General features: G+C 50.3%; 1 protein-coding gene, 2 long non-coding RNA genes and 1 other non-coding gene across 4 annotated transcripts; all 4 read left to right on the plus strand.

Moving 5' to 3' along the window:
- The first annotated feature begins 244 nt into the window (after positions 1 to 244).
- LOC128342341 (uncharacterized) lies at positions 245 to 3,621 on the plus strand. The gene is made up of 3 exons (XR_008314914.1): positions 245 to 264; positions 3,146 to 3,389; positions 3,549 to 3,621. It is a non-coding gene; the product is annotated as an uncharacterized LOC128342341 (long non-coding RNA).
- Positions 3,622 to 32,362: 28,741 nt separating this feature from the next.
- Positions 32,363 to 32,561, plus strand: LOC128348344 (U2 spliceosomal RNA). The gene has a single exon (XR_008318093.1). It is a non-coding gene; the product is annotated as a U2 spliceosomal RNA (small nuclear RNA).
- LOC128346836 (uncharacterized) lies at positions 32,374 to 34,606 on the plus strand. The gene is made up of 3 exons (XR_008317234.1): positions 32,374 to 32,434; positions 32,848 to 33,001; positions 33,218 to 34,606. It is a non-coding gene; the product is annotated as an uncharacterized LOC128346836 (long non-coding RNA).
- A 7,904-nt stretch (positions 34,607 to 42,510) lies between these two features.
- Positions 42,511 to 60,602, plus strand: LOC128343760 (uncharacterized). The gene is made up of 3 exons (XM_053293194.1): positions 42,511 to 42,537; positions 56,923 to 57,602; positions 60,281 to 60,602. The coding sequence occupies exons 1-3, from the start codon at positions 42,511 to 42,513 to the stop codon at positions 60,426 to 60,428; spliced, it is 855 nt and encodes a 284-aa protein (XP_053149169.1). The 3' UTR covers positions 60,429 to 60,602.
- Positions 60,603 to 70,573: the final 9,971 nt, after the last annotated feature.

Consider the following 70,573-nt stretch of genomic DNA (forward strand, 5'->3'; position numbering starts at 1 on the left):
CTTTCTCCTCACTCTGACCTGAAGATCCTTCCTCACTCACGTGACTGAGGGGAGGAGTGAGTCTACTTCTGGGTTGGTACCTCTGTGTCTAATGTTGGGGTACAGACCAGGGATTCCCAACACCTCTCCCCAGTCCTCTTGTGCTTGCCTTGCAGGGTGGACCCCAAGGCAGCTCCTCCAGCCAGCCACTTTGAAGCCTCTCGGGAAAAGCCTCTCCTGATGCGCCAGCCCGGGACGGGAAAGCGGGAGTCTTCGGAAGCCAAAGTGAGTCGTATTCCAGAGCTGTGATAGCTTTTCCCCACTGAACTTTCTCTATTCTTCTCGGGCAATGGGAAGAGGAGGATTGCTGCTGTCGTCTTGCTGCTGCCACGTCAAATTGGAAGAAGAGCTCACCCTCTCCCGGAATGGAGATGAGAGCTGAGAGAAAGGAGTAGGAGCGCGGGATGAGGATGAGATCAGTGCTCAGCTGCATGCACTGTGCATGTGCCGGAGGATGGGGGGAGGTGCATTTCCCCCCATTCTGTCATTAGCAATGCACCTGTCGCCTCCCGGATACTACTACTGTGTGCTGATGATGATGGAGAGGAGAAATGTGTCCAAGCAAAGGAACTCCCATTCTCTTGTTGTTCCTTGGCACTAATTCATTGTCATAAAAATTGAATTAGCGGCAGGAATGACATGAGAGAAAGGAGTGCTGGCGGCGATGGATCGCGACCTGCAGCAGGACAAGGTATGTAAAGTCGGTGCTGCTGTGCTGGAGAGACGCTGGAGGACAGAAGGAGCTCTCCCGTCTGTCTGCAGGGGGAGCTATCTGGTCTGCATCGGAGCAGGGGAAAGCCCTTACCCACCAGGGCAGAGGGATGGGAAGGGAAGGGCTTGCCTTCCTAAGAAGAAGACAAAGAAGACAGCTTTTGTGTTGGAATTTCCTCTGGAATGATCAATTGTTGCTTTAAGAGCAAAGTTACTTGCCAATTCACTTTCATAGCGAGAATTCAAAACTTTTCTTCTGTTTGCTTCAGAAGATAACGTTTCCACTGCTTTCTCAAAGCTTAGAGTGGTGTGGGTTTTGAATTGGCCAATTACACTGCTGTAGCTGGGGGGCATGCTTAGGAACAGAGCTTCCAGCTTCTGACTCTCTGTAAATTGCCCCCTGCTGCTTTAAATTGAAAAAAGAAATCTTCCAGAAATCCCATATATGTAGCAAAACAGTCCCCATCTTTATACTGGAGATCCTGCATTTTCTTTCTCAAGTTAAAGGTGTATGCCCACCCCTTCCTCATATGCAAGGAATCTAGCTTGCTTAGCATTTCCTTTGAGGTTCCAAGATCACATATCATGTAAAGATAATTTTTACTCCCAGAAACAGCGATAAAGGCTTGAGATTTCGCATCCTTGATCAGCCAATTTTGTCTGGCAGTCTTCTCAGCAGCTGTGGTTCCTGCTGCGGGGGGGGGGGGTCCTCCTCAGTAACTTTTTGGAGTCCTCCTGCTTTCAGTGCAAGCCTCAATCTGGTTTTCCATTCCAAATAATTGTCTGCGTTCAAGATAGTCAGCTAGAGTTTTCCCTCTAGGTAAGTAGCCATTCTAACTGGCTCCAAAAAGGCAGTTGCTGTAGATTAGCAATTCAAAGTGTCCACGCTAGATCTCACTGGATCTCCTGGAACAAACCTAACTCTCTAGTTGCAGTACACGCAGCTCAAAATACTGGGCTCCCATAACCTGTTGGAAATTCTCTGTGGTGAGAGAATCCCTTTTTCATTATAGCAGAGTGCACAGAGGCACAACACAGCGGAATTCAGTTAGGCATGCGTGTATGCTTAGAGTAAAGTAATTTGGAGCCAATTCATAGTTTCAAATCAATATATAAGGCATTTATTAAGGAACTCCATTCTAGATAGGAAAGTGAGGAGTTAGGATCTCTAATCTATCTATCTAGCTGGATGCAGATGGATTCTGCATCTTCTCTGCACACATGGTGCAGGGAGAGGAGCTTGCCGTGTTGCAGGGTAGAAGGATAGGTAGGGAAGAGAGAGAGAGGAAGGAAGCTCATCCCTAAGAGTACCGATCTACATTTCAAAGGGATAGTGTCAGAGCAGTGGAGAAGGGGTGACCAATGTCTTGATCCTCTAGTCCTCTGACTGGCTAGTCTGTCCTCCACTGTCTGAGACAAAGAGACAGCACAAAGTCCTTTAACTTCCAACATTTTGTTTGTTTGTTTTGGGGTGCCAACTGCTATTTGGATCTCTTCTTCTCTCGGAGCAGGGCAGGGGAGGAAAGCGCTTTCCATCTTCTGTGTGTCAAAAGCAGAACAGAGGGATGGAGAGGGCTTACCTTCCCCAGCTCCTAAGAAGACAACTTCTGTTTGTTTGTTTTGGGGTGCCAACTGCTAATTTTGGGTCTCTTTCTTCTCTCGGAGCAGGGCAGGGGAGGAGGGCCCTTCCCATCTTCTCTGTGTCAAAAGCAGAACAGAGGGATGGGGAGGTCTTACCTTCCCCAGCTCCTAAGATGGCAGCTTCTGTTTGTTCGTTTGTTCTGGGGTTCCAGGCCCCCTGCCATCCACAGCTCAATTCTCTTTTTTCTCTCATTGCCAATCCAATCCAGTCAGTCGGAATTTGGTGATGCGGGAAATGAGTGAAAGGAGTACGAGCAAGGGATGAGGACCAGGACCAGTGGAGTGCTCTGCGTGCGGAGGAGGAGGAGAGTGCTTGTGTTTTCCTTTTGCGCCAGAGAAGCAGGAAAGGGCATACAAGCACTTGCCTTCCCTTCCGACTACTACTACTACTACTACTACTACTACTACTACTGTGTGATGATGGAGAGGAGAAATGTGCCCGAGCAAAGGAGTTCCCACTCTCTTTTTGTTCAATGTTTCCATTTCAGTGTCAGAGTAAATGGAAGCATGAGCAAAATGAGAGAGGAGTACTGCCATACCTGCAGTAGAGAAGGAGCATCTCTTGCCTGCCAAACTTGCTAACACCCCCCCACCCCCCCACAAATGCTATGTTGCTGCTGCCATCTGTGTTAGGTAATGTGCCTCATGACCTCAGAGAGTGTGTGTGTGTGGGGAGGGGTTGTGGGGTGTCTGGGGCTGACTGACACGAGCGTGTCTGGTTTCTCATGGTGTCCCCATCTCCTTCCTTCCACAGAGAAAGCCAAGACACACACACAAGTGCATGCTGCCTGGAGGAGAAGAAGAAGAAGAAGAAAATTCAGAAGAGCCACCTCATCTTGCCGCTGCCACATCAAAGGGGAGTCCAGTCCAGTGTCTCAGAGAAAACTGAGAGAAAGTACTATCACCACGGCGGGCTATTTTTGCGGTCCTGGATGGGGAGCTGGCAGGGATGTAGAACAACGCTCCCCAGAAGCCATGGCTGGCTCCAGCAGGACAAGGTAAGAGAAGGACCGTCCCTTGCCTGCCAAACTTGGCAAACCAAAACAAGCAGCCAAGAGCCCCCCAAAGGCCAAAACGCCCCCGCTCTGGCCTTTTGGGGCGTTTGGCTAAATTTGGTCTAATTTGGCTTATTTGGGCATTTTTTGGCTTGTTTTCAGATTTTTGGTCAACCCCGAGTCCTGCCCTGAGAAGCAACAGAGATCCAGCCATGTACACACATTGAAATGGGGCCAGAGTTCAGAGGTAGAGCATCTGTTTTGCAAGCAGAAGGTCCCAGGTTCACTCCCTGGCAGCATCCCACCCCCACCCCCTCCCTAGGGCTGGAAACCTTGGGAGAGCTGCTGCCAGTCAGTGTAGACAATCCTGAGCTAGATGGACTGAGGGTCTGACTCGGTTTAAGCCAGCTTCATACATTTATCTCTGATCGTTTAAATCCGGGTCAGAAGAGCTCAGTGGCAGAGATCCTGCTTTGTATACAGAAGGTCACAAGAACATGAGAAGAATCCTGCTGGATCAGGCCCAAGGAGGCCCATCTAGTCCAGCATCCTCTTTCACACAGTGGCCCACCAGATGCCTCCGGGGAGCCCACAGGCAAGAGCTCTGTGCCTGCCCTCTCTCCTGTCATTGCTCCCCTGCATCCTGCCTCTGTGGCTGGAGGTGGCCTATAGCCCACAGACTAGTAGCCATTGATAGACCTGGCCTCCATGAATTCCTCTAAACCCCTCTTCAAGCCATCCAGGTTGTGGGCTGTCACCACATCCTGTGGCAGAGAATTCCACAGGTTTATTTTGCATTGGGGTTCTAGTGTTGTGTATGTGTGTGAGGAGTTTCTCTCTGTCCACCCTCTCCTGTCCACACCTTTACAGACCCGCACGCCGAGCCGCATGCAGCAGCAGCAGCAACACCTCCTGCAGCAGAGAGTCTGACTCTCCCGAGAGGACGACGACGACAACAACTTCGGCTTCCATGAGGATGCTTATCATGCAGGGTTTGTGACCAAGAAATTCCATGAGTGTTCGACTTATTAATGCTCTGAGGTTAGGATTAGAAAACCCAGTGAGCTGATCATTTATGCAGTTTCTTCCTCTTGGTAGGTGTGAGGTCTAGGGCAGTTGGATGCCCTACAAAAGTTTTATCCACAGCGTGATCATACTGTGGAATTTCCATGTTGTGCGTTCTTTGAGGAGAGAAGCAGCCCTCTGGCAGCATCTTGTTCGCCCGCCCCGCCCCGCCCGCAGCCCCCGAAAAAAGATTGCTTCTCCATCTCGTCTTCTTGCTTCGGTCGGTGCTAGTACGGCAGGGCTGCCTGCCCGCAACTGAGGGGGGACGGGAGGGAGGGAGGAGGCTGCCGAGACTGGTGGTCCACCCACGCCGCGCTTGCATGGGGACTCTCCGTCCCCATGCCAGTGGGGCTGGTGGACCAGCTGGGGGGCCGGAGGACTGGGTCGGGGACTCACTGAAGTGACTGAGCTGAAAGCCGGAGAGGGGAGCTGGTCTTGCGGTCCCAAGCATGACTTGTCCCCATTGTCTTCCCGACAGGGGATGGAGCCACCACTCTGGGAAGAGCATCTAGGTTCTAGGTTCCCTCCCTGGCAGCATCTCCAAGATAGGACAAGATTTATTTATTTTTAATAGGACAAGATTTTTTTATTGAACCAACAAACTACCAAAGCATACAGTACGTTGCCAAAGCACAATTATATACAAAGTGATTGTTTGTACATGATATATCTACCAAGATTTACACACAAGGATTTGGAAACCCACAAGGTTATGAAGTATATGCAGGCAGTACTGTAACTCGGGCGTGGGGGATTACAAGGCACATCAGGTAATCGGGGGGGGGGGAGAGATCACGTCCAACGTCCATTTCCATAATTTGTCCCATTGCTGTTTAGAAGAGATACTCTTGTCTTTTTGCAAATAACCATACAAACTTTTCCAGAAGAGCTTTTACTCTCCAAGATGGGGCTGAGAGACATTCCTTCCCGCAACCTTGGAGAAGCTGCTGCCAGTCTGGGTGGACGATTTTGAGCTAGAGGGACCAAGGGTCTGACTCAGTATATGGCAGCTCCCTCTGTCCCTATCACCCCCAGTCCCCATTTACTCCCGACTCATAAAAATACATATGTGACCTGTGGAACTCACTGCCACAAGATTACAGACACTAGCTCAGGTGGCCTTCAAAAAGACGAGAGAGATTCAGAGAGGAAAGACACATCAACAGCATTTGGTATTTTTTAGTTTAGGAAGAAGACGATGGGGGGGGCATGAACATGATTTGTAAAATCATGCGTGGGGTGGAGAATGCAGCTTGTGGGAAGGTCTTCTCCCTTTTTTAGAGCACTAGAATGCAGGGTCACTACATGAAACTGATTGGCAGTAGATACAGGAGGGACGAAAGAGAGCTTTCTCCACCCTGTGTACAGCCGACCCATGGAACCCACTGCCACAAGGTGCAGGGATGGCCATTGGCTTAGGCAGCTTTAAAAGGAGAGAAGTCAGCGGTGTATGAATGCTCCACTGAGAGACCTTCGAGGCCAAGTGGAAGACAGATCATCCTGGAGAGGATCTCTCTGTGCGGGCGCCAAGAGTCGACACCGACTTGACAGCCCTCAATCAATCCTAGAGAACCACATCACGGTCTCCCTCTGCATGCCGCTGCTGGGGGGAGCAACAGTGGGGACTTCCCCAAGGCAGTGGGCTGGTCACGGGTGCAAACAGGAGAGCGGGCAGAGAATCCGCCTTTGGCGACTGATTCGGCTGCTGGGCAACTCACCGGGCCACGATCCCCGCTGCTCTTCCTCCTCCTCCTCCTCCTGCAGCTGCTTTGGTGTGGCCGGGAGGGAGCCTGGGCCGGTCTTCACAGCTCTTCTCTGGGTCGGGAGGGGCAAAGGCTTGTCTGCGAGTCAAGGACGGAGGCGGGCAGCAGCTCCAGAGGGCGTGTGGCGGATCCTGCCTCTGGACCCAGCCCTGAAGAGGAGCTTGGGAATAGCCCCATGCAAGGGGGAGGAGGAGGAGGAGGAGGAGAATTGGGCTGGGGAGCAGGGAGAGAGACCCCCGGGATAAACTGTTGCCCCTTCCAGAAATCCTCCAAAGCCCGAAGGTGAACGTCACGGTGGAGCCCCTTCTTGGGCAGGACGGCCTGAGGAACGTGACCCTGGAGTGGGAGGTAACACTGACCCCCCCCCCTCCCCGCCACACCTTGCAGCAGGCTGGAGGGCCCAAGCCCCACCCTCGGAGCAGGCCAGACCAGGCTCCCCCCGGGACACATGCAGACCCCACTTCCCGTTCAGAGGGCTGCCCTAGGAGGCTGCTCCGGGGCCCCAGCTGGGGCAGCCCAATTCCCGGCCGGGGCATGGAGCCTGCCCAGAAGCCTGCCCAGAAGAGGTCCCGTACTCATTACCCGGGGCAAGCACAGAGATGACCGTTGCGATTGGATGGAGAAGAGAGTGCGGGACTCCAGTCTCCATGCTGGGAATGGGCCCCGGGGCGCTTTCCAGCCTAGCTGCTCAACAGCAGCAAATGCCTCCGTTCAGGCAAGCCGCATTCTAAACGTGGCCAGCAGGGGGAGCAGCAGTCTAAAAACGGCAACTTCCTTACGCTGCCGGACAAACCACGTCCTCGCTCTCTAGCGCTGCGATTAAATCCGCAGCAAGGCATGGGCAATGTGAATGGCCCCCTGCTGTCCGTAGGGACTGTGGTGTCATGACGCAGGGAGTGTGGACGCACACTTCCCAGATCCTCCGTGACCCCGCTGCAGGGTCTGCTCTGGAAAGAGCCCTGGAGACCAGCGTGGCTTCTGAGCTCGCCATGCCTGCTTATGTAACTGCTGGCTCATTTCCGTAGTCATCGTTCATGTTGTTAGTTAGCTGCTGGTGTCTCGATCCAAAGCCTGCCCAGAAGAGGTCCCATGCTCATCACCCGGGGCAAGCACAGAGATGCCCGTTGCGATTGCAGGGCCCTCCGTGAACAAGACGAGAGAGTGGCCCCCCCGGCAGAGCTCTTGGGCTCATCACCAAAAAAACCCCTCTCCAGCAGGAAGCTGGCCAGAGAGGTGAGCTGGGAGGAAGAGCCCGTCTCTCAGAAACGCCCCCCTTTTCTGCCCCCTTTGCAGAAGCCCAGCGTGGAGCAAGGAGACGTAAGCTACAGCCTGACGCTGGTTCTGCTGCCTTGTGCCTGTGAAAAGGACCAGGACACTTTCCAGTTCCAGGATCGAACGCGGTTCGCGATTGACGTCTCTGGGGCCGGATATCACGTGTCCCTAGTGCCGTTCAACAAGGCCGGAGCTCCTTCGGCCACCTCCTTTCTGCTCCCACCGGCCCAAGACGCAGGTCGGTATGGAAGTGCAGCCATCATAGGGACATAGGAAGCTGCCGTAGACTGAGTCAGACCCTTGGTCTATCTAGCAAAAGCAAAATGGATCTGAATGGTGGCCAAAGTTTGCAAGAGTCCCCCTCACAATTAGATGAATGAACAGGTTCCTTTCCTGTCACTTTTCACGAAGCGCCAGGCGGCCCCACTGTGGTCCTCTAGGCTTGTCAAGCTCCCGAGCAGCTGAACTTGTCTTTAGAGAGGTAATAAAGTTCATCCCGAATTTATGCACATATGCAGAGGCCACTGCACCGCTGAATCAACAAACAAAATTCACAGCAATAAATAAGAACACTTTGACTGAAATGTACTGGGAAGTTATAGTGCCATGTGAGTCCAAGCATGAGTTCCTCCTGGGGCTTGAAGTTTGCTTTAAAGGAGCTACTATAAGGCTGCCTAATGGAGCAGCAGGGAAATGACTTGACTAGCAGCCAGAGGTTGCTGGTTCGAATCCCTGCTGCTATGTTTTGGCTGTGGGCCACATCCAGCCTCAAGGGTGTGCCTCTGAGTACCAGTTGCAGGGGAGTAATGGCAGGAGAGAGGGCATGCCCCTTTCAACTCCTGCCTGTGGCTTCCAGTGGCATCTGGTGGGCCACTGTGCAAAACAGGATGCTGGACTAGATGGGCCTGATCCAGCCGGGCTGTTCTTATGTTTTCCACACCTATATTGGGCAACAGCGGTATAGGAAGGTGCTGAAAGGCATCCTCTCATACTGCGTGGGAGGAGGCAATGGCCAACCCCTCCTGTATTCTACCCAAGACAACCACAGGGCTCTGCGGTCACCAGGGGTCAACACTGACTGGATGGCCCAACTTTACCTTTATAATGCTAAAAGGACTGCATGGCTTCAGACAAATTACCTATCAATTGGTTTGCTTTTTACAGCCTTTTTTAATGTTTACACAAAAGTAAGTTCCTCTGAGGTCAATGGAGCAACTATGTCTGCGTAGGATTGTACCCACTGAATGCTAAACACATTTAGAAGGGATAACAAAACTCCTGATTTTATGGGCAGGGAGAAAGGTTTTATAGTAACTGCAGTCTGGAATACTCTCTTGATGTGAAGCTTTATGTCAGGGAAATTATTCTAGTGATATTGCTTTCTTTCTACTGTGCAGAAAGTTAAGCAGTTTCAGACATGTGTTCAAGTGAACAAACCACTCGTTCTTTAAAAGTTAGGGGTTTGTTCCTCCCAGCTGTACACTAGTGTTCTCTCTCATTTTTCCCATCTTTAGGTGGAATGAATTTTGTCCTGGGCGGCATTATCAAAAGAGTGTGTGCGCACATGCCTTTCGTGTAGGGCCTTCCTGATTCAACCTGAGCGGGATCTAAAATTAACTGAGCAGACATCAAAAGTGTGTGAGCACGTGCACATACGCACACCTTAGAGGGAACAGTGCTGTACACTCAAAAATGAGGTTCAATGTGTCCAGGTTCCTCACACCTGGTCTTCCATAAGACCTCATCAGTACCACAGGCTGATAGCATCCATGCCACGCCGCATTGAGGCAGTAATTGCTGCAAAAGGGGCCCAAACCAAGTACTGAATACGTATGCATGCTTATACTTTTCAGAGGTCCGATATTGTTCTGTTCTACAATCCTTGTCTTCTTGGTGGCTGGCTCCTTGTCCAGTAAGCCTCATTCTCTCTAGTTGTATCTTCCTGTGATCTCTCATAGAGTCTATTCCAAATCTCCTCATCTTTTCCTGGGTCCCCAAAAGGTGACAATGCTGTTACCTTCTGGATAATGTCTTTTAATTAGTCAGGAGATTAGCCCAGTCCAGGAAGATCTCAATCTCATCTTCTGTTAGCTGCTATCTTGAGGAGGGGACGTCGCCCATAGCAAATCTGCATCTCTGAGCTGCAAATGGGCATCTTCTCTTGTCCCAGATTTGCCCGCCTGATCCCATGAGGTGTTAAGGTGTTAGTAAGGTAAGAATTAGTCTATAGGTGTTTTCTTTGTGTGTATGTACCTATGTAGAATTTCTATAGAGGGCAATTGAGTATAGCAGAGCAATCATTGAGGAGGATTAACATAGACTTCTTGCAACAGGAAAGGGGAGATCAGCCTCTGGCCCCTTCCACAGACATGATCTGATAGTGAGTCAGATTTTGGCATTTTGATTGTTCTGGCCTGGCTTTTGTGCTGCTTTGAGTACCCATTTCACAATACAATGCTGGATCGCCTCTTCCTTCACAGAATAAACAGTTCATGAGGTCTGGGTGTCAGTTCACCCTGAGTACAGGCATTAATTCATTTCTTAATATAAAATGAAATCAGACGCAGGCCTGGGTTCCATATACTTCTGGGTTGGTACCTCTGGGTCTAATGTTGGGGTGCAGACCAGGGGTTCCCAACACCTCTCCCCACTCCTCTTGTGCTTGCCTTGCAGGGTGGACCCCAAGGCAGCTCCTCCAGCCAGCCACTCTGAAGCCTCTCGGGAAAAGCCTCTCCTGATGCGCCAGCCCGGGAAGGGAAAGCGGGAGTCTTCGGAAGCCAAAGTGAGTCGTATTCCAGTGCTGTGATAGCTTTTCCCCACTGAACTTTGTCTGTTCTTCTCGGGCAATGAGAAGAGGAGGATTGCTGCTGTCCTCTTGCTGCTGCCACGTCAAAGGGGAAGAAGAGCTCACCCTCTCCCGGAATGGAGATGAGAGCTGAGAGAAAGGAGTAGGAGCGCGGGATGAGGATGAGATCAGTGCTCAGCTGCATGCACTGTGCATGTGCCGGAGGATGGGGGGAGGTGCATTTTCCCCCATTGTGTCATTAGCAACGCACCTGTCGCCTCCCGGATACTACTACTGTGTGCTGATGATGATGGAGAGGAGAAATGTGTCCAAGCAAAGGAACTCCCATTCTCTTGTCGTTCCTTGCCACTAATTCATTGTCATAAAAATTGAATTAGAGGCAGGAATGACATGAGAGAAAGGAGTGCTGGCGGCGATGGATCGCGACCTGCAGCAGGACAAGGTAAGTAAAGTCGGTGCTGCTGCTGCTGTGCTGGAGAGACGCTGGAGGACAGAAGGAGCTCTCCCGTCTGTCTGCAGGGGGAGCTATCTGGTCTGCATCGGAGCAGGGGAAAGCCCTTACCCACCAGGGCAGAGGGATGGGAAGGGAAGGGCTTGCCTTCCCCAGCGACTAAGAAGACAGCTTTTGTGTTGGAATTTCCTCTGGAATGAGCAATTGTTGCTTTAAGAGCAAAGTTACTTGCCAATTCACTTTCATAGCGAGAATTCAAAACTTTTCTTCTGTTTGCTTCGGAAGATAACGTTTCCACTTCTTTCGCAAAGCTTAGAGTGGTGTGGGTTTCGAATTGGCCAATTACACTGCTATAGCTGGGGGGCATGCTTAGGAACAGAGCTTCCAGCTTCTGACTCTCTGTAAATTGCTCCCCTGCTGCTTTAAATTGAAAAAAGAAATCTCCCAGAAATCCCATATATGTAGCAAAACAGTCCCCATCTTTATACTGGAGATCCTGCATTTTCTTTCTCAAGTTAAAGGTGTATGCCCACCCCTTCTTCATATGCAAGGAATCTAGCTTGCTTAGCGTTTCCTTTGAGGTTCCAAGATCACATATCATGTAAAGATAATTTTTACTCACAGAAACTGTGATAAGGGCTTCAGATTTCGCATCCTTGATCAGCCGATTTTGTCTGGCAGTCTTCTCAGCAGCTGTGGTTCCTGCTGCGGGGGGGTCCTCCTCAGTAACTTTTTGGAGTCCTCCTGCTTTCAGTGCAAGCCTCAATCTGGTTTTCCATTCCAAATAATTGTCTGCCTTCAAGATAGTCAGCCTGAGTTTTCCCTCTAGGTAAATAGCCATCCTCACTGGCTCCAAAAAGGCAGTTGCTGTAGATTAGCAATTCAAAGTGTCCACGCTAGATCTCACTGGATCTCCTGGAACAAACCTAACTCTCTAGTTGCGGTACACGCAGCTCAAAATACTGTGCTCCCATAACCTGTTGGAAATTCTCTGTGGTGAGAGAATCCCTTTTTCATTATAGCAGAGTGCACAGAGGCACAACACAGCGGAATTGAGTTAGGCATGCGTGTATGCTGAGAGTGAAGTAACTTGGAGCCAATTCATAGTTTCAAATCAATATATAAGGCAATTATTAAGGAACTCCCTTCTAGATAGGAAAGTCAGGAGTTAGGATCTCTTATCTATCTATCTAGTTGGATGCAGATGGATTCTGCATCTTCTCTGCACACATGGTGCAGGGAGAGGAGCTTGCCGTGTTGCAGGGTAGAAGGACAGGTAGGAAAGAGAGAGAGGAAGGAAGCTCATCCCTAAGAGTACCAATCTACATTTCAAAGGGATAGTGTCAGAGCAGTGGAGAAGGGGTGACCAATGTCTTGATCCTCTAGCCCTCTGACTCACTAGTCTGTCCTCCACTGTCTGAGACGAGACAGTGCAACGTCCTTTAACTTCCAACTTTTATTTTGTTTGTTTTGGGGTGCCAAATGCTATATGGATCTCTTCTTCTCTCGGAGCAGGGCAGGGGAGGAAAGTCCTTTCCAAGCTCTCTGTGTGAAAAGCAGAACAGAGGGATGGGAAGGGCCTACCTTCCCCAGCTCCTAAGAAGGCAGCTTTGTTTTTAGTTTTGGGGTGCCAACTGCTATTTGGATCTCTTCTTCTGTCGGAGCAGGGCAGGGGAGGAAAGCCCTTTCCATCTTCTGTGTGTCAAAAGCAGGACAGAGGGATGGGGAGGTCTTACCTTCCCCAGCTCCTAAGACGGCAGCTTCTGTTTGTTCGTTTGTTCCTGGGTTCCAGGCCCCCTGCCATCCACAGCTCAATTCTCTTTTTTCTCTCATTGCCAATCCAATCCAGTCAGTCGGAATTTGGTGATGCGGGAAATGAATGAAAGGAGTACGAGCAAGGGATGAGGACCAGGACCAGTGGAGTGCTCTGCGTGCGGAGGAGGAGGAGAGTGCTTGTATTTTCCTTTTGCGCCAGACAAGCAGGAAAGGGCATACAAGCACTTGCCTTCCCTTCCGACTACTACTACTACTACTACTACTACTACTACTACTACTACTGTGTGATGATGGAGAGGAGAAATGTGCCCGAGCAAAGGAGTTCCCACTCTCTTTTTGTTCAATGTTTCCATTTCAGTGTCAGAGTAAATGGAAGCATGAGCAAAATGAGAGAGGAGTACTACCATACCTGCAGTAGGGCAAGGGAGAAGGAGCATCTCTTGCCTGCCAAACTTGCTAACACCCCCCCACCCCCCCACAAATGCTATGTTGCTGCTGCCATCTGTGTTAGGTAATGTGCCTCATGACCTCAGAGAGTGTGTGTGTGGGGGGAGGGGTTGTGGGGTGTCTGGGGCTGACTGACACGAGCGTGTCTGGTTTCTCATGGTGTCCCCATCTCCTTCCTTCCGCAGAGAAAGCCAAGACACACACACAAGTGCATGCTGCCTGGAGGAGAAGAAGAAGAAGAAGAAAATTCAGAAGAGCCACCTCATCTTGCCGCTGCCACATCAAAGGGGAGTCCAGTCCAGTGTCTCAGGGAAAACTGAGAGAAAGTACTATCACCACGGCGGGCTATTTTTGCGGTCCTGGATGGGGAGCTGGCAGGGATGTAGAACAACGCTCCCCAGAAGCCATGGCTGGCTCCAGCAGGACAAGGTAAGAGAAGGACCGTCCCTTGCCTGCCAAACTTGGCAAACCAAAACAAGCAGCCAAGAGCCCCCCAAAGGCCAAAACGCCCCCGCTCTGGCCTTTTGGGGCGTTTGGCTAAATTTGGTCTAATTTGGCTTATTTGGGCATTTTTTGGCTTGTTTTCAGATTTTTGGTCAACCCCGAGTCCTGCCCTGAGAAGCAACAGAGATCCAGCCATGTACACACATTGAAATGGGGCCAGAGTTCAGAGGTAGAGCATCTGTTTTGCAAGCAGAAGGTCCCAGGTTCACTCCCTGGCAGCATCCCACCCCCACCCCCTCCCTAGGGCTGGAAACCTTGGGAGAGCTGCTGCCAGTCAGTGTAGACAATCCTGAGCTAGATGGACTGAGGGTCTGACTCGGTTTAAGCCAGCTTCATACATTTATCTCTGATCGTTTAAATCCGGGTCAGAAGAGCTCAGTGGCAGAGATCCTGCTTTGTATACAGAAGGTCACAAGAACATGAGAAGAATCCTGCTGGATCAGGCCCAAGGAGGCCCATCTAGTCCAGCATCCTCTTTCACACAGTGGCCCACCAGATGCCTCCGGGGAGCCCACAGGCAAGAGGTCTGTGCCTGCCCTCTCTCCTGTCATTGCTCCCCTGCATCCTGCCTCTGTGGCTGGAGGTGGCCTATAGCCCACAGACTAGTAGCCATTGATAGACCTGGCCTCCATGAATTCCTCTAAACCCCTCTTCAAGCCATCCAGGTTGTGGGCTGTCACCACATCCTGTGGCAGAGAATTCCACAGGTTTATTTTGCATTGGGGTTCTAGTGTTGTGTATGTGTGTGAGGAGTTTCTCTCTGTCCACCCTCTCCTGTCCACACCTTTACAGACCCGCACGCCGAGCCGCATGCAGCAGCAGCAGCAACACCTCCTGCAGCAGAGAGTCTGACTCTACCGAGAGGACGACGACGACAACAACTTCGGCTTCCATGAGGATGCTTATCATGCAGGGTTTGTGACCAAGAAATTCCATGAGTGTTCGACTTATTAATGCTCTGAGGTTAGGATTAGAAAACCCAGTGAGCTGATCATTTATGCAGTTTCTCCCTCTTGGTAGGTGTGAGGTCTAGGGCAGTTGGATGCCCTACAAAAGTTTTATCCACAGCGTGATCATACTGTGGAATTTCCATGTTGTGCGTTCTTTGAGGAGTGAAGCAGCCCTCTGGCAGCATCTTGTTCGCCCGCCCCGCCCCGCCCGCAGCCCCCGAAAAAAGATTGCTTCTCCATCTCGTCTTCTTGCTTCGGTCGGTGCTAGTACGGCAGGGCTGCCTGCCCGCAACTGAGGGGGGACGGGAGGGAGGGAGGAGGCTGCCGAGACCGGTGGTCCACCCACGCTGCGCTTGCATGGGGACTCTCCGTCCCCATGCAAGCGGGGCTGGTGGACCACCTGGGGGGCCGGAGGACTGGGTCGGGGACTCACTGAAGTGACTGAGCTGAAAGCCGGACAGGGGAGCTGGTCTTGCGGTCGCCAGCATGACTTGTCCCCATTGTCTTCCCGACAGGGGATGGAGCCACCACTCTGGGAAGAGCATCTAGGTTCTAGGTTCCCTCCCTGGCAGCATCTCCAAGATAGGACAAGATTTATTTTTATTTAATAGGACAAGATTTTTTTATTGAACCAACAAACTACCAAAGCATACAGTACGTTGCCAAAGCACAATTATATACAAAGTGATTGTTTGTACATGATATATCTACCAAGATTTACACACAAGGATTTGGAAACCCACAAGGTTATGAAGTATATGCAGGCAGTACTGTAACTCGGGGGTGGGGGATTACAAGGCACATCAGGTAATTGGGGGGGGGGGGAGGTTACGTCCAACGTCCATTTCCATAATTTGTCCCATTGCTGTTTAGAAGAGATACTCTTGTCTTTTTGCAAATAACCATACAAACTTTTCCAGAAGAGCTTTTACTCTCCAAGATGGGGCTGAGAGACATTCCTTCCCGCAACCTTGGAGAAGCTGCTGCCAGTCTGGGTGGACGATTTTGAGCTAGAGGGACCAAGGGTCTGACTCAGTATATGGCAGCTCCCTCTGTCCCTATCACCCCCAGTCCCCATTTACTCCCGACTCATAAAAATACATATGTGACCTGTGGAACTCACTGCCACAAGATTACAGACACTAGCTCAGGTGGCCTTCAAAAAGACGAGAGAGATTCAGAGAGGAAAGACACATCAACAGCATTTGGTATTTTTTAGTTTAGGAAGAAGACGATGGGGGGGGCATGAACATGATTTGTAAAATCATGCGTGGGGTGGAGAATGCAGCTTGTGGGAAGGTCTTCTCCCTTTTTTAGAGCACTAGAATGCAGGGTCACTACATGAAACTGATTGGCAGTAGATACAGGAGGGACGAAAGAGAGCTTTCTCCACCTTGTGTACAGCCGACCCATGGAACCCACTGCCACAAGGTGCAGGGATGGCCATTGGCTTAGGCAGCTTTAAAAGGAGAGAAGTCAGCGGTGTATGAATGCACCACTGAGAGACCTTCAAGGCCAAGTGAAGGCAGATCATCCTGGAGAGGATCTCTCTGTGCGGGCGCCAAGAGTCGACACCGACTTGACAGCCCTCAATCAATCCTAGAGAACCACATCACGGTCTCCCTCTGCATGCCGCTGCTGGGGGGAGCAACAGTGGGGACTTCCCCAAGGCAGTGGGCTGGTCACGGGTGCAAACAGGAGAGCGGGCAGAGAATCCGCCTTTGGCGACTGATTCGGCTGCTGGGCAACTCACCGGGCCACGATCCCCGCTGCTCTTCCTCCTCCTCCTCCTCCTGCAGCTGCTTTGGTGTGGCCGGGAGGGAGCCTGGGCCGGTCCTCACAGCTCTTCTCTGGGTCGGGAGGGGCAAAGGCTTGTCTGCGAGTCAAGGACGGAGGCGGGCAGCAGCTCCAGAGGGCGTGTGGCGGATCCTGCCTCTGGACCCAGCCCTGAAGAGGAGCTTGGGAATAGCCCCATGCAAGGGGGAGGAGGAGGAGGAGGAGGAGAATTGGGCTGGGGAGCAGGGAGAGAGACCCCCGGGATAAACTGTTGCCCCTTCCAGAAATCCTCCAAAGCCCGAAGGTGAACGTCACGGTGGAGCCCCTTCTTGGGCAGGACGGCCTGAGGAACGTGACCCTGGAGTGGGAGGTAACACTGACCCCCCCCTCCCCGCCACACCTTGCAGCAGGCTGGAGGACCCAAGCCCCACCCTCGGAGCAGGCCAGACCAGGCTCCCCCCGGGACACATGCAGACCCCACTTCCCGTTCAGAGGGCTGCCCTAGGAGGCTGCTCCGGGGCCCCAGCTGGGGCAGCCCAATTCCCGGCCGGGGCATGGAGCCTGCCCAGAAGCCTGCCCAGAAGAGGTCCCGTACTCATTACCCGGGGCAAGCACAGAGATGACCGTTGCGATTGGATGGAGAAGAGAGTGCGGGACTCCAGTCTCCATGCTGGGAATGGGCCCCGGGGCGCTTTCCAGCCTAGCTGCTCAACAGCAGCAAATGCCTCCGTTCAGGCAAGCCGCATTCTAAACGTGGCCAGCAGGGGGAGCAGCAGTCTAAGAACGGCAACTTCCTTACGCTGCCGGACAAACCACGTCCTCGCTCTCTAGCGCTGCGATTAAATCCGCAGCAAGGCATGGGCAATGTGAATGGCCCCCTGCTGTCCGTAGGGACTGTGGTGTCATGACGCAGGGAGTGTGGACGCACACTTCCCAGATCCTCCGTGACCCCGCTGCAGGGTCTGCTCTGGAAAGAGCCCTGGAGACCAGCGTGGCTTCTGAACTCGCCATGCCTGCTTCTGTAACTGCTGGCTCATTTCCGTAGTCATCGTTCATGTTGTTAGTTAGCTGCTGGTGTCTCGATCCAAAGCCTGCCCAGAAGAGGTCCCATGCTCATCACCCGGGGCAAGCACAGAGATGCCCGTTGCGATTGCAGGGCCCTCCGTGAACAAGACGAGAGAGTGGCCCCCCCGGCAGAGCTCTTGGGCTCATCACCAAAAAAACCCCTCTCCAGCAGGAAGCTGGCCAGAGAGGTGAGCTGGGAGGAAGAGCCCGTCTCTCAGAAACGCCCCCCTTTTCTGCCCCCTTTGCAGAAGCCCAGCGTGGAGCAAGGAGACGTAAGCTACAGCCTGACGCTGGTTCTGCTGCCTTGTGCCTGTGAAAAGGACCAGGACACTTTCCAGTTCCAGGATCGAACGCGGTTCGCGATTGACGTCTCTGGGGCCGGATATCACGTGTCCCTAGTGCCGTTCAACAAGGCCGGAGCTCCTTCGGCCACCTCCTTTCTGCTCCCACCGGCCCAAGACGCAGGTCGGTATGGAAGTGCAGCCATCATAGGGACATAGGAAGCTGCCGTAGACTGAGTCAGACCCTTGGTCTATCTAGCAAAAGCAAAATGGATCTGAATGGTGGCCAAAGTTTGCAAGAGTCCCCCTCACAATTAGATGAATGAACAGGTTCCTTTCCTGTCACTTTTCACGAAGCGCCAGGCGGCCCCACTGTGGTCCTCTAGGCTTGTCAAGCTCCCGAGCAGCTGAACTTGTCTTTAGAGAGGTAATAAAGTTCATCCCGAATTTATGCACATATGCAGAGGCCACTGCACCGCTGAATCAACAAACAAAATTCACAGCAATAAATAAGAACACTTTGACTGAAATGTACTGGGAAGTTATAGTGCCATGTGAGTCCAAGCATGAGTTCCTCCTGGGGCTTGAAGTTTGCTTTAAAGGAGCTACTATAAGGCTGCCTAATGGAGCAGCAGGGAAATGACTTGACTAGCAGCCAGAGGTTGCTGGTTCGAATCCCTGCTGCTATGTTTTGGCTGTGGGCCACATCCAGCCTCAAGGGTGTGCCTCTGAGTACCAGTTGCAGGGGAGTAATGGCAGGAGAGAGGGCATGCCCCTTTCAACTCCTGCCTGTGGCTTCCAGTGGCATCTGGTGGGCCACTGTGCGAAACAGGATGCTGGACTAGATGGGCCTGATCCAGCCGGGCTGTTCTTATGTTTTCCACACCTATATTGGGCAACAGCGGTATAGGAAGGTGCTGAAAGGCATCCTCTCATACTGCGTGGGAGGAGGCAATGGCCAACCCCTCCTGTATTCTACCCAAGACAACCACAGGGCTCTGCGGTCACCAGGGGTCAACACTGACTGGATGGCCCAACTTTACCTTTATAATGCTAAAAGGACTGCATGGCTTCAGACAAATTACCTATCAATTGGTTTGCTTTTTACAGCCTTTTTTAATGTTTACACAAAAGTAAGTTCCTCTGAGGTCAATGGAGCAACTATGTCTGCGTAGGATTGTACCCACTGAATGCTAAACACATTTAGAAGGGATAACAAAACTCCTGATTTTATGGGCAGGGAGAAAGGTTTTATAGTAACTGCAGTCTGGAATACTCTCTTGATGTGAAGCTTTATGTCAGGGAAATTATTCTAGTGATATTGCTTTCTTTCTACTGTGCAGAAAGTTAAGCAGTTTCAGACATGTGTTCAAGTGAACAAACCACTCGTTCTTTAAAAGTTAGGGGTTTGTTCCTCCCAGCTGTACACTAGTGTTCTCTCTCATTTTTCCCATCTTTAGGTGGAATGAATTTTGTCCTGGGCGGCATTATCAAAAGAGTGTGTGCGCACATGCCTTTCGTGTAGGGCCTTCCTGATTCAACCTGAGCGGGATCTAAAATTAACTGAGCAGACATCAAAAGTGTGTGAGCACGTGCACATACGCACACCTTAGAGGGAACAGTGCTGTACACTCAAAAATGAGGTTCAATGTGTCCAGGTTCCTCACACCTGGTCTTCCATAAGACCTCATCAGTACCACAGGCTGATAGCATCCATGCCACGCCGCATTGAGGCAGTAATTGCTGCAAAAGGGGCCCAAACCAAGTACTGAATACGTATGCATGCTTATACTTTTCAGAGGTCCGATATTGTTCTGTTCTACAATCCTTGTCTTCTTGGTGGCTGGCTCCTTGTCCAGTAAGCCTCATTCTCTCTAGTTGTATCTTCCTGTGATCTCTCATAGAGTCTATTCCAAATCTCCTCATCTTTTCCTGGGTCCCCAAAAGGTGACAATGCTGTTACCTTCTGGATAATGTCTTTTAATTAGTCAGGAGATTAGCCCAGTCCAGGAAGATCTCAATCTCATCTTCTGTTAGCTGCTATCTTGAGGAGGGGACGTCGCCCATAGCAAATCTGCATCTCTGAGCTGCAAATGGGCATCTTCTCTTGTCCCAGATTTGCCCGCCTGATCCCATGAGGTGTTAAGGTGTTAGTAAGGTAAGAATTAGTCTATAGGTGTTTTCTTTGTGTGTATGTACCTATGTAGAATTTCTATAGAGGGCAATTGAGTATAGCAGAGCAATCATTGAGGAGGATTAACATAGACTTCTTGCAACAGGAAAGGGGAGATCAGCCTCTGGCCCCTTCCACAGACATGATCTGATAGTGAGTCAGATTTTGGCATTTTGATTGTTCTGGCCTGGCTTTTGTGCTGCTTTGAGTACCCATTTCACAATACAATGCTGGATCGCCTCTTCCTTCACAGAATAAACAGTTCATGAGGTCTGGGTGTCAGTTCACCCTGAGTACAGGCATTAATTCATTTCTTAATATAAAATGAAATCAGACGCAGGCCTGGGTTCCATATACTTCTGGGTTGGTACCTCTGGGTCTAATGTTGGGGTGCAGACCAGGGGTTCCCAACACCTCTCCCCACTCCTCTTGTGCTTGCCTTGCAGGGTGGACCCCAAGGCAGCTCCTCCAGCCAGCCACTCTGAAGCCTCTCGGGAAAAGCCTCTCCTGATGCGCCAGCCCGGGAAGGGAAAGCGGGAGTCTTCGGAAGCCAAAGTGAGTCGTATTCCAGTGCTGTGATAGCTTTTCCCCACTGAACTTTGTCTGTTCTTCTCGGGCAATGAGAAGAGGAGGATTGCTGCTGTCCTCTTGCTGCTGCCACGTCAAAGGGGAAGAAGAGCTCACCCTCTCCCGGAATGGAGATGAGAGCTGAGAGAAAGGAGTAGGAGCGCGGGATGAGGATGAGATCAGTGCTCAGCTGCATGCACTGTGCATGTGCCGGAGGATGGGGGGAGGTGCATTTTCCCCCATTGTGTCATTAGCAACGCACCTGTCGCCTCCCGGATACTACTACTGTGTGCTGATGATGATGGAGAGGAGAAATGTGTCCAAGCAAAGGAACTCCCATTCTCTTGTCGTTCCTTGCCACTAATTCATTGTCATAAAAATTGAATTAGAGGCAGGAATGACATGAGAGAAAGGAGTGCTGGCGGCGATGGATCGCGACCTGCAGCAGGACAAGGTAAGTAAAGTCGGTGCTGCTGCTGCTGTGCTGGAGAGACGCTGGAGGACAGAAGGAGCTCTCCCGTCTGTCTGCAGGGGGAGCTATCTGGTCTGCATCGGAGCAGGGGAAAGCCCTTACCCACCAGGGCAGAGGGATGGGAAGGGAAGGGCTTGCCTTCCCCAGCGACTAAGAAGACAGCTTTTGTGTTGGAATTTCCTCTGGAATGAGCAATTGTTGCTTTAAGAGCAAAGTTACTTGCCAATTCACTTTCATAGCGAGAATTCAAAACTTTTCTTCTGTTTGCTTCGGAAGATAACGTTTCCACTTCTTTCGCAAAGCTTAGAGTGGTGTGGGTTTCGAATTGGCCAATTACACTGCTATAGCTGGGGGGCATGCTTAGGAACAGAGCTTCCAGCTTCTGACTCTCTGTAAATTGCTCCCCTGCTGCTTTAAATTGAAAAAAGAAATCTCCCAGAAATCCCATATATGTAGCAAAACAGTCCCCATCTTTATACTGGAGATCCTGCATTTTCTTTCTCAAGTTAAAGGTGTATGCCCACCCCTTCTTCATATGCAAGGAATCTAGCTTGCTTAGCGTTTCCTTTGAGGTTCCAAGATCACATATCATGTAAAGATAATTTTTACTCACAGAAACTGTGATAAGGGCTTCAGATTTCGCATCCTTGATCAGCCGATTTTGTCTGGCAGTCTTCTCAGCAGCTGTGGTTCCTGCTGCGGGGGGGTCCTCCTCAGTAACTTTTTGGAGTCCTCCTGCTTTCAGTGCAAGCCTCAATCTGGTTTTCCATTCCAAATAATTGTCTGCCTTCAAGATAGTCAGCCTGAGTTTTCCCTCTAGGTAAATAGCCATCCTCACTGGCTCCAAAAAGGCAGTTGCTGTAGATTAGCAATTCAAAGTGTCCACGCTAGATCTCACTGGATCTCCTGGAACAAACCTAACTCTCTAGTTGCGGTACACGCAGCTCAAAATACTGTGCTCCCATAACCTGTTGGAAATTCTCTGTGGTGAGAGAATCCCTTTTTCATTATAGCAGAGTGCACAGAGGCACAACACAGCGGAATTGAGTTAGGCATGCGTGTATGCTGAGAGTGAAGTAACTTGGAGCCAATTCATAGTTTCAAATCAATATATAAGGCAATTATTAAGGAACTCCCTTCTAGATAGGAAAGTCAGGAGTTAGGATCTCTTATCTATCTATCTAGTTGGATGCAGATGGATTCTGCATCTTCTCTGCACACATGGTGCAGGGAGAGGAGCTTGCCGTGTTGCAGGGTAGAAGGACAGGTAGGAAAGAGAGAGAGGAAGGAAGCTCATCCCTAAGAGTACCAATCTACATTTCAAAGGGATAGTGTCAGAGCAGTGGAGAAGGGGTGACCAATGTCTTGATCCTCTAGCCCTCTGACTCACTAGTCTGTCCTCCACTGTCTGAGACGAGACAGTGCAACGTCCTTTAACTTCCAACTTTTATTTTGTTTGTTTTGGGGTGCCAAATGCTATATGGATCTCTTCTTCTCTCGGAGCAGGGCAGGGGAGGAAAGTCCTTTCCAAGCTCTCTGTGTGAAAAGCAGAACAGAGGGATGGGAAGGGCCTACCTTCCCCAGCTCCTAAGAAGGCAGCTTTGTTTTTAGTTTTGGGGTGCCAACTGCTATTTGGATCTCTTCTTCTGTCGGAGCAGGGCAGGGGAGGAAAGCCCTTTCCATCTTCTGTGTGTCAAAAGCAGGACAGAGGGATGGGGAGGTCTTACCTTCCCCAGCTCCTAAGACGGCAGCTTCTGTTTGTTCGTTTGTTCCTGGGTTCCAGGCCCCCTGCCATCCACAGCTCAATTCTCTTTTTTCTCTCATTGCCAATCCAATCCAGTCAGTCGGAATTTGGTGATGCGGGAAATGAATGAAAGGAGTACGAGCAAGGGATGAGGACCAGGACCAGTGGAGTGCTCTGCGTGCGGAGGAGGAGGAGAGTGCTTGTATTTTCCTTTTGCGCCAGACAAGCAGGAAAGGGCATACAAGCACTTGCCTTCCCTTCCGACTACTACTACTACTACTACTACTACTACTACTACTACTACTGTGTGATGATGGAGAGGAGAAATGTGCCCGAGCAAAGGAGTTCCCACTCTCTTTTTGTTCAATGTTTCCATTTCAGTGTCAGAGTAAATGGAAGCATGAGCAAAATGAGAGAGGAGTACTACCATACCTGCAGTAGGGCAAGGGAGAAGGAGCATCTCTTGCCTGCCAAACTTGCTAACACCCCCCCACCCCCCCACAAATGCTATGTTGCTGCTGCCATCTGTGTTAGGTAATGTGCCTCATGACCTCAGAGAGTGTGTGTGTGGGGGGAGGGGTTGTGGGGTGTCTGGGGCTGACTGACACGAGCGTGTCTGGTTTCTCATGGTGTCCCCATCTCCTTCCTTCCGCAGAGAAAGCCAAGACACACACACAAGTGCATGCTGCCTGGAGGAGAAGAAGAAGAAGAAGAAAATTCAGAAGAGCCACCTCATCTTGCCGCTGCCACATCAAAGGGGAGTCCAGTCCAGTGTCTCAGGGAAAACTGAGAGAAAGTACTATCACCACGGCGGGCTAGTTTTGCGGTCCTGGATGGGGAGCTGGCAGGGATGTAGAACAACGCTCCCCAGAAGCCATGGCTGGCTCCAGCAGGACAAGGTAAGAGAAGGACCGTCCCTTGCCTGCCAAACTTGGCAAACCAAAACAAGCAGCCAAGAGCCCCCCAAAGGCCAAAACGCCCCCGCTCTGGCCTTTTGGGGCGTTTGGCTAAATTTGGTCTAATTTGGCTTATTTGGGCATTTTTTGGCTTGTTTTCAGATTTTTGGTCAACCCCGAGTCCTGCCCTGAGAAGCAACAGAGATCCAGCCATGTACACACATTGAAATGGGGCCAGAGTTCAGAGGTAGAGCATCTGTTTTGCAAGCAGAAGGTCCCAGGTTCACTCCCTGGCAGCATCCCACCCCCACCCCCTCCCTAGGGCTGGAAACCTTGGGAGAGCTGCTGCCAGTCAGTGTAGACAATCCTGAGCTAGATGGACTGAGGGTCTGACTCGGTTTAAGCCAGCTTCATACATTTATCTCTGATCGTTTAAATCCGGGTCAGAAGAGCTCAGTGGCAGAGATCCTGCTTTGTATACAGAAGGTCACAAGAACATGAGAAGAATCCTGCTGGATCAGGCCCAAGGAGGCCCATCTAGTCCAGCATCCTCTTTCACACAGTGGCCCACCAGATGCCTCCGGGGAGCCCACAGGCAAGAGGTCTGTGCCTGCCCTCTCTCCTGTCATTGCTCCCCTGCATCCTGCCTCTGTGGCTGGAGGTGGCCTATAGCCCACAGACTAGTAGCCATTGATAGACCTGGCCTCCATGAATTCCTCTAAACCCCTCTTCAAGCCATCCAGGTTGTGGGCTGTCACCACATCCTGTGGCAGAGAATTCCACAGGTTTATTTTGCATTGGGGTTCTAGTGTTGTGTATGTGTGTGAGGAGTTTCTCTCTGTCCACCCTCTCCTGTCCACACCTTTACAGACCCGCACGCCGAGCCGCATGCAGCAGCAGCAGCAACACCTCCTGCAGCAGAGAGTCTGACTCTACCGAGAGGACGACGACGACAACAACTTCGGCTTCCATGAGGATGCTTATCATGCAGGGTTTGTGACCAAGAAATTCCATGAGTGTTCGACTTATTAATGCTCTGAGGTTAGGATTAGAAAACCCAGTGAGCTGATCATTTATGCAGTTTCTCCCTCTTGGTAGGTGTGAGGTCTAGGGCAGTTGGATGCCCTACAAAAGTTTTATCCACAGCGTGATCATACTGTGGAATTTCCATGTTGTGCGTTCTTTGAGGAGTGAAGCAGCCCTCTGGCAGCATCTTGTTCGCCCGCCCCGCCCCGCCCGCAGCCCCCGAAAAAAGATTGCTTCTCCATCTCGTCTTCTTGCTTCGGTCGGTGCTAGTACGGCAGGGCTGCCTGCCCGCAACTGAGGGGGGACGGGAGGGAGGGAGGAGGCTGCCGAGACCGGTGGTCCACCCACGCTGCGCTTGCATGGGGACTCTCCGTCCCCATGCAAGCGGGGCTGGTGGACCACCTGGGGGGCCGGAGGACTGGGTCGGGGACTCACTGAAGTGACTGAGCTGAAAGCCGGACAGGGGAGCTGGTCTTGCGGTCGCCAGCATGACTTGTCCCCATTGTCTTCCCGACAGGGGATGGAGCCACCACTCTGGGAAGAGCATCTAGGTTCTAGGTTCCCTCCCTGGCAGCATCTCCAAGATAGGACAAGATTTATTTTTATTTAATAGGACAAGATTTTTTTATTGAACCAACAAACTACCAAAGCATACAGTACGTTGCCAAAGCACAATTATATACAAAGTGATTGTTTGTACATGATATATCTACCAAGATTTACACACAAGGATTTGGAAACCCACAAGGTTATGAAGTATATGCAGGCAGTACTGTAACTCGGGGGTGGGGGATTACAAGGCACATCAGGTAATTGGGGGGGGGGGGAGGTTACGTCCAACGTCCATTTCCATAATTTGTCCCATTGCTGTTTAGAAGAGATACTCTTGTCTTTTTGCAAATAACCATACAAACTTTTCCAGAAGAGCTTTTACTCTCCAAGATGGGGCTGAGAGACATTCCTTCCCGCAACCTTGGAGAAGCTGCTGCCAGTCTGGGTGGACGATTTTGAGCTAGAGGGACCAAGGGTCTGACTCAGTATATGGCAGCTCCCTCTGTCCCTATCACCCCCAGTCCCCATTTACTCCCGACTCATAAAAATACATATGTGACCTGTGGAACTCACTGCCACAAGATTACAGACACTAGCTCAGGTGGCCTTCAAAAAGACGAGAGAGATTCAGAGAGGAAAGACACATCAACAGCATTTGGTATTTTTTAGTTTAGGAAGAAGACGATGGGGGGGGCATGAACATGATTTGTAAAATCATGCGTGGGGTGGAGAATGCAGCTTGTGGGAAGGTCTTCTCCCTTTTTTAGAGCACTAGAATGCAGGGTCACTACATGAAACTGATTGGCAGTAGATACAGGAGGGACGAAAGAGAGCTTTCTCCACCTTGTGTACAGCCGACCCATGGAACCCACTGCCACAAGGTGCAGGGATGGCCATTGGCTTAGGCAGCTTTAAAAGGAGAGAAGTCAGCGGTGTATGAATGCACCACTGAGAGACCTTCAAGGCCAAGTGAAGGCAGATCATCCTGGAGAGGATCTCTCTGTGCGGGCGCCAAGAGTCGACACCGACTTGACAGCCCTCAATCAATCCTAGAGAACCACATCACGGTCTCCCTCTGCATGCCGCTGCTGGGGGGAGCAACAGTGGGGACTTCCCCAAGGCAGTGGGCTGGTCACGGGTGCAAACAGGAGAGCGGGCAGAGAATCCGCCTTTGGCGACTGATTCGGCTGCTGGGCAACTCACCGGGCCACGATCCCCGCTGCTCTTCCTCCTCCTCCTCCTCCTGCAGCTGCTTTGGTGTGGCCGGGAGGGAGCCTGGGCCGGTCCTCACAGCTCTTCTCTGGGTCGGGAGGGGCAAAGGCTTGTCTGCGAGTCAAGGACGGAGGCGGGCAGCAGCTCCAGAGGGCGTGTGGCGGATCCTGCCTCTGGACCCAGCCCTGAAGAGGAGCTTGGGAATAGCCCCATGCAAGGGGGAGGAGGAGGAGGAGGAGGAGAATTGGGCTGGGGAGCAGGGAGAGAGACCCCCGGGATAAACTGTTGCCCCTTCCAGAAATCCTCCAAAGCCCGAAGGTGAACGTCACGGTGGAGCCCCTTCTTGGGCAGGACGGCCTGAGGAACGTGACCCTGGAGTGGGAGGTAACACTGACCCCCCCCTCCCCGCCACACCTTGCAGCAGGCTGGAGGACCCAAGCCCCACCCTCGGAGCAGGCCAGACCAGGCTCCCCCCGGGACACATGCAGACCCCACTTCCCGTTCAGAGGGCTGCCCTAGGAGGCTGCTCCGGGGCCCCAGCTGGGGCAGCCCAATTCCCGGCCGGGGCATGGAGCCTGCCCAGAAGCCTGCCCAGAAGAGGTCCCGTACTCATTACCCGGGGCAAGCACAGAGATGACCGTTGCGATTGGATGGAGAAGAGAGTGCGGGACTCCAGTCTCCATGCTGGGAATGGGCCCCGGGGCGCTTTCCAGCCTAGCTGCTCAACAGCAGCAAATGCCTCCGTTCAGGCAAGCCGCATTCTAAACGTGGCCAGCAGGGGGAGCAGCAGTCTAAGAACGGCAACTTCCTTACGCCGGACAAACCACGTCCTCGCTCTCTAGCGCTGCGATTAAATCCGCAGCAAGGCATGGGCAATGTGAATGGCCCCCTGCTGTCCGTAGGGACTGTGGTGTCATGACGCAGGGAGTGTGGACGCACACTTCCCAGATCCTCCGTGACCCCGCTGCAGGGTCTGCTCTGGAAAGAGCCCTGGAGACCAGCGTGGCTTCTGAACTCGCCATGCCTGCTTCTGTAACTGCTGGCTCATTTCCGTAGTCATCGTTCATGTTGTTAATTTGCTGCTGGTGTCTCGATCCAAAGCCTGCCCAGAAGAGGTCCCATGCTCATCACCCGGGGCAAGCACAGAGATGCCCGTTGCGATTGCAGGGCCCTCCGTGAACAAGACGAGAGAGTGGCCCCCCCGGCAGAGCTCTTGGGCTCATCACCAAAAAAACCCCTCTCCAGCAGGAAGCTGGCCAGAGAGGTGAGCTGGGAGGAAGAGCCGGTCTCTCAGAAACGCCCCCCTTTTCTGCCCCCTTTGCAGAAGCCCAGCGTGGAGCAAGGAGACGTGAGCTACAGCCTGACGCTGGTTCTGCTGCCTTGTGCCTGTGAAAAGGACCAGGACACCTTCCAGTTCCAGGATGGAACGCGGTTCGCGGTTGACGTCTCTGGGGCCGGATATCATGTGTCCCTGGTGCCGTTCAACAAGGCGGGAGCTCCTTCGGCCACCTCCTTTCTGCTCCCACCGGCCCAAGATGCAGGTCGGTATGGAAGTGCAGCCATCGTAGGAAAAGTAGGAAGCTGCCGTAGACTGAGTCAGACCCTTGGTCTATCTAGCAAAAGCAAAATGGATCTGAATGGTGGCCAAAGTTTGCAAGAGTCCCCCTCACAATTAGATGAATGAACAGGTTCCTTTCCTGTCACTTTTCACGAAGCGCCAGGCGGCCCCACTGTGGTCCTCTAGGCTTGTCAAGCTCCCGAGCAGCTGAACTTGTCTTTAGAGAGGTAATAAAGTTCATCCCGAATTTATGCACATATGCAGAGGCCACCGCACTGCTGAATCAACAAACAAAATTCACAGCAATAAATAACACTTTGACTGAAATGTACTGGGAAGTTATAGTGCCATGTGAGTGCAACCATGGATTCCTCCTGGGGCTTGAAGTTTGCTTTAAGCGAGCTACTATAAGGCTGCCTAATGGCGCAGCAGGGAAATGACTTGACTAGCAAGGCAGAGGTTGCTGGTTCGAATCCCTGCTGCTATGTTTTGGCTGTGGGCCACATCCAGCCTCAAGGGTGTGCCTCTGAGTACCAGTTGCAGGGGAGTAATGGCAGGAGAGAGGGCATGCCCCTTTCAACTCCTGCCTGTGGCTTCCAGTGGCATCTGGTGGGCCACTGTGCGAAACAGGATGCTGGACTAGATGGGCCTGATCCAGCCGGGCTGTTCTTATGTTTTCCACACCTATATTGGGCAACAGCGGTATAGGAAGGTGCTGAAAGGCATCCTCTCATACTGCGTGGGAGGAGGCAATGGCCAACCCCTCCTGTATTCTACCCAAGACAACCACAGGGCTCTGCGGTCACCAGGGGTCAACACTGACTGGATGGCCCAACTTTACCTTTATAATGCTAAAAGGACTGCATGGCTTCAGACAAATTACCTATCAATTGGTTTGCTTTTTACAGCCTTTTTTAATGTTTACACAAAAGTAAGTTCCTCTGAGGTCAATGGAGCAACTATGTCTGCGTAGGATTGTACCCACTGAATGCTAAACACATTTAGAAGGGATAACAAAACTCCTGATTTTATGGGCAGGGAGAAAGGTTTTATAGTAACTGCAGTCTGGAATACTCTCTTGATGTGAAGCTTTGTGTCAGGGAAATTATTCTAGTGATATTGCTTTCTTTCTACTGTGCAGAAAGTTAAGCAGTTTCAGACATGTGTTCAAGTGAACAAACCACTCGTTCTTTAAAAGTTAGGGGTTTGTTCCTCCCAGCTGTACACTAGTGTTCTCTCTCATTTTTCCCATCTTTAGGTGGAATGAGTTTTGTCCTGGGCGGCATTATCAAAAGAGTGTGTGCGCACATGCATTTAGTGTAGGGCCTTCCTGATTCAACCTGAGCGGGATCTAAAATTAACTGAGCAGACATCAAAAGTGTGTGAGCACGTGCACATACGCACACCTTAGAGGGAACAGTGCTGTACACTCAAAAATGAGGTTCAATGTGTCCAGGTTCCTCACACCTGGACACATTTCACACCAAGAATGAATGAGGAAGAATGGTGCGTACTCGTCGTCTTTATGCTCCGTTAGGAGAGGAGAGCTGGTCTGGTGGTAGCAAGCATGACATGTCCCCATAATTAAGCAGGGTCTGCCCTGGTTGCATCTGAATGGGAGACTTGATGTGTGAGCACTGCAAGAGATTCCCCTCAGGGGATGAAGCCGCTCTGGGAAGAGCAGAAGGTTTCAAGTTCCCTCCCTGGCTTCTCCAAGATAGGACAAGATTTATTTTTTTAATAGGACAAGATTTATTTTTATTGAACCAACAAACTACCAAAGCATACAGTACGTTGCCAAAGCACAATTATATACAAAGTGGTTGTTTGTACATGATACAGGTGAAACTTGGAAAATTAGAATATCGTGCAAAAGTCCATTAATTTCAGTAATGCAAATTAAAAGGTGAAACTGATATATGAGACAGACGCATTACATGCAAAGCGAGATAAGTCAAGCCTTAATTTGTTATAATTGTGATGATCATGGCGTACAGCTCATGAAAACCCCAAATCCACCATCCCAGAAAATTAGAATATTACATGGAACCAAGAAGACAAGGATTGTAGAATAGAACAATATCGGACCTCTGAAAAGTATACAGTGTACTGTGCTTGATTGGCCAGCAAACTCGCCTGACCTGACCCTATAGAGAATCTATGGGGCATTGCCGAGAGAAGGATGAGAGACACGAGACCAAACAATGCAGAAGTGCTGAAGGCCGCTAATGAAGCATCCTGGTCTTCCATAAGACCTCATCAGTACCACAGGCTGATAGCATCCATGCCACGCCGCATTGAGGCAGTAATTGCTGCAAAAGGGGCCCAAACCAAGTACTGAATACATATGCATGCTTATACTTTTCAGAGGTCCGATATTGTTCTATTCTGCAATCCTTGTCTTCTTGGTTCCATGTAATATTCTAATTTTCTGAGATTGTGGATTTGGGGTTTTCATGAGCTGTACGCCATGATCATCACAATTATAACAAATTAAGGCTTGACTTATCTCGCTTTGCATGTAATGCGTCTATCTCATATATCAGTTTCACCTTTTAATTTGCATTACTGAAATTAATGGCCTTTTGCACGCTATTCTAATTTCCCGAGTTTCACCTGTATATCTACAAAGATTTACACACAAGGATTTGGAAACCCACAAGGTTATGAAGTATATTATGCAGGTAGTACTGTAACTCGGGGGTGGGGGATTACAAGGCACATCAGGTAATCTCCAAGATAGGGCTGAGAAAGATTCCAGCCTGCAACCTCGGAGAAGCCGCTGCCAGTCTGTGAAGACAATACTGAGCTAGATAGACCCATGGTCTGACTCAGTATATGGCAGCTTCCTATGTTCCTAAAGCCAAGCACCGGGGCCACATATCACACAGATGCCGACAGCAGCAGCACATATAGGGAGGGATGTAGCTGCAAGGAAGCCACAGAAACGCGTGTGTGTGTCAACCCAAGTTAGAGTTGCTGTCCGATCTGTTCCGTTTGAGCTTTTGGGTCAGGGCACTGGGAGGGCGGGGGAATGTATTTGCGGAGGGTGCTGGGTTTTAGTTCAGATATATAATAATTATTATTTATTATATTTTATTCTTACATTTATATCCCGCTCTTCCTCCAAGGAGCCCAGAATGGTGTACTACATACTTGAGTTTCTCTTTCACAACAACCCTGTGAAGTAGGGTTTTTGCTTACGTTCTGAAATTCTTTCTCCCCTCTTCCTCACTCAGTCACAGGGAGCAGCAGAATCGCACACGGAGAGTGATTTTATGCCTGGTATCTCCCCATTTCTGAGAGACTTTTCTCTCTCAGCCTAACCTACTTCACAGGGTTGTTGTGTGGAGAAACTTAAGTACGTAGTACACCACTCTGGGCTCCTTGGAGCAAGAGCAGGATAATGCTCTTAGAAATGTAAAATAAACAAATAAAATTTCACATCCCCAAGAATTTCAGGAAGTTAGCAGAAATGGAGGGGGATGCATGCATATGGGGCCCCTGTGTGTGCGCGCACGTGCACACATGTGCTCTTGCTCCCCATGTCCCCTTTCTCCTCACTCTGACCTGAAGATCCTTCCTCACTCACGTGACTGAGGGGAGGAGTGAGTCTACTTCTGGGTTGGTACCTCTGGGTCTAATGTTGGGGTACAGACCAGGGGTTCCCAACACCTCTCCCCACTCCTCTTGTGCTTGCCTTGCAGGGTGGACCCCAAGGCAGCTCCTCCAGCCAGCCACTTTGAAGCCTCTCGGGAAAAGCCTCTCCTGATGCGCCAGCCCGGGACGGGAAAGCGGGAGTCTTCGGAAGCCAAAGTGAGTCGTATTCCAGTGCTGTGATCGCTTTTCCCCACTGAACTTTCTCTGTTCTTCTCGGGCAATGAGAAGAGGAGGATTGCTGCTGTCCTCTTGCTGCTGCCACGTCCAAGGGGAAGAAGAGCTCACCCTCTCCCGGAATGGAGATGAGAGCTGAGAGAAAGGAGTAGGAGCGCGGGATGAGGAAGAGATCAGTGCTCAGCTGCATGCACTGTGCATGTGCCGGAGGATGGGGGGAGGTGCATTTCCCCCCATTGTGTCATTAGCAGGGCAACGGGGAGTGATGCACCTGTCGCCTCCCGGATACTACTACTGTGTGCTGATGATGATGGAGAGGAGAAATGTGTCCAAGCAAAGGAACTCCCATTCTCTTGTCGTTCCTTGCCACTAATTCATTGTCATAAAAATTGAATTAGAGGCAGGAATGACATGAGAGAAAGGAGTGCTGGCGGCGATGGATCGCGACCTGCAGCAGGACAAGGTATGTAAAGTCGGTGCTGCTGCTGCTGTGCTGGAGAGACGCTGGAGGACAGAAGGAGCTCTCCCGTCTGTCTGGAGGGGGAGCTATCTGGTCTGCATCGGAGCAGGGGAAAGCCCTTACCCACCAGGGCAGAGGGATGGGAAGGGAAGGGCTTGCCTTCCTAAGAAGAAGACTAAGAAGACAGCTTTTGTGTTGGAATTTCCTCTGGAATGATCAATTGTTGCTTTAAGAGCAAAGTTACTTGCCAATTCACTTTCATAGTGAGAATTCAAAACTTTTCTTCTGGGCTGGGTACGAAAGGTCGGTTCTGGGAAAGCCCTAGTATCGCTTCTCGGCCTCTTGGCTGGGAAAGCATTTTCTACTAAAGTCATCTGTTCTTATCAGTTTAATATCTGGTATGTCCTCTATTTGAGGGCAATATATTAAATGGATTTTTGGGAGTGGGAGATGGAATAGGAGCTTGCTCCATCCACTCCAGCATCAACCTGGTATTGCAGTATCTGCAGGAATGGTGCATCTTCCCTCTGGGGAGAATCTGCTGGGTTCAAAGACAGAAAAGATCTTCCTTTCCTCTTCCTTTTTTCTCTTGCTCTTCCTGCTTCCTTTGGCCTCCTCCTGAGAGGCTTCTTTCCCCCCCAGAACTTTTTTCTTTGCTGCTGCTGTTCTGCTTCCTAGAGGTCTGCCTGCTTCCTCTGGGGCTCTGAAATCCCCTTGAGAGCTGCATTTCTCTTGGAACGGCTTCTTTTCCACAGATTGGCTTCTTTTTCACTGTTCTGATGCTCAAGTTCTGCTCTCTTCCACCTCTCAGTTTCGCCTGCTGGCTCTGAAGTCCGAGGATTCATCTTCCTGCAGCCAGATGTGGGGAAAGGTCTGCAGAAAGCAGGACTGGGAAATATCCCATGATCCCTGCGCAAAGGCGTGGATACTGTCTGCTGGGTGAAGCCGAAATGCACGACAAAGGGGTATGTGTTCTGTTCCACCCTGTACGGTCACTTGTCATTTGGGCCGAGGCCTTCTTCAGGGGCAAGATTTGCAGTATTTTCAAGAGGGCTTTTTAGAAGTGAACCCTGGCCTTCTTGTAAGGAGGTCTCTTGGAAACACTACACCTGTTGCCCCTGAAGAAGGCCTCGGCCGAAAGGCATTGGGCTAATAGGCTCTTTCTCTTTTTTCACTTTCAGTTGGGCTGCTTCCTGTCTCCCACCCCCAGGTCTGCTACTCCACACAGCACCAGCCACTGAAGGGGATGCTTGTCTCTAGACTGTCTTTCTGCAGCAAAAGGATCTCCCCCAGAGTCATGCCGAGAGGTCTTTTCTTCCTAGACAGCCTGAAATACACATCAGACCTTTTGAAAAACAAGAATGGTGCTTGCATCTAAAACACAGGAGCAGAGTCTGCACGTGAATCGCTTTTTCGGCAACAGCCTTCGAAAGGCAGGAGATATGGGGCTCTGTGGGGAGGGAGGGAAGCAGAAGGCTCTCCACCAAGTATCCAAGGCCTGGCTACCCAGCCGAGCTCAAGTTTCGCAACACGCCTGCCAAACACAAGATGAATACGACAGACATATCTTTATTTACAACCAAAGTTTAAACATTCAAACAGGGTTACAAAACAACACCTAAGTCAATAACAGCCCATCAACACATATGAATGCTTTGGACCAAACCCTAAACTAAGGACTCCGACCAGTTGTTTGTTCAATCAATCAGCCAATTTGTTTATTACAGTCTCTGAGCAGCCAAGCAAGTGACAAATACACCATAAAACATCCATAGCCTATAACACCCATTAAAGAGACAGTTAACAACCAGTGTTGTAAAGTGCCCAGAGAGAGAATAATTTGTTACGGGGTGGCTAACAAAGTTTATGAATGATTATTATTTATTGATGATCATTCTACATAATAACCCCAAACCCTCACTCTAACTTCTGCAGGCAGTTAATGAAGGAGTTGACCTGCTGCTTCCTTGTCACACACACTACAGGGCAGAATTCTGCTGCCTTGAAAGTGGTGTCGGGGTTAACGTCGGAAAGGAGGTTGTGGCGAACTGGGATTGGGTTTCCAGCCCTGGACCTCCCCGAGTTGTGTCTGCAAACCCTCCTCCAGTGGAGCTCCCTCGGCCACCAGTCTCCTGTGAGAGGGAACCAACATTAAAACTTCCCCTGTTCCATCGAGAACCGGGGTGGACTCCCAATCGAGCCAACATGCCTTGAAACCTCTTGAAAGAGCAGCGTGTGGCCACAGAAGTGCACCTCGGTCATTCAGGGGCCTGTGGACCTCAAGGCCTTTGGGAGGCCCGCCCAGTGCAAGTTAAGCATCAGCCCCCGACACACACATACACGACAAATGCTGTATTTTGAACACGTGGGCTCTTGAGGGCACAGGCAGCAGCTGGACTCATAAGAATGTAGGACTATGAAACGGGAATATTTCAACACGCAACTTAACAAATCCCCCTCCCACATATTTCTTTCCCCACTCCCACCTCTGTCTCCGAAGCGCCCGGTGCAGGCCACAGTCACACTCAACACAGCTACCCTATCACCCGGGACAGCCCAAGGAGGATTTGGGGGGGTGGACTTTGGCTCCGAAGTCCAGGGGTGAGAGGCAGTGCCTCTGAGCCAGAGCAGGCACGTCGGGAGACAGAAGGGAGGAGGTTTCCAGCCAGATCAAGTGTGAAACCATCCCAAGCTAGTTTTTTTAAGCAGATCTCAAAAGCAGGACAGTTTACAGGCAAGCCAAGCAAAATGGGGAAAATGCCCAAGCGAGGTACCTTTCTTCCTGTCTGGTGGCGGCTCAGTCGCTCTCCGGTCTCACGTTGCAGTTCGCAGCTGGCATGGTGGTGAAGTCTGCACGCTCCCAGGAACCATGCAGCCTGGCCTCAGCTAACCAAGCTAAACTGCCACCAAAGCAGCGTGTTGGGAACTGCTGCAACCGAGAGAGAGAGAGAGAGAGAGAGAGAGAGAGAGAGAGTCCCTCCCTCCCTCCCTCCCTCCCTCCCAGGACTGACCCCACCTAACTAACTAACAAAAGCTGCTGGCCGCTTCCTTTATAGGGAAAGATTTGCCAATTAAGCAGCGTCCCCCCAGGGAAAGAAGGAAAGCTAGCGAGAGATGAGGACAACCTTCCTCTGGGAGCTCAAACAATCCCAAGCTGAATGTTTCTAATGCTTCCTGAAGAGAGCCATTTCCAAACAATAGGAGCCAGCCTTGGCATGATGTGCTGGTACTTAAGAATACTTGGAATCGGGGGTTTCGCAACAGGCTAGTGAGAGACAAGGAATCCACAAAGGAAGAGCAACCTGGGCTTTTGGGATGGAGAGGAGGGGAGTCCTGATATGGGACGTGAACGCGTTTTTCAGCTGAACAAAGGCCCATTCCGCCACAGAGGTGGTGTGTGTGTATAACAATCCTCTCTCCTACCTGGTAAATCTAGCAAAAGGGGGAGTCTAAGCAAGGAACACACACCTCTTTATAAAATAAACAAGATGCTCCCTCCATTCCACCAGCAGCCGCAGGGGCACAAAGACAGGGAGGAAGGAATCCCTCCCTCCCACCGAAGCAGAGGACTGCACATTAGAGCATGAGAAAGAAGACACTCTTCAAAGTTTTGGGGATGAGTTGGGTTTTAACTTCTGCCACCATTTATTTTTATTTTTATTTTTTTGCTACAGTAAGGGTATTGCCTGCCTTCTTATCTGAAAGGAGGAACGAACTGTAAAAACCATCCTCTCTACCTGACCCTGATGGAGTTTTTGGTTTTGTTTTTTTTACGTTCATTTTTTAAATTAATTTTAACAATAGCAATATTGTCATTCATTACAAATACACACATAAAAGATGGACTTCCCGCTCACATTTCTTTGTGAATCGTCAACTATAAAATTTACCCTTGCTATAATAATAATTCAAAACATAAGTTCAAGCCCTTACAAACATAATTAAACTAACCAACCTGCGATTTATACTAAATTTCAAACCCTGCTGTCAAGGCCATAGTAGGGAAGTAATTTTTTAAATACAACAAAAATGGTTTCCAATCTTCTTTAAAACATTCCAAGTTTTGATCTCTTAATAGTGCTGTAAGTTTTGCCATCTCCGCATATTCCAAAATTTTTATCAGCCAGTCTTCTTTTGAAGGCAGTTCACTAGACTTCCATTTCTGTGCATATATAATTCTAGCTGCCGTAGAGGCATACATAAAAAATGTTAAATTGGTTGTAGAAATAGCTCCTTGTGTTATTCCCAGCAGGAAGGATTCTGGCTTCTTAGGAAATGTCATTTTAAATATTTTATTTAGTTCATTATATATCATATCCCAATAGGCTTTAGCCTTCCCACAGGTCCACCACATGTGAAAAAAATGTGCCTTCAGAATGTCCACACTTCCAACATTTGTTTGAAACATTTTTATACATTAAAGCCAATTTTTTTGGTGTCAGATACCATCTATACATCATTTTATAATAGTTTTCTTTGATAGCATAACATGCAGTAAATTTTAAATCCTTTTTCCATAACTTTTCCCAGGCTGCCATTTCTATATTACGCCCCGCATCTTGAGCCCATTTTATCATAGTCGTTTTAACCACTTCTTCTCTTGTCTCCTCCAAAAGCAACAGTTTATACATTTTAGAAACTAATTTTTCATCATTTTGACATAATTCCTTCTCAAAATTTGAAGTCTGGTCCTCAAATCCGACTTTAAGGTCCTTCTTATACATCTCATTTAACTGATGATACTGAAACCAATCTCTAACTATAACTTGTATTTCAATTAAACTTTTTAACCTACAATCCTTTTCGTGAAAATGTACCAAATCCCTATAGGTACCCCAACCCGTTTGCATATTGACTTCTTTACGTGATAAAGCTTCGACCCTGATGGAGTTAGTAAAAGGGAGAGGAGAGCTGGTCATGTGGTAGCAGGCAGGGCTTGTCCCCTTAGCTAAGCTGGGTCCACCCTGGTTGCATATGAATGGGAGACTAGAAGTGTGAGCCCTGTCCGAGATTCCCCTCAGGGGATCATGGGGCCGCTCTGGGAAGAGCAGAAGAAGGTTCCCAGTTCCCTATATATATATATATATATATCATATTCATATAAAATATTTCAATTCAAAACAATAGTTCTTTTGGGAAATTTGGTACAAAAGAGCAATCATATGAGCATAAGGAAGGAAGAAAATATGAGCCCACTCATCCAACCCAGAGTCCTTACCCAGAGTCCTTTTGCCAGCACTCCTGCTCAGCTGCTGCCGCAAGCCTGGCTTGGCCCTTGCTCAGCCTCTGGTCCTGCACTTCCTTCCCAGATGTGGGGGTTCAATCTCAAACCGTTTCTTCCACTTCCACAGTGATTTGGTCCTCCGGGAAGTCACAGCTCTCCCAGTGATTTCTCAGCCCTCTTTCCAGCCCCAGCTCTGATTCTCTCTGACAGTAACTTGTGATCCTTCACTTGGATTTTTCAGCTCTCCAACTTGCACTGCACTAAAACTCTGCCGAAGGTGCTATACCATCCAAATGGTTCTTTTACTGGGTCAGCGAGCCAAAGAACATCACCAGCGGAGAAGTTTTTAAAAGGCTTTATTTGCTCTGCAGAAGCAAAGGTTCTGGCCGGCTAGTGCCCAAATTCCAGAACCCCAATCATCATTTACAACAGATTTTTATACATTACAGATCACATAGGCAAGTAATTTCTTTAATACATGATAACAGTATCTTCTCATTTCATTTCCTGTGTAAACTTAATTGTACTTTGTTCCTACTTAAGTAACAGTTTCAGCTGGGGAGAAAATTCCTTCTTAACTTTTTATCATATTGTGTGTTTTAAACCTTTCAGCATGACTAGATTAGTTTTATAAGTTAATCAATTATATCAATTCCACCCTTTCTTTTAGTGGGGACTAATTCCTTAGTCCCTTCTGGTACGATGATATCTCACCCGGGATATAGATTCTTTTTTTTTCTTTTTCTTTTAATGTCAATGTCCGGTTTAAACAGTATAGGACCCATTGTATACAACAACAGAGGAGTAGGAGGGGATCATATTAATACTACATCCAAAAAGCATCAGAGCACCAAAAGCTAAAAGTTCCATTACCGGAGAGCGTAGCCATCCAAAATCAGATAGCCAGCTTGTCAGCCACCCCAACAAATCTCAAGCTTCTTGTTTCCCTATCGTGAAATACCTTTCGGGAGTCCTTCAGTTACTAGGCTTGATGAAACCCAGAGTTCCGCTCCACTATGGGGTTTTCACTCTTCCTCTTTACCCTGTGCACAAAGCTACCAGGATTTAGAAGCATACATAGTCATGATTAACAGATTTTCCCATGGTTCAATCTCCTTTTACCCTTTAGAACAAAGTTTTTAACTCGTCAAGGAGTTCAACTTCCCAACATTCTGGGTTCTCCTTTGTTGCAGCTGTTGCTGATGGTGGACAGCTGGTCCTTCTTCTGGGTCAGGGCTGACGTCCTCTGGAGACTCCCTTGGGATTCTTCCCTTACACTTGACCACTGTTTGGGTCACCAACAGAACTTGGAGAGGACCCTGCTTACTGAGAGAAAAAGATAGGCATACAAGACATCACTTCCTCCCCCCCCCCCGAAGGGACAGCATCCTGGGATCAGGGTGGCCAACCAACATTCCCAAAAGAGGAAGGTCATAACCTTTCTTAGGTCTAGTTCTCAAAGCAAGCAACACAATAAGTAAAACCTGAGGCCACTTCAAATTGGTCTTTTGGCAATTTCCCCCCAATAATGTTTTTGTTTCCATGCTTTCCCTCGCTTCCCTGCTTCCCAAAGTTCAAAACAGGGGATAATGTCCTCCACTGGTGCCTGCAATGGCCACTATGGCTTGTGGGCTGTAGAAAGGGCTTCAACCCAATGGGTCAGCTTGCAAGCAGCAATCCTGGGCAGGAGGCAAAAGTAATAAAAGTCAAAAGAAAAAAATGATGATGATGAAGATGATGATGTTCACGTTCACCCCACCCTCGTGGGTTTGTGACTTTGAAGAAACATTTAAAAACCTGGCAGGTCAAACATAGTCTTATCACTCGAGAGGCCACAACATCAACTTCAGCACTTGAATCTTGCAAAGGCCTTTTGGGTAGAACCGCTGATAAAGTCCTGTTCTCCTGTAGCCTCATGCAGCTCTTCTTCCAAGATGTCCAGAGTGATGTACTACATACTTAAGTTTCCTCTCACGACAACCCTTCAAAGCAGGCCAGGCCGTTTAAGTGGCTGGCTCAGTGTCACCCAGCAAGTGTCATGGTTGAATGAGGAACTGGACTCGGGTTTTCCCGGTCCTAGTACAGCACTCTAACCACTACACCACACTGTGCCAGCATACTTACAGACTTCTGTCAGGGCAATCAGTCTCCATCCAGTGTACCTGACTTCATTCTCCATAAAAGGGTGATTTGTCAGTGACACCTGGCTTTCGGGATCTTCACTGTCCCCATCTAAGCCACGTTTAGGTAGCGTTCCAACTCTCCGTCAACAATATCCTTATTCACCAGGGCCTCATCTGAGTCGGCATCTCTGGACACTAGAAACTCCCCGAGGGCTGTCTGGAAACCAAGTGGATCCATAAGCCTCTGGGGGTGGACCATTCTAATTGGTCCACCACCCTTGCAGAGGGTAGTCAAAGCAGTCAAACTAAACTCCACCAGGAGTTTACACACAGGGCTTCTACCCCGAATCTACTTCAGAAGAGAGTGTGTGCATTCACACACCAGCCAAACTAACCCCGAAGTCCCTTCAAGATTCTTGGACCCACTCGACACACATATCGGGCTTTGTCTTGTGAATTCTAGCTTATCTTGACATATTTCCGGGTTTTTAAAATGCTGGTTTTAAGCTACTTTTTCTGAAAACACCGGAGCAAATAGGGAAAGGCACTGCTGTAGAATCATTAGTATGAGAAGAGGGATGTTCTCTTTAGAAATTCAAGTATTGCTCTTTAGGAACCTCTCCCCCACTCCCCTATTGGCTTGATCATCTGGAGAGGTTCGTCTGCAGTTGCCACCGGCTGGTCTGATGGCTACTCGGGGACGGGCTTTCTCCATTGCTGCCCCAAGGCTTTGGAACACACTCCCTGATGAAATCAGAGCCTCCCCATCTCTTACAACTTTTAAAAGGACAGTCAAGATGCATCTGTTCACCCAGGCTTTTAATTAGATACTGTTTGAATTGTGTTTTAATAGTTTTAACTTCTTAATTTTAATTGTTGAAATGTTTTAATCTTTTATTGGCTGTTTTTATTGTTTTGTACACTGCCCAGAGAACTTGCATTTGGGGCGGTATAGAAATGTATTAAATAAATAAACAAATAAGTAGGAGGAAATCATGGAGCATGCTGTGTGAACTTGTTTCAAAACAAAATCCGAGAGCAGAGGGGAGGAGCTGCTTCCCTCAATCCGAAGTGGCTTCGCTCAACATTTATCCTGCAGCATGAAGCCATGTGTGAATAACTCCCAGATAATGACCTTTCCACGACAAGGGAGTTATCTCAAACTCTCCCACCTCCAGATCTTTTATTTATTCCCTGGTCAGCAAAAACCAGATCTAAGCTATGTCCTGCCACATGGGCAGCACCCGATAACAGTGTTTAGCCACTGGGAAACACGATACAGGAGGAGACAGACCTATGGTCCAATCCTGTCAATGGTTTATGACTCATCTCAAATGTGTGACCGTTGTCCGACTTCACATGCCATGAGCACCGTTCCCTCTAAGGTGTGTGCGCATGCAGTCATCCCCTGACTGCGGACCCAAGTTAGGCCTGGAAACAGCCCTGAACCTTGCTGGCAGGTGGCAGAGAGGCTGTTGTATATTATGCGAGAGAAAGAGACTCTGTCCATGGTGCTGATGTCACCGTTGGTGAGTCTTTTGTGGGAAATACAAGTTACTGCCTCCCCCACCATGAACAAATTATTGCATCCTGTGACCAGAGAATTCCTATTTCTGCTTGCTACTCTACTGAAGAACGCTGGACAGCATAACCAGGGAGATGCGTAATCTCGTCTTGCATTTGCGACATGCTCTTTCCCCCATGGAAAGAGACGGACTGTAGACAAGGATCTCCATAATAGAACCTTAAATCTGGAAGAGATCTTGGAGGCCTTCTGATTCAACCCTTTGCTCAGGGCAGATGTGAGGAATCTTGATCCGACACTGAGCATCTCTGACTGAGGAACCCAAATTCAGTGGCTCGACATAGCCAGGTGAGAACCTGGATCAAACCCATACGAGCCTGACTAGATCAGACCACATTATGTCTGCCCCAGCATTCTGTTTCCAACAGGGGACAGCCAGATAACCCCAGGAAGTCCACAAACAGAGCAGGAAGCAACAGCTCTTGCTTTCTCTCTTCTCCCCCTCTCTCTACAACTTCAGAGGCAGAGGCTTAATTTTTTAAAAAATGCACATATTGCTAAGTTGCTGTCGGAACGGCTGTCGTGATCCTCATCATTAAAAAGAGAGCACGGGAATGAAAGTGAAGGCTGGGTGGAGTGCAGCAAGCTCATCCACTAAATATAGATGCCTACAGAGTGGCAGCTGGGGGGAAACAGTTCCGTTCTGACACTTTCTGAAGGAATAGCTACGCAGGTAACAAGAACTGAGCTGCTAATAAGACTCCGGAGCACAAGGGATCCGCTGCCGATTATACCTGCTAATGACGCCGAACGCAGCTGCAAAGAAGCCCGCCATGTTAAGATGTCCTTTCTGGCTTTCCTGCATTAGAACCCTCCGCTCCAGATTCCATTCGTGATGCAACCCCTAAATCGCCTCCATTTGCTACTCATCCAGTCATGGCCTCCAACCAGGGTCCCAGGAAATTGCAGGGAAATTTCCCTTCTCAGATAAGTCAGGAGGCTTCTTGGATCGATGATTTGGTCTCTCTTACCAGACACAAAACCATTGATCTTCTCGCCCAGGATTGCCAGCTCGGACTGGCAGCATCTCTCTCCAGATCAGCCAGAGAGACTTTCCCCAGGACCTTTTCTTCTCAGCCAGGGTTGCCTGCACATGCCAGCAGTATCTCTCTCCAGATCTTAGATAAATAGATTTTCTCCTGGATTTTTTTTTGCATGCAACCTATGTGCTGATGTGCCTGAGCACAGGCAGCTGCCTGCTAGAGTCTGACTATTGGCCCATCAAGGCCAGTATTATCTGCTCTGGCCGGCAGAAGGTTCTCACCCTTTCCCGTCTCTTTGTTGCTTTTTAACTGGCGATGCCAGAAACTGAATCTGGGACCTTCTGCATGCAAAGCCATTTGCCGTACCGCTGAGTCAGAGGCCTCCCCCACAACAGCTTTGGGTTGGTATGAAATCATATGCCCCCATGAAAGTGCCTGATGTCTAGCGAGATCATTGGCCCAGCTGGACGAGTGCTGGCTCATCTGACCGGCCGAGGCAGGAAGGAACATTTCAGAGCACAGGAAATGCTGCTGGAGATTCAGCCTTGGACCGTCCAACATGCAAAACCCCTCCTCTGCTGCCAAGGTACGGCTCTTCCCTGTACGGCTCTTCCCGTACGAGCCTCTCTTAGCAGCAGACTGAATCAGACCCTAGATCTGTCTGCCCCAGAATGACATGCTCTGGCTGGCAGCAGCTCTCTGAAGTCTCAGAGACAGAAGGCTTTCCAGAGATCCTTCCAAGTGCTGCCACCTACAGAGTCTGACCCTTGGGCCATCTTGCCCAGTGTTATATACTCTGACTGACAGCAGCATTCCAAGGTCCTGGGCAGACAGCAGTCTTCCCCATCAACTGGTTCCTGAGATTCTGCTAACTGCAGATGCTGGGACCTCGGAGCTAGGACCTTCTGCTAACACAGCAAGCCTATCAGAATGTACATAGTGCACTAAATGCTCACACCACTCCAGCAGTGTGCAATGGAGCAAACACCTCTACTGGCCCTCTCCAACTCCAGCATAGCATCCCTCCAGTGGCTGTTGCTGGTATCTGCCTTTTGTTTCTTTTTAGACTGTGAGCCCTTTGGGGACAGGGAGCCATCTGATCTATGTATTACTTATTTTTCTGTGTCAATGTGAGGAATCTTGATCCGACACTGAGCATCTCTGACTGAGGAACCCAAAATCAGTGGCTTGACACAGCCAGGTGAGAACCTGGAATCAGATCCATACGAGCCCGACTAGATCAGACCACATTATGTCTGCCCCAGCATTCTGTTTCCAACAGAGGGCAGCCAGATAACCCCAAACAAGGCAGGAAGCAATAGCTTTGAGAACTTTGGTTGATGAGCGGTATATAAATATTTGTAGCAGTAATGATGCAAGGTGCAAAGTTGGCAAAGGCTTTGGAGGAAGCAGTAGATCTCGAAAGAGAGATCAACCGCTAGCCATCAGCACAGCTAAATGGAACCAGTGGTGTTCTTAGCCCTGGACTTCGGGGCCAAAGTCCAGGGCCTCCACACCCCCTGCCCCCCCCCAAGTCCTCTTGAGAGTGTCCTGGGTGGTGTGTTTGCTGCTGATCTGTGCTGTGTCTGTGCCGGGTGCTTTAGAGACAGAGAGGGGGATGGGGAAAGAAAAATGTGGGACGGGGATATGTTAAGTTGCATGTTGAAATGTTGCTGTTACTGCATATTTGCACAAATGCTTCATTATGAGCCCCACCACCCATTAAGGTCGTGCGGAGAGATCCATCTCCAGTTGCCGCCAGCTCGGTTGGTGGCCACATGGGGGATGGACTTTCTCGGTTGCCGCCCCAAGACTGTGGAATGAGCTCCCTACTGAGATACGACCCTCCCCATCTCTGACAATGTTTAAAAAGCATTTGAAAACCCACATCTTCACCCGAGCTTTTTCAGTTCTTTAAAATTTTAAGGTTTTACTTTGTAGGGGATTTTTAAATTGTTAAATTGTTTTAAGTTTTTGTATATATTTTAACTTGTCTTATGCTATTGTTAACCGCCCAGAGATGAAATTTTTTTTTGCGGGGGTGTGTGTGTGTGTACAAATCTGATAGATAAATAAATAAATAAATAAATAAATAAATACACCCATGTGTTAAAAATACACACACACTCACTCTCTCTCTCTCTTTGTGTGTGTGTGTGTGTGTGTGTGTGTGTGTAGGTGGAGGATGCTTAACTTGCAGCAGGAGGGGGGGCACTCCAGTGTGTGGGGGGTGGGGTCCAAAGGCCTTTAGGTTCAGGCTCCAAAATTACCCAAGTGCACCTCTGAATGAAACCTCCAAGCCAGAGGCAGTCTACCTCTGAACATGGGAGCAAAAATCAAGGGGAGGGCTGCTGCCTCCACACCCAGCTTGTGAGCTTCCTGGAGGTCTCTGGCTGTCCTCTGCTGGAAACCAGGTGCTGGGCTTGATAGTCTGGCCCAACAAGACATTCTTTACTTGCTTAGATGGCTCCTTTTAGGAATTCTGGGAGTGGGCCCCAGGCGTGTGGTGAGGGAGAAAGGGCAAGGTCTCATCAATGCAGCCTGTGTGGGCTGCAACGTTTGCTTCCACTTGTGCCGCTGCTTTGTGTAAGCCAGTAATTGACCCGGTTGCCTTTAAAACGGAGAAACCTTATTGCTGAGAAAATGCTCCAAGCCATCTTTGATTTCCAACTGCCTGCCCCTGCGGAGGGCTTGCCAGGAATTTCCCCCCGCCTTCCTCCAATATTGCTGCTGAGGCTTGGGGATTTTATTCCTACCCACCACATAATAATACAAGTCATAAAAAGAGAAGAAGAAAGAAACCTCGCTTCCTTTTCTCTCTCCAACCACATCCTCTGGACTGTGCCTAACCAGGAGAGGAGAGAAAGGCGAGAGGGCATGCGGATTTGAACTTGGGTGGTTCTAATCAGCTCAGGAGATTCATGAATTGTCCCCTTTGCTAAGCAGAGTCTGCCTGGTTTGCATTTGAATGGGTCAAGTGTTCAGTTGAGTCGGTGTCGACTCCTGGCAACCACAGAGCTCTGTAGTTGTCTTTGGTAGAATATAGGAGAGATTTACCATTGCCATCTCCCATGCAGTATGAGAGGATGCCTTTCAGCATCTTTCCTATATTGCTGCTGCCAGATATAGGTCTTTCCCAGAGTCTGGGAAACATACTAGTGGGGATTTGAACCGGCAACCTCTGGCTTGTTAATCAAGTCATTTCCCCACTGCACCATTAGGTGGAGACCACATTTAAGAGCTGTAAGATATTCCCCCTTCCAGGATAGGGCCGCTCTGAGAAGAGCACCTACATGCAGAAGGTTCCAGGTTCCCTGTGCAAGGAGACAATAAGGGAAGCAAAAAGAACGTTTGAGGAGCACATAGCTAGAAGCATCAAGGGGAATAACAAAAACTTGGTTAAAAATATCAGAAGCAGAAAACCTGCCAAGGAGGCGGTTGGACCATTAGATGGTGAGGGCGTGAATTAAATTATTGATAAGGTGATTTCAGAAAAGCTCAGTGAGTTCTTTGCATCTGTCTTCATGGCGGAGGATACTGACCATCGACCTGCTCTGGAACTGAGCTTCTCAGACTTGGAGACTGAAGAACTGGGCCAATTAGAGGCAATGAGAGAGGATGTTATAAACTGTTGGGGAAAAAATAAAACTTAGCAAACCACCAGGGCCAGATGACATCCGCCCACTGAAGGAACTCAATGTGAAATTGCTGATCTCCTAGCAAAGATTGTAACTTGTCCCTATGATCAGGTTCTGTACCAGAGGACTGGAAAGTATCTAATGTAACTCTGATTTTCAAAAAGGGATTCAAGGGGGATATGGGAAACTACAGGCTGGATAGCTTAACTTCTGTGCCTGGTAAATTAATAGAAAGCATACTTAAGGACAAAACTGTTAAGCATACAGAACAGGCCTTGCTGAAGGAGAGCTGGTCTTGTGGTAGCAAGTATGAATGGTCCCCTTTGCTAAACAGGGTCCACCTGGGTTTGCATTTGAATGGGAGATGTGTTTGAGCACTGTAAGATGTTCCCCTCAGGGTACATCCATGCACTGAGTGGACACAGTGAGCTGTCTACCACAACCCCAAGATCTCTCTCCTGGTCAGTCACTGACAACTCAGACCACATCAGTGTATATGTGATGTTGGGGGTTTTGCCTCAATATGCATCACTTTACACTTGCTTACATTGAACTGCATTATTTGCCACTTTGTCGCCCACTCCCCCAGTTTGGAGAGATCCTTTTGGAGCTGCTCACAATCTCTCTTGGATTCCACTACCCAAAATAGTTTAGTGTCATCTGCAAATTTGGCCACTTCTCTGCTTACCCCAACTTCTAGATCATTTATGAACAAATAAAAGAACACCAGTCCAGTTCCAATCCCTGGGGGACCCCACTTCTTACTTCCCTCCATTGTGAACACTCTCCATTTATTCCTACCCTCTGTTCCCTTTCCTTCAACCAGTGACCAATCCACACATGTACTTGTCCCCTTATCCTAAATTTTCTCAAGAGCTTTTGATGAGCAACTTTGTCTAAAGCTTTTTGAAAGTCCAGGCAAACTATGTCAACTGGATCACCTATATCTTATACACCTGTTGACATTCTCAAAAAACTCCATAGGGTTGGTGAGGCAAGATTTACCTTTGCAGAAGCCATGCTGGTTCTCCCTCAGCAGGGCCTGTTATTTTATATGCTTAATCATTTTATCCTTGAGAAGGCTTTTTATTAATTTGCCTGCAACAGACGTTAAGCTGACCAGCCTGCAATTTTCCAGATCCTCCTTGGATCCCTTTTTGAAAACTGGGATTACATTGGCTACTTTCCAGTCCTCTGGTACAGACCCTATTTCAGGCCTGCTCATCTTAGGCTCCCCAGCTGTTTTTGGACTACAATTCCCATAATCCCCAGCCACAGTGGCCATTAGCTAGGGATTATGGGAATTGTAGGCCAACATCTGCAGTAGGGCCAAAGTTGAGCAGCCCTGCCCTACTGTAGGGATAAGTTGCATATCTTTGCAAGGAGGTCAGCAATTTCACATTTGAGTTCCTTAAGGACTCTTGGGTGGATGCCATCTGGACCTGGCAATTTGTTAATGTTTAAATTTTCCAGACAGTTTAGAGGGAGAGGAGAGCTGGTCTTGTGGTAGGAAGCATGACTTGTCCCCATAGCTAAGCAGGTTCTGCCCTGGTCGCATATGAATGGGAGACTTGATGTGTGAGCACTGCAAGATCTTCCCCTCAGGGGATGAAGCCGCTCTGGGAAGAGCAGAAGGTTCCAAGTTCCCTCCCTGACTTCTCCAAGATAGGGCTGGGAGAGATTCCTGCCTACAACCTTGGAGAAGCCGCTGCCAGTCTGTGAAGACAATACTGAGCTAGATAGACCAATGGTCTGACTCAGTATATGGCAGTTTCCTATGTTTCCTATGTTCCTTTCCTAACATCATCTCTCGTCACCTCTGTCTGACTCAGTTCTTTATCCTCTGTCTCTGAGAAGCTCAGTTCAGGCACAGGTATATGCTCAGTGTCCTCTGCCGTGAAGACAGATGCAAAGAACTAATTTAGCTTAGGGGGAAAGATGGCTTTCCCCCTTAGTGTTTTATCAGTGAGTCCCAGGAACGTAGAGGGCGATCTATGAAAAACAGCCATCAACACTGCCGTATTGCTCAGCGCCTTTTTCTAGCTGGATTTATCCCTGCCTTTCTTTTCTCTTCCTCCAGCCTCCTGACTCTATCCCTATCTCCTTCTCCTCACCCCTTCTTTCCTGTTCAGTGCTTTCCCACCTCTGTGTGGCTGTATTGGTGAGACACCCAAGAAACCGCTCATGCTTTGAAAAATGGATGCTTGTTGCTTCCAGTTGCAGACGGATCCCTGCGCTTGTCCATTGAGGAGTCTCTTGCTGTAGGGCCCTTCTGCCTACAATCAGTCACCAGAGTTGCCCACCAGAACACAGGAAGCTGCCATCTGTTGAGTCAGACCTTTGGTCCATCTAACTCAGTACAGTCTACTCTGACTGGCAGCAGCTCTTCAGGCAGTGGCCCCCACCACACAAGCCACACCCCCTGACATCAGACACCTCCTGACATCAGATGCAGGGGGCGTGACCACATTAGAAAATGGGGCCACACACCCTGTCTGCAAGCAAACCTTGGCCAGTGCCATGTTTGCAGCATGACTGGTAGCGCAAAAGCAGAGAGAGAAATGGCACCGTTCCCTTTTCAAAAAGCTTCAGCCAGTGCTGGGTTCCTAGCCTAGCCGGAAACGCAACTCTCTTTTTTTTGCCAGGCGCGGCCCAAGCGTGGCAGCCCGGGTTCTTTGAACGCCCTTGCACAATGGTGGCTCCGCTCCCATCTTCAGGATTTCAGAGAGACATCCCTCCCAGCCCTACCTGGAGATGCTGCCAGGGACTGAACCTGGGACCCTCTGCCAGCAAAGCAGATGCTCTGATACTGAACTGCGGCCCCATCCCCAGACACAGGGGTTTCCCTTCCAAAGACAAGATGCTGTTCCAGCCGACTCTTCCAGCCGGCTGCAAAGTGTTGTTATGGCAGCCTCTCTGGAGGGAAGCAGAAGTGCCACTGTATTTATCAAGGCAATAGACCCCCACCACCACCCCCGACGTGTCTGTTTAAAAGACTCCCTGGCCATCACCATGATTAATAAGGCATCGGCAACTTTTTCCTCTTGTGCGCGCGCGGAGAAAGCCACATGGGGAGTGCTTATCCGCTCCCCGCCAGGTGGGAAGCCTACAAGGCAACAAGAGGTTTAATTTGCTCTGAGCCAAAGGGCACTTGCTTTCCGCACACAGAATCCACAAAACCCTCTTCCCTTTCCCCACCCACGCCTGACATGGTCTGCAGAGCGAGCTGGTCATTCTGGAAACCTAGACAAATCTGCAAAGTCCAGCTGTGCCCTCGCAGGTCCAAACCATCATGGAGCACAAGAGAAGAGGCCACTGTCTCCACACCGGCGGGGACGGAGAAATTAAACACCTGGTGTCCCCATGCTGAACTTCAGCTAACAGTTGCTGAGCAGGTTTCCGAAATCTCCCTTTGATTTTCAGTATCCAAATCCTGCTTTCCATAGCAGAGCCGATGCACCAACAAATCTTCGCCCTTGCATATTTAAATGTCCACGTTTTGCACTGTGTCACAGTTTTGAGTTTGTTTGTGTCTTTGCATTACTGATTTGTACTGATAAAACACTGCAAGAAAATCATCGCTACGTGACGGGTCCATCAAGATGCTATTTGTGTGGTGTTTCACCAATGTATATGTGCATCAGTAAGCCACAGTGCAAAAACCCTTGATGCAGTCAGATGTATGATTGCACCCAGATTGCTTGGGGGGGGGGGTTGTTTATCAGTGCCCACTGGTAAAATAAGAGGGATGCACACAGGAATAACTGTCCCTTACAAAATTCAGGAGAATCCTTAATCCACCAGTCCGACATCAGAATCTAGACCAGGAAATGCAGTTCTCCAAAATCCAGGGACAAAATCTGAATAATTTCAGATTGGATTCCGCAGCATTCTTTGTTAAAATGCGACCACAGCAATCTGGGAAGATGTGAATATTTCTGCTGCCTCCATTAGTGGTTAAGTAAAAGAGGTGATAAGCGAGACTCAAAAAAAAAAGTGTGAGAGATTCTTTCCCTCTCACTCCCTCAGCATGGTTTCTCAACAGCTTGTCACTTTTTAAGAAGCTGAAACGACAGACATCCTTGAAAGTCTGCCTGTCTGGGCGGCCTTGTGCCCAGCAGACAATACTTCACTCGTCTTGTGGATTTTTGCAATTAGGAAGCCACAACGGCCCCTCTTGATATCAGTGGCAGAAACGTCTTCCGTCTCTTTGCTCTCCTCATCACCAGGGGCTTCCTGGATTATGAACAATGCCCCCTGGGTGAAGGGGAGGGCCCAGCATTTTTGCCCTCTGGCTGGCCTTCGTGTGGAAATCCATCTCGGAATGCACACCTACGGATGGGCAGGCCCCCAAAATGCATCTTCGAGATAACGGGCAATCCCATGTGTGTGCTGATTTTTAACAAAACCGACAGGAGAATAGAAACACCCCCCCACTTACATCTGTCATCTCGTGAATAATTCATGCTCCTCATGAATATGCCAATCTGGTGATTGGTGATTAGCTTCACATGAAATGCAATTTAATTCTTGGCAGGCTACCAGACTTACACAAGCACGCACACACACATTCTTTGCCTCCGTCTTCCTCTTTCCTCTGCCTTTCATTTTGACCCAAAGCCATGCTCTGCAAGGACACAAAGAAGGCAGGAAGTTTAGGCACCCCAGTGAGCAGACGAATCAGAAGACCAATTCAGAAGTCCGATTTAGAAGACGAACTGCTAAGCAACATGATGGAACCTCAGATTTTTGCAGCGCCATAGAAGATTTTGCTGGCAGTGTGTTGCAGTTCCCATTCTGCATTGCTCTAGACCATTGTAGTTTGGTTAGAATCGCACATATCTCTGCTGCAATGTACCACTAGCAGTGTATAACTGACAAATGGAACTTGCTGCCACAAGATGGGGGGTTGGTCACTAGGTATGTTGGTTTGTAAAAAGATGGATTTCTGGAGGAAGAGAAGTCCATCACTGGATGTTAGGCACAATCGTAGAATATTATGAACCACATAGACATGTTTGATTAGGTGATGCCATCACAGAGCCAGTTCAGAGTGAGGGTAACAAATCCTGTAGTCAATTTTCAAGCTGTTCACTGCTCAATTGGCAGCTTGCCATTTTTCCTCTGAAACATTAGGGTGATCCCAATCAGAGAGCATGCAGCAAGTCTGTTAGATCACATATTTGCCTAGAGGTGATGGTGTCACAAAGCCAGTTCAGAGTGAGGGAAATGCTTCTGGCCTTTACTTGGATGGGTGAGCACTTTTGTCCCCGTTTGCAGGATCCTCCTGAAATCTTCCCCCAGTTGGTCTCCGGGGTTGCCTGAAAATATCATATTATACACATTTTTAAAAGAACTATACTGGCTGCCGATACATTTCTGGGCGAAATACATCGTGCTGGTCATTACCTATAAAGCCCTAAATGGCTTGGGTCCAAGGTATTTAAGAGAACGCCTTCTTCTTCATCAACTCTTCATGTGACCCTGATTGGGGGCATAAAGGCTCAGTTGAACTAAACTCCATTGGATACACGTCTGCCTTCTAGGGGAGCTGTCCAGGGTCCCTGCAGAGCTGTAACCTGCCTTGACGTCACTGGAATCTTCTATTTGGGCCAAATTTCTAGAAATGGCTCCCTGCCCTTGAGGGACCCATGAAGGTCAAGCCCTGGGCCTGGCTGGGAACCTGCCTGGGGTCTGGCTTGGCTGGGTCAAGCCACTAGGAAGCAAGATCTGGGATCCCTCTGGAAGGGGATAACCCAGGCAAATTGAATCCCCGTTGGCTGTCTTCTGGTGTCTTGTCGGAGGAATAGCTCATGGGGATTAAAAATAACCTACGCACCACAATTGCCTCTCCCCAGAGGCATCTGGCTGGCAGGACTAGATGTATTCAACTTGATTCAGACAAGTTCTCCTTATTAAAAAGGGATTCGAGAAACAGTTATCAGGGGTCCACCCAGAAGCTAGCCAGTGACTGCTCCATGGAACCTCCATGTCCAGGGCAGTCTATCTCTGAACGCCAGCTGCTGTGGAGCACAGCCGAAAGAGGGCTGGTGCCTTCATGCCCTGCTTGTGGGCTTCCCAGAGGCATCTGGCTGTCCTCTGTTGGTGGCAGGGTGCTGGGGCCCGATGGCCATTTGGGGCCTGATCTGGCAGGGCTCTCCCAAAATGTATCAATCCCTTTCTGCATCCATTCCTCTAGCGCCCTTGCTGCATTTTGCAGTGAGCACTTTGCAGAATAAGTGAGCTATCAAAAGACGGGTCTCAATCTCTACCTTGAGAACCTTAGATTCTAATTTTTGATCATGGGGGGAAAGACAACAAAGAGGAGATGGAAACAGCGTGAGTCAAGATTACCGCTTCAAGCCTCCAAAGAGGAACAGATCCACATCAGAAACCTTCCCCAGGGCTCTGCTCCCCACTGCAAGCAAAGGCTCAATTATCCTCCAAAGCCCTCTTCTTCTTCTTCTTCTTCCTCCTCCTCCTCCTCCTGCTGACTGCTGTCTCCAAGTGGGACTGCACGCATGCCCGAACAGGAAGGTTGCAGAAGATGACACCTTCAAGGACTCCAGACATTCTGGGCACTTGCAGAAAGCTCCAGACACGGGTGTTGCCAGGCACTTTTGCGACTCGGGCCCACAACACCCCTTGCAATAATGTAACTCCATCACAACTCCCCGCACCCCCAAGAATAACCGAGTATCTTTTTTTAAAGTCTCCAATATAATACAACTCGTATGAAGATGGAAACAGCAGAGAGAGAGGCGAGGCCAGGAGAATATGCCTCCTCCACTGATGCAGTCCCTTTCTGGGAGAGGTCACGGAGGACGGAGGGGGCTGGTGAGATTTGGGGCTCCGAGCCATACACTGTGGGCCCGTGCCCCATGAGCTGCCCCCTAATTACACCCCTGGCTGCAGGCAGATCTTGCACCTAAGAGGCTCCACCCTTCTGTACCTCCATCCTCCCTCGCCTTATCGCTGGCCACCTACACCTGAAGATAGACTGCCTCTGCCCATGGAGGTTCCATTTAAAGCCCTCATGGCTAGAAGTGCCAATAGATTTGTCTAAGGACATAAGGAATAGCCTCGCCAGGCCAAGCCAAAGGTCCATGAAGCTGAGCATCCCCTTTTGCCAGAGCGGCCAGCCCAGACACCTTTGAGAGGCCCACCAGCAGGGCATCAAGGCAACTGTGTTCCCCTGTGCTCTGCTATTCAGAGATAGACTCCCTCAGAACCTGGAGGTTCATCTTGCCACAAGATGAACCCTGCCACATCAGACCAGAAGAGTACCCAGTCAGACATCCCATAACCACCAGCCAGGTGCCACTGGGGACCCCACAAGCAGGGAATTGAGGCAAAAAAAAAAAAAAAAAAACACCCTCTACTGCTTCCCCTCCCAGCACTAGGTGTTCAAAGGTAGACTGCCTCTGAATAGGGAGGCTCTGCTCTTAGCTATCATGATGGATAGTCTCCTTTGTGAACTTTTGGTTTGCTTTAAAAAAAAAATAGGCTGCCTATGATAAACTGCCTCATCTCGGGTCAGGAAATCCCATAAGCTGGTACTGCTCTCCGAATGCAAAAGTCAACAGGGATGACAGATCGGACAAAATTAAATGGAAAACACCACCACACCACACGTTGGAAATACTACAGGAAGCTGCCTTTGAACGAGTCATAAGAACATAAGAACATCAGAACAGCCCTGCTTGATCAGGCTCAAGGCCCATCTAGTCCAGCAGCCTGTTTCGCACAGTGGCCCACCAGATGCCGCTGGAAGCCTACAGGCCGGAGTTGAGGGCGTGCCCTCTCTCCTGCCATTGCTCCCCTGCAACTGGTACTCAGAGGCACACCCTTGAGGCTGGAGGTGGCCCACAGCCCTCTGACTAGTAGCCATTGATAGACCTCTCCTCCATGAAGTCATCCAAACCCCTCTTAAAGCCATCCAGGTTGTTGGCCGTCACCACATCCTGTGGCAGAGAGTTCCACAAGTGGATCACGCGTTGTGTGAAAAAGTACTTCCGTTTGTTGGTCCTAGACCTCCTGGCAATCAATTTCATGGAGTGACCCCTGGTTCTAGTGTTGTGTGAGAGGGGAAAGAATTTCTCTCTCTCCACTTTCTCCACACCATGCATGATTTGATAGACCTCTATCATGTCTCCCTGCAGTCGTCTTTGTTCTAAACTAAAAAGCCCCAGGTGCTGTAGCCTTGCCTCATAAGGAAGGTGCTCCAGGCCCCTGATCATCTGGGTTGCTCTCTTCTGTACCTTCTCCAGTTCAACAATGTCCTTTTTAAGTCGCACCTTTGGTGCAGCTAATGCAGTCAGGCCTACTCTGACCGGCAGCATCTTTCCAGGGCTTCAGACAAGACCTTCCCAGCCCTACCTGGAGATGCTGCCAAGGGCGGGACCGGGGACCCTCTGCCTGCAAACCAGACCCTGTGCCACTGAACTACGGCCCCTGCTTCCTAATGCACACACACTCCTTACTGGATTTGAAAAGATAAGCCGCAGAAAGTCACACTCAAGTAACTGCTGGCAGCAACCGATGACCACATATCTTCCCACCAAACCCCAGACAAAGGCTGCAATCCTAGGCACACTTACTTAGGAGTAAGTCCCATTGAATGCAATGGAAGTTACTTCTGAGTAAACACAGGGGGAGTTTTTCTTGTTTTTCTTTTTCGATTGTGAGCCCTTTGGGGACAGGGATTCCTCTTCCTTACGTATTTATTATTTCTCTGTGTAAACCGCCCTGAGCCATTTTTGGAAGGGCAGTCTAGAAGTCGAATGAATGAATGAATGAGTGAGTGAGTGAGTCCAAAAGGTCCTTTCCCGTGACCGGTCCTCCTTTGTGCATCCATGCATCCAACCTCCCTAAGGCTTCATCTGGGCCCATATCCAGCTCTGCCTTGGAATGATGTGAAGCACAATCCGAGGGCTTCTGGGCACATGCAAAATACAGTCCCTGCACTACTGAATAACCACACCTCTTTACGCAGGTGGGATTGAAAAAGCAAGAAGCCGCAGCAAGGAGGCCCGGTCTCTGCTTCTTCACCGGCCATTAGTTAAGACATATATGGGGAACCTCCACCTTCAGGGACAGTCTATCTCTGAATACTTGCCTGCTTGTAGGAAACAGGAAGCTGGACTAGAGGCGTCCGCTCAAGATCTTTGCTTCTCTTTTTGAACTCTAGCATCTATGGTTTTGAGACATGGAGTTCTACATATTCTTGAAGGCCAGGGGGTGTGTTTGCAGATTGTGAACTTCTTTTTAAAAAAACCCTAGGGGCATTTAACAACAGGTATGACCGCCGTCTGGAGAGGCAGCCAATGGTAGGTTTCTAGGTTCTGCACCCAGAAACACATTTCCACATCTTATGCATGCATTTAGGCTCTCCGGAATATCTGCCACCGGAAAGCCAAAAGACGGATACCTTGGGAGAAGAGGGAAAATGGATATTGCGCTGGTCCTCTTAACCAATACTTCTCTCCAGCCCAAAAGGAGGAGAGCTGGTCTTGTGGAAGCAAGCATGGATTGTCCCCTTTGCTAAGCAGGGCCTGCCCTGGTCTGCATTTGCAGGGGAGACCACATGTAAGGTATCCCCCTTCAGGGATGGGGCTGCTCTGGGAATTGCAGAAGGTCCCACGTCCCCTCCCTGGAAGCATCTCAAGATAGGGCTGAGAGAAGCTTGGAGAAGCTGCTGCCAGTCTAGGTAGACAATACTGAGCTCGATGGACCAAGGGTCTGACTCAGGAGAAGGCAGCTTCCTGTTGTTCCTAATGAATACTGCATTCCTACTCACAGAAGCTTGGGAGAAACCCTCACTGGAGCCCACTTCCAGGTAAACATGCACAAGATTGGACCGCAGAGCCTCGCCACTTCTCCAGTTCACTCCTTCTCACCCTTCCTTTCTCTCTCTTTCCAGCCGCTATTGAGGCTGGCTGTACACGCCTTGGGGGCAGACGCCCCCCTCCCTCCCTCCCTCCCTCCCTCCCTCCCTTTTACTCTCGCTTTTATCACTCCCACGATGTCTCTTGATCGCACCATAGAAAACCAATTTTAAACCAATTGCATCTACAGTGTATTGCCATCGCTCTCTCTGTGCCAGTCCCAGATATTCCGTCCCACCCTCCTGACATTCGGTCACACCAAAGGGTGACCAAGAAACAGCCCAGGACCGGCTTGTGTGCCTTAGGGACCAACAGCTCTGCCCTTCCCAGCTAGGGGTCACAGGGCAGGAAACAGGTTGCCCCACAGAGCTGCCATGTGGCCCTAAGGTTCCGAGGACCAGAGGAGAGCTGGTCTGGTGGCAGCAAGCCTGACTGGTCCCCTTCGCTAAGCAGGGTCTGCCCTGGTTGCATTTGCATGGGAGACTTGATGTGTGAGCGCTATAAGAGATTCCCCCTTAGGGGATGGAGCCGCTCTGGGAAGAGCATCTAGGCTCCAAGTTCCCTCCCTGGCAGCAGCATCTCCCAGATAGGGCTGCGAGAGATTCCTGCCTGCAACCTGGGAGAAGCCGCTGCCAGTCTGTGAAGACAATCCTGAGCTAGATGCACCAATGGTCTGACTCCGTCTATGGCAGCTTCCTCTGTTCCTACGGCCAGACTGCCATTCACCCCGACACTGAACGGCTTGGCCATCTCTAGTGGGGACATTCCTAAAGGACCTCTCTAATACTCCAGCAGCCTCCCTCCTACAGCCAGGCGTTCTGCTCACAGCAATAATCCATTCATTAGTAATTCGAGGAGAACTGCCCCTTTCCCCCTCCTTCTTTTAACGACACCTGCTTCCATCCTCCTCCTGAATTTTCCACCCTTCTGATGTCACCAGCTGATGCCCTCTGAGGGGCCATCTGCTGATCGGGCGATATTTGCACCCCTGAGCTCCTGGACCCCGCAGATTCGCCTCCTCGCCCCCCTCCCCGTCCCGCCTGTCTCTGCTCCCTCCTAACAAGGAGAGTGACATTATTCAGGATCCTGCGACCTCCCCTCACCCCCACTTCTGCTTTCTAGGATCCCGCTTCCCGCCGCTCGATTCCCCCCAGGGGGCTTGCTGTTGCCTTTGCAATAGTTTGCCAGACCCCAAAAGGACTCTCTTGGCCCACGTCTCCCGGCTCCCCTCTGCTCTTGAGGTAGCTTTCGCACCCACAACCGCCCCCCCCCCCCACCCAAAAAAATATCTGGAAACGATCCATCCCTCGGTTTCCTTCCAATTCACCAGAGCAAATGTTATGCCAACCCCTGAACTCTCCAACGGGGTGGGGGCTTTAAGACTCCCCCCCCCGCCCGCGTCTTGCCTGGCCGCCTCCCCGCTCATCTTCCTCCCGATCCCCGCAGAGAGCAGAGAAAGGCGACCGAGTTCCAAACCCAAACCGCAACAATCCCAAACTGGGCTCCTCGAGGCTGGTCAGTTTCTACCTGGCCAAGCTGCTCCAGGCTGGACCCCAAACGCCCTCTGCCCATCAGCTCCAAGGCGGGGCGGGGGTGCTGGTGGATTTCTCTCCCCCCCCGCCCCGCCCCGCGTGCCCCTCAATTTTCGTGTGGCAAGCCTCACCCCGCAACGAGCCCCGCTCCCCCTGCCAAGAATGCCTCCTCTGCGCCCATCCAGGCGGGGAGGCGGCGGGGGGGGGAGCTGGGTCCAGGACCGCGGGGGGCAGGACACGGGGGGCAGCCACCTCTCGGCTCCTCGGGGCGTCTTCCAACCAGGGAAGCCCCTCCGACTTTTGTGCCGGCGCATCGGCCGGTGAGCCGCGCGGAGGGAATCGGCTGCTGCGCTCTGCGAGGCAGTTGGGCGCCTCCGAGGCGGCCACGAAGCCCGCCGGAGCGGCACCCGCCAGCCCGCCCTCCCGCGCGCCCCTACCTGCCCGCGCCGCCGCCGCCCGCTCCGCGTCTGCTGGAATGCATGACTCGTCCCGGCAGCCCAGCCCGGCGCAGGAAGCCTCCTCGCCTCGCCTCTCCTCTCCTGCTGCTGCCGCTGCACAGACGTCCCCGGCGGCGGAGGGGGCGGTTTTTCAAAGGTGGGTGGGGGCGACCGACCGACCCACTCAGAGGGGGCTGAGCCCCATCAGCGGAGCATCCTCTGCAAAGGGGGAGGAGGGGGCCCCGCAGCCAATCCTCGCTAGCAGCTCTCCAGACAAAGGGGGCACCCAGCCCAGATCAGCCGGGGGGGGGAGCTGCGGAGAGGCGGCGGCTGCTGGGCACCCCCTCCCCGGGCCCCGCTCCTCCATGGGGCGGGGGGCAGCCCCACTGGATGCACCCCCTTCCCGCCCTCTCGCGCTCCTCTGTCTTGCTGCCGCCGCCGCCGCCTCCTTTCAGGCTCTCCGCTCAGCGCTTCGCTTCTTCCACCTGCCCAGCAGAAAACTGCAGCTCTCCAGCTGATGGCATTGCAAAGCAGAGACCGGGGGCGGGGGAGAGTCTGAGACGCGCATGCGCCTTTGGGCTACAGCCCCCCCATTGTAAAACAATGGGGTGCCGTAGAAACCCACCCTCCCCCCTCCCAAGACTGGAGCCAAAGTTTGCAAGATTTCGCGTGCATAGGAAAGAAAATCGGATAACTGACGGGCCGGTTAAAGGGGTGGGGTTTTGGGGTGGGGTGGGGTGGGGTGGGGGAGATATTTGATTTCTTTTTAGAGCGCTCTAAAAGTCACACCTGGTTATCGAGGGGCCCTGCCCACGCCCTAATTCTACCAAAATGGAGCATTTGCAGAAAATCACTTTGTGCATGCCCAGAAGTCCTCTCGTCCTATCGGTGGCTTTGTTTAACTGCAGGGCTGGGTTGGAATAACCAGGAAGCCCAAAGGTGGGATGTGGTGGTGGCAAGTGGTGTCCCCTGGTGTACAGCTGGAAATTGGGTAGATAGACTGCTTCTGAACATGGGGGTTCCATTGAAAGAGCATGGCTAATAGCCTGAGAGTTTGGCAGGGCATTCTCTCTTCCCAAAACACTAGGAGTTCTTCCTTGGCTCCTTTGCCTCCACCAGGTTCTCTTGTATCCTGCTGGACAGTTCTCCACAACTTCCATGAGGGCTGGCGACCTGAGGGACACCCCACACTTATTTGGCACAGCACCTCGAAAGCAGCACCTGAGTCCAGAGACAAGGAATGCGAAGGCTCCTCTTTGAAAGAACTCCTGGCATGGCAAAAGTTCCCAAGTCCCCTCCCTGGCAGCAGCATCTCCAAGAGAGGGCTGAGAGAGAGTCCTGCCTGCACCCTTGGAGAAGCCGCTGCCAGTCTGTGCAGACAATCCTGAGCTAGATAGACCATATATGGCAGCTTCCTATGTTCCTATTAGAGGATGAGATTTTACTTTGGACATCTTGGTGGAGCCTCCATCTTCAGGAGCAGTCTACCCTGAGCGCCAGGTGCTGGGGACAGACAGAGGTGCGGCTGTTGCCTTGATGCCCTTTGCTTCGCGTATCAGATCCAGCAACACAATTTCTTAAGAGTCTAGAGTACTTGGTGCTTTGACCTGAGTGTGGCTTTCTCTTACTGGTAGCATTTTAAAGGCCACTTGGGCAGCATAAAGTCCATTCCCCATTTTCCTAACGAAGGCAAAATATTGCTGGGTCAGACATCTCTGGAAACTGTTTACCATCTGGCCGTCGTCAGGCCAAGCTTTTAAATCGGCGACTTTGGGGGACAAAGAGGTGTGTGGATTTCTCCCATTTCACTGCTTGATGGTCCGACTGGTTCATTCTCCCGTCCCGCGCTCAAGTCCCAGGAGAAGGAGGAGGAGTTCTAACCTGAACTCCAGCATCACAGCCTGCAGCTTTCACTTCCTCTGGCTGCTCTCTCCACTCAACATTTCTGATGCACACAGAAGCATGTGTGAACGAAACCCTGCAAAAGAGCCCTCTGGAGGCAATAATCTCTGCCAGGCCCTTTGGGTACCATGTTTTACTTTTCAGACATTAAAGTGGAATTTAGGATAAGTAGGACAACGCACAAAGTAAGAAGACCACAGAAGAGGGAACGTCTTCCCCTGCCTGATCATCCCTCGGCTGGGAAGAACAAAGACATAACCATGGAACTTGGTGTGCATGTTCATGACACAATTCTCTGCTTGAAGTCTGAGCCCCATATTTGAACTCCATGCCCATTTGTTAGGAAGGGAACATGCAAAGCACACAATCCTATGATATCGAAACTGAGGCGTTCTGCCCATGGTGGTTTTCCTGTTTGTTTATTTATTTGGAGTTGATTTCTGTTGCTTTGCTTTGATTTGATTGCCCTTCCAGAAAGGGCTCAGGGTGGTTTACACAGAGAAATAACAAATAAATAAGATGGCTCCCTGTCCCCAAAGGGCTCACAATGTAAAAAGAAACACAAGCTAGACACCAGCAACAGTTCACTGTGCTGGGGGTGGAGAGGGCCAGTTACTCTCCCCTTGCTAAATAAGGAGAATCGCCACATTAAAAGGTGCCTCTTTGCCCAGTTAGCAGGGGTTATGCAATACACTGAGGACTAGTTTGGCAAAAGGCAGTCCGGGGGAGGGGGGGGGAATGTAACTAAATAAATTCAGGGATGATTCTGAATGCAAAATATGGCTGTTGTTGAATGTTGGCATGTCTGATGTTTTGGGTGCAGTCATTTTTCACATGGCAAGTTGTTTGTGCCTAATGGCACTCATGTGCAAGAAATAATGAGTTAGCCATGACTGTCTACACTGACTGGCAGCAACTCTCCATGTTTTTCAGATGGAGTCTTTCCCAGGCCTACCTAGTGATGCTGCCAGTGGTTAAACCTGGGACCTCCTTCATGCAGAGTGGGTTACCTGCCACTAAACGACGGCCTCATTTCCATCATAAAGCACCATGGGATGAAACGGGCTGGGAACTCAGCTGACGTCTGTTGTGTTTTTGCTGCTGTTTTGGTTTAGTTTTTTTTAAAGTGTTGTGTGTATTTAGTTTTGTTTTGTGTGTGGCTCTTTTGAATCGGCTTGTTGTGTGCTGCCTTGAGCCTCTCCATGTTTGGAGGGGAACAGCAGGGTGCATGCTTAATAAATAAATAAATAGATGACGCAGCGGGGAAGTAACTTGCCTAGGGAGCAAGAGGTTGCTGGTTCGAATCCCCGCTGGTATGTTTCCCTGACTATGGAAATATGGTAGGTTTGCCAGACAGAACCACAGAGAAATCCGGTTGGACGTGTGATAAACCCTTCAGAAAACCTTTTATTAGCGGGTGCTTAAACCAGGAACCCCGAGAGGTGGCTGAATGTGCGAGAATGGCTGCCAAATGTGCCCTGAGAGAGAAGAGTTTCAAACCAGATTCCCAGACTATGGGAAACTCCTATATGGGGCAGCAGCCACAACCTCAGCTTGAAGGTAGGGCTGGGAGAGATGCTCCAGGAAGTTTTCCAACGGGGCTTTGAAAGCCCTTTAACTCGCATCTCCTCTGGAATGGAGGGGGTGCATTCACATATCGGCCAGATTTACCCCGAAGTCCCTGCGAGTTATCGAGGAGCATTTCACACACAATTTGGGTTTTTTGCATTGGTTTTGGGGAGACAACTTAGAGTTCGTAGGAACATAGGAACAGAGGAAGCTGCCATAGACTGAGTCAGACCATTGGTCCATCTAGCTCAGGATTGTCTTCACAGACTGGCAGCGGCTTCTCCAAGGTTGCAGGCAGGAGTCTCTCTCAGCCCCACCTTGGAGATGCTGCTGGGGAGGGAACTTGGGACCTTCTGCTCTTCCCAGAGCAGCTTCATCCCCTGAGGGGAAGATCTTGCAGTGCTCACACTTCTAGTCTCCCATTCATATGCAACCAGGGTGGACCCTGCTTAGCTAAGGGTACAAGTCATGCTTGCGACCACAAGGCCAGCTCTCCTCTAGTTCGCAGTAAAGCCTCCCAGTAAACTCACGGGAAAGGCTGCTGTGTGTAAAAGTCCCAGGTCGGGCCGGGAGATCATCTCCAGGTCGGGCTAGGAGAGACTCCTGCCTGCACCCTTGGAGAGCCGCTGCCAGTCAGTGTAGACAGTACTGAGCTAGATAGACCAAGGGTCTGACTCAGTAGGAAGCCGCTTCCAATGCCCTTATGTAAAACACAGCCTCCAATGGCAGGATATAGGATTGTTTGGGGGTGGGGGAGACCCTCCTTCCTTCCTCCGCAAGAGGGGTCCTTTGCCTCTCAGCAACCCGCCACCGGGTCGCACAGAGAGGCACCCGCCCCGCCCCCCCCCACAAAGCCGGTGAAGAGTGGAGAAAGGACTCCATTCTGCCCATGCTTGGCACGGTCCCCATGAGGAAAGAAGCCCCCTATTCATTTCCATAGGATGCAGGGTGGGTAGGGATGTGCATAAAACCGGTTCTCCCGGTTCGGTTCGGATCCGAACCGGGTCCGAACCGGACCAGGGTGGTTCGGTTTTGGTTTTGCCGAACCACCCCCCGGTTCGGATCCGAACCGAACGGGTTCGGATCTCAAAAAATAGCTGTTTTGAAAGGGGACCTTGTGTTCTACCTGCCACCCAAATTTCAAGTCGATTGGACCTTCCTCTGATTTTTGGCGATTTTTTAAAGTTTTAGTGACTTTGGGGCAGTTCGGGGGCATAGCATGGGATCTGGGCAAAAGGAGTGGGGTGGGGTGGTAGTGCCTAATGGGTGCAGGCTACCACCCCAATTTCAGGGGGATTGGGCAAAGGGCTGATTTTTGGTAAATTTCTGAAAATTTCATGTCTTTGGGGCAGATTGGGGCATATTGGGGCAGAAAGTGGGGGCTGGGGCAGAATAGTGGGGTGTAGTGGTAGTGCCTAATGGGTGGAGGCTACCACCACAATTTCAGGGGGTTTGGACAAAGGGATGATTTTTTGAGAATTTTTGAAGTTTTAGTGACTTTGGGGCAGTTTGGGGGCAGAAAGTGGATCTGCCCCAAAATAGTGGGGTGGGGTGGTAGTGCCTAATGGGTGGAGGCTACCACCCCAATTTCAGGGGGATTGGGCAGAGGGCTGATTTTTTGAGAATTTTTGAAGTTTGGGTGTCTTTGGGGCAGATTGGGGGCAGAAAGTGGATCTGCCCCAAAGGAGTGGGGTGGGCTGGTAGATAGTGCCTAATGGGTGGAGGCTACCACCCATCCCCAATTTAAGAGTGATTGGGCAGAGGGGTGAATTATGGTGAATAGAAAAGGTGTGAATTCTCATTCTATCATAGCAAATGAGATATTTTTCAATTAAACAACTCTCATGACCCCACTTTCACTTTTTCACACTTTCCTTTACTATGAATAATATGAGGAAGTAATCAATTTAGCACACTTCACCTTATGAAGACAAACCTCATACAAATAAATTCACCATAATTCACCCCTCTGCGCAATCACTCTTAAATTGGGGATGGGTGGTAGCCTCCATCCATTAGGCACTATCTACCAGCCCACCCCACTCCTTTGGGGTAGATCCACTTTCTGCCCCCAATCTGCCCCAAAGACACCCAAACTTCAAAAATTCTCAAAAAATCAGCCCTCTGCCCAATCCCCCTGAAATTGGGGTGGTAGCCTCCACCCATTAGGCACTACCACCCCACCCCACTATTTTGGGGCAGATCCACTTTCTGCCCCCAAACTGCCCCAAAGTCACTAAAACTTCAAAAATTCTCAAAAAATCACCCCTTTGTCCAAACCCCCTGAAATTGTGGTGGTAGCCTCCACCCATTAGGCACTACCATCACACCCCACTATTCTGCCCCAGGCCCCACTTTCTGCCCCAATATGCCCCAATCTGCCCCAAAGATATGAAATTTTCAGAAATTTACCAAAAATCAGCCCTTTGCCCAATCCCCCTGAAATTGGGGTGGTAGCCTGCACCCATTAGGCACTACCACCCCACCCCACTCCTTTTGCCCAGATCCCATGCTATGCTCCCAAACTGCCCCAAAGTCACTAAAACTTTAAAAATTCACCAAAAATCAGCCCTTTGCCCAATCCCCCTGAAATTGGGGTGGTAGACTCTACCCATTGGGCACTACCACCCCACCCCAAAATTTTGCCCCTGGGCCCCTTTTTACCCCCACGAATCAATTCGGATTCGGATTCGGATTAAATCCGAATCCGAACCAAATCAAGGGTGATTCGGGTGACCCAGATTCGGGCACAAAACAGGACAGGGGTGATTCGGTTCGGGTCCGAGCCAAATCACCCGAAATCCCAAATTGCACACCCCTACTAAGCACACACACAGAGAAGAAGCAGGAGGCGGAGTGTGGATTCTATGATAGCATATTAGAGTGGATTGATGGTGTCTCATTGAAAATCTCATTTGCTATCATAGAATCCACACTCAATACCTCAGAAACAAGAGAACCCTGTACCCATGGGGGTGCCCCTACCAGAGATCCCTGTACCCCATGGGTTAGAAACCCATGGGGGTGGTTGGCACCCTATGTGCACTACACCACCACTTGCTCTGGGCCACCCCAGCACCCCCATGTGCACTTATAGGGCTGCTGAAAGCTCCATTATAACTTATTATGAGGAAAAACCTTAAAGACGCGTAAACTTCAAAAATCACTTAAAAATCACCTCTTTGCCCAATTCCTTTCAAATAATTCTGATAGCTTCCTTGCCCACCCTAGGAACTACCACCCACCACACTGCACTCTACGACACCCCTTTCCCCCCGACGTGAAGCTATACATTTGCTGCAATCCTAATTATTCTCTATGAGGAATTCAAAAACACTTAACAATTCACCAATAATCAGAGGAGTGTCCAATTGCCTTGAGATTTTTTGGGTGGTAGGCACCCATGCCTGTCTACCACCCACCCTGCTTTTGTGCTCCTAGGTCCTCCACAACAGGGGATATGGACTGGTTCGGGTCCCATTATACTCAATGAGAAAAATAATTAAAAATATTTCAAATATTCATAAAAAATCATAGGGGTGTCTGATTGCTTCAGGGTTTGCATGGTTGTTGGCACCCATGTGTGCTCCACAATAAGAAATAATGGCCTGGTTCGGGTCCCATTATATCCTATGAGAGAAAAATAAAAATATTATTCAAAAATTCATAAAAAATCGTATGAGTGTCCGATTGCTTTGGGGTTTGGGTGACAGGTACCCCTGGGTGCCAGCTACCATCTGACCAATTTTCAGCTTTCCGAACCGATCCGAACCGGTGCGAACCGGTGCGAAATGAACCACCCCCAGTTCGGTTCGGATTCGAACCGAACCAGGGGTGGTTCGGTTCGATCCGAACCTCCGAACCGGAACCGGTTCGGACCCGAACCGGTTCGGATCCGAACCGGTTCGCACATCCCTAAGGGTGGGGGCCCTCCATCCTATAGAAGGGGGCTCTCATTTCCTAGCTGTTGTATAGACTCATTGCATCCCAAGCCTGGTTTCCTCTCCTTTATGCCTCGACGATCAGCTCACCCGTTGTTCCTTGTGGGAGAGACACTGTCCTCTGTTCTAGCGGCTGCTAAGCTCCTGCAGCTGGGGACGGAGGGGGCGGGGAGGGAGGCCGTGGGGGAGACCCACTCCTGACCCGCCTAGGGAAGTGCAGAAGTGGGCCGCGCAACGTCTATCCAGAGGTCAGAGCATCTTCGGCACAAAGAGAGGCATTTCAGGAGCATCTTCTGTCGGAAGAGAGGCACTTCAGGCTGTTTGATCGGGAGAAAAAGCACAAGCCACAGAAAGCTCACCAAGACAATTGTTGGTTTATTATTTTATTTTATTTTATTTAACACAATTATATACCGCCCTGGGCGGTTTACAGCCATGTCCCTGTCACCTGCTAATATCACCCTATCACCTGGTAATCAGAGGTAGACTGCCTCTGAATATGGAGGCCCCATTTAGCCCTTGGGGCTAATGAGCCTGTGAGCACTTTGCAAAGAAGCTAAGAGTCCAAAGGTCTAGCTAGCCTGGGATCCTGTCTCCAACAGAGGACAGTTTCGCAGTGGGCATGAGAGTTATGGCCTCCCCTTGTTTGTTCCCCGCTTAAGCGCTTGGTTATTTGACATAGGCCCCTGCAGAAAGCTTCTGGCCCTCCAATGACAGCACCAGTCAGAAAATACAGCTGGAAGCTTCGGTGACTATAAGAGTTGGAGCTATCCTGGTACAACCTTCGGAGTCTCCGTGTCCAGCACAGCGGTAGGCCCATCTGGCTTGTGTGAATCCAAGTCTCACACATTCTTATTTAATTACTTTATTTGATGTTCAATTTATATACCACCTTTCATGACACTTATCCCAGGGCGGTTTACGGAAGCTGAGACAATAAAATTCCATAAAATCACATTAAAATATTAAAATCAATTAAGAAAACCAGAAAGCAAGAGCCATAAAACTAAAAACAGAAAAGCTGGAAAGGATCGACTGGCAACCCCAGTTCAGAGGACCAGAGGAGAGCTGGTCTTGTGATAGCAAGCATGACTTGTCCCCTTAGCTAAGCAGGGTCTGCCCTGGTTGCATCTGAATGGGAGACTTGATGTGTGAGCACTGCAAGATATTCCCTTCAAGGGGATGGAGCTGCTGCTCTGGAAAGAGCATCTGGGTTCCAAGTTCCCTCCCTGGCAGCATCTCCAAGGTAGGGCTGGGAGAGACTCCTGCCTGCAACCTGGGAGAAGCTGCTGCCAGTCTGTGAAGACAATACTGAGCTACGTAGACCAATGGTCTGACTCAGTATATGGCAGCTGCCTATGTTCCTAACCCTTAAGGGGTAAATACCTGAACAAATAAAAGAGTTTTCAGTTGTTTTTTAAAAGCAGCCACAGATGCCAGAGAACAGACACCCACTGGGAGAGCATTCCAGAACCTGGGGGCAACAACAGAGAAGGCCCTGTTCCATGTGCATGGCAATCAAGCCTCCCTCAATGTTGGCACATGGAGCAAAGACTCCCGGATGGACAGAAAGCCTGGGCAGCAGGTGGTCCTTCAGACCGCCTTGCTGCTGACCAAAGTATTGGGCTTGCTGGAGAAAAGCTGGTGCGTCCACCTTAAGAGAACTTCTCCTTCTTGTTAGCAGAAGAACAAAATCAGATTGTGCTAAGAGAACATTGTCCCTTTTTTGGGACCAGAAACCCTTCCACCATAAAAAGGAGCAACCTGCCATCAAACTAGGTCATTTTTTTTTTCTTTTGGAAGAAGTATAATTCAGTCCACAAAGACACCGAAGACAAGGAAACCGCAGGATTCGAGAAGGAACTGGGTTGCTGCCTTTTCTTTCTCGCCTGGTGGAAGATGTCCAAATTGCCATTTTGTACAGTACATTTTCGCATCAGGCGGCAGGGGCACAGCAGAAATCCGCACAATCTCCTGTCCTTTGCAGCCAGAATGGCTCAGCGGCCATGAGGAAGGGGCAGCCAAGAGGCTCGGTGGCGTAGGCGTAGGGGCCGTTGGCGAAGGGGGGACGAGGGCCCCCTGGCCCACAGGGTCTGAGGGGCCACCAAAGGGGCCCCCAAGGCCAGTCCCCTCTAGTTGCCGTCGTCTTCTCCTGCTTTGAAAAAAAACATTTGGGAACCAGCACTGGGCGGCAGGAGCAGGGATGGGGTGTGGGGTGTGGTGCTCCAGCAGCGCTTGCAGCAGTGAGGTGAGAGGCAGTGGAGGTGGCACGAGTCCCTTCCGTGGGCCCGCCTGCAGCCCACATTTATTTTATTTTATTTCATTTTTACATTTATATCCCGCTGTTCCTCTAAGGACCCCAGAGCGGGGTACATAGTTATGTGTCTCCTCACAACAACCCTGTGAGGTAGGTTAGTCGGCCTCCGTGTGCACGCGCAGAGAGCCTCGGAATGGGCCGAAAACAGCCCAAGCTGCCATTTGGGCGGCAGGTGGGTCCAAGGAAGGGGCTCCCGCCGCGGGGAGACATGAGAGAGGTCTATGCAATCATGCATGGTGTGGAGGAAGTGGAGAGGGAGAAGAATCTCTCTCCCTCTTCTCCCTCTCCCATAACACTTCCCATAATTCTGCTCCCTCTCCCATCACACTAGACCAGAGGTGTAACTATAGGGGGGCAGGGGGGGCACGTGCCCCAGGCGCCATCTTTTCTGGTCACGTGGGGGGGCGCCGCCATGACAAATTTTTTTTGTTAATTTTTTGTTAATACAAATATTTCCTGCTCAGTGCAGCAGCGCTGCAGCAGTCAAGGGAGCATGTCGGCGCCCCCTCCCCCACGAGCGGTCCCTTCCGCGCCGCCCGCGCCCTCCCATTGCTTTGCTGTCGCCTGGCGGCCAGTCAGTGACCTGGCTTGGTGGCGGCGGCGGGTGCTTGTGATGAAAAACCTAAGTATAATGTAGTATGTTGGGGGCGCGGGGGGGGCGCCAATTCAGTGCTTGCCCCGGGCGCCGTGTTCCCTAGTTACGCCTCTGCACTAGACCCAGGGGTCATCCCATGAAATTGATGGCCGGGAAATCTCGGACCAACAAACGGAAGTATTTTTTTCACACAACGCATAATCAGCTTGTGGAATTCTCTGTCATGAGATGTGGTGACAGCCAACAACCTGGATGGCTTGAAGAGGGGCTTGGATCACTTCATGGAGGAGAGGTCTATCCACGGCTACTAGTCGGAGGGCTATAGACCACCTCCAGCCTCCAAGGCAGGATGCCTCTGAGTCCCAGTTGCAGGGGAGTAACCACAGGAGGGAGGGCATGCCCTCAGCTCCTGGTTGTGGGCTCCCCAGAGGCATCTGGTGGGCCACTGTGCGAAACAGGATGCTGGACTAGATGGGCTTCCTTGGGCCTGATCCAGCAGGGCTGCTGTTATGTTCTTATGTGCCCCCCTCATAGCTGCAAGCGCCGCTGGGGCACCACACCTAGGGTTGTCAACTGTCCCAGTGCACGGGATGTCCCTATTTAAGGGCAAAAGGCTCATCCCGTTCAGGACTCAATTTCTCCTGCATTTTTACTATTTTAAAAAAGTTTTTAAAAAAACATTTAAGACTGCTCAGCACAGGTCGGGGCGGAGGCATTGGAGGCAGGCGGGAGAGAAGGCGGCGAAGGAACCTCTCCTTCGGGCCCGCCTTCCTCCCAAATGACGCCGATCTGGCGTGTGCAGAGGCCTGAAATTCCCAGCCTGACCTGGAGATGAAGGGGGTTGAATGTGGGGTCACTGAGCTCCCTTCACCAGAGTAAAAAGGACTGAGCTAGTTGGTACTAGACTAAGGAAAATGTATATATTCAGGAAGGACCTATAACTCAGTGGTAGACCGCCTGTGTTGCATGCAGAAGGTCTCCGGTCCAAGCCAGAGGTTCATATGAAGCTGTGTGACACCAAATCAGAGGATCAATCCATGACAGGTCCTCAGATGGCGAGAGAAAGGACTCCCCCCAACTTCCTGTCCAGAACCCTTTTGATAGAAAGATACAGAGAACAAGTTCTGTGTGCAAAGTGTGTCCTCTTTCATAGGAACATAGGAAACTGCCATCTACTGAGTCAGACCATTGGCCTATCTAGCTCAGTATTGTCTTCACAGACTGGCAGCGGCTTCTCCAAGGTTGCAGGCAGGAATCTCTCTCAGTCCTCTCTTGGAGATGCTGCCAGGGAGGGAACTTGAAACCTTCTGCAATTCCCAGAGTGGCTCCACCCACTGAGGGGAATATCTTACAGTGTTCACACTTCTAGTCTCCCATTCATATGCAACCAGGGCGGACAGACCCTGCTTAGCTAAGGGGACAAGTCATGCTTGCTGCCACAAGACCAGCTCTCCTCTCCAAATAGGGGGAGAGAGAGAGCTAGGAACATAGGAAGCTGCCATATACTGAGTCAGACCATGGGTCTCTCAAGCTCAGTATTGTCTTCACAGACTGGCAGCGGCTTCTCCAAGGTTGCAGGCTGGAATCTCTCTCAGCCCTCTCTTGGAGAAGCCAGGGAAGGAATCATCTCCACTTAAAAGGATCCAGGTTGTGAGTGACAGGAAAGTCCTCTCTCTGACTGAATCACCGGAGAGCTGCTGCCAGTCAGAGTAGACAGTACTGAGATAGGCAGAGTAAGGGCCAGACTCTGCCTACAGCAGTGTCCTATGTTCAATCGCAAAGTAACTATGCTCTTCTTTTACCACCATAGTGCGGGGTAAAGCGTGGCCTTTCTATGCAGAAGGTCTCAGCCGGGTTCAACCGCCAACATCTCCTTTCAAAAGGATGGAGCTAACAGGGCTGGGAGAGGCTTCTGCATGAGTCCCTGGAGATTCATACCATACAAAGCTGGGTGGGGAAGCGTTTGGGCTGAGAACTCATTTCCCTCTGGACCTGGGGCTTTCCTTTGTTTCTGAGACTGAGAAGCAATGCTTTTGGCAGTCATGGGTTTATGGAATCCTCCAGGAATCAGCAAGTGACTCTTGAAAGCAACACCGGAGATTTTTGTTGCTTGTGATTAGGGAGAAGGTTGCGGACAAATATTGAGGGGGGAGGCGTCTCTGAGAATCGCTTCAGTCAGGGTGAGCAAGCTGAGTTTTCCCTCTCCCTGATCCATATTCATGGATCATCACCCCAAGCACTTTTTCTGGGGAGTAAACCCCATGGAACTGACTTCAGAGCAAACGGGTTTTCAAGGTTCTGCTGCAAGCTCTTCGAGCGGCATCTGCTGGGGGCCAGAGATGTGGGGGGCTGCCTGCCTGCCTGCCTGCCTGCTGGTCTCTTTTTGGTCCCCCCCACCCCCACCCCCCAGCCCTGCAATGTTCCTTGCTTTGTTCCTCTGCCAGACATTTTGCAACAGGGGTATCTTCTGTTTCTGACTCTCCTCTCGCTCATCCATCCTTGATCCCTTCAGATGGGTAGAATAATATCTCTTTTGGAAGAACAGTCTTTTGCAGGGGCTGTGGTGGGGGATTTGGCTGGCAATGGATGTCTCTCCCTGAATTGGCAAGTCACTGGCCAGGAAAACGAGCCACGCTCCTAGGACTGGGGTGCCTCCGATGCGTTTCTGCTTTGCCTCTCTTCTTTGTTCTCGGCTCCCTTTTCTCTCCTCCGCTTCCCCGCCTTTCTCTCTCTTGATTTTTCTAAGCTGCTGGCGAGAAGCCAGAGGCTACGATAACGGATTTGAGCTCCCAGATGCGATGGGG

Source organism: Hemicordylus capensis, chromosome 2 (genome assembly GCF_027244095.1).
Source record: "Hemicordylus capensis ecotype Gifberg chromosome 2, rHemCap1.1.pri, whole genome shotgun sequence".
NCBI lineage: Eukaryota > Metazoa > Chordata > Lepidosauria > Squamata > Cordylidae > Hemicordylus > Hemicordylus capensis.

Coding starts and splice junctions, on each gene's coding strand:
- LOC128343760 (XM_053293194.1), top strand. CDS start 42,511: ATGCAAAACCCCTCCTCTGCTGCCAAG. Junction 42,538..56,922: donor ACCCCTCCTCTGCTGCCAAG/GTACGGCTCTTC, acceptor CGATCCCCGCAG/AGAGCAGAGAAAGGCGACCG. Junction 57,603..60,280: donor GAGGGGGCGGTTTTTCAAAG/GTGGGTGGGGGC, acceptor CATGTTTTTCAG/ATGGAGTCTTTCCCAGGCCT.